We start from the raw sequence: 72,089 nt of genomic DNA, 5'->3' as shown, positions 1-72,089 counted from the left end.
TTTCAATATCCTCACAGTTTTTGAACAATTTTGAAAATACCGAATTTGGGACGTACTCAAAAACGAGCGGACAGTAATTTGGATGAATTTTTTCAACCGTTTGTCGGAATGATGCAAATGATATGGCGTTGGAAAGCTATGGACTAGGCGCAACTTTCTTATTCAAATTGTTTTCTCTAGTTCCTTACAGTTTAAGACAATAAATCGAATTCATCGTCCGCCCGTTTTATGTGACGGGCGCCGAATGATTTCCCCGCGATTTCCATTTGGAGTATTTAAACAATGGAAATGATATACGGTTGGAAAGCTATCAAAATTGCGCATCTTTTTTGTATCTACCATTTTTGCCAAATCCGAACGGTTTAAAACTAATTTTAGAAGTTTTGGAATCATGTTTCCGGTATATTTTTGTGGGATAACGGTTTGAATTTGATGGCTTGGATCCATTTATTTGTTGTAAATGTTGTAGGTAATGAAATTAGACATATACTCTAGCATATAAAGCTTTTGGTGACAATGATTGAAGTGGTTGGTGATCAAATCGATGAGATTTGAACAATAGATTTCCGCCCCGTAAAAACGAGCATTGAACTTCCCTCGAACCGAACTTGCACTTCTAGGGAAATGCGGTTGTACTTCTCGGCGCTGTTTCACGAAAGTGTTCGATAAAATGACTATAAGTTTCTCATACGGTGTTCGTTTGAGGTCCGTGGCCACACAAAATGCTCAGCACAACCACGCGCATCTGAACTTCCCACGACATGTCCTTGTACTGCTTGGCCTGCGTGGTTGTACTTCCTGAAAATGTTTTGATACTAGTGTGTGCTTCAAAATGATAATGTTAGATTGTCCCTATATTCTATTTTAAGAGATTGTGCACTTCCCGGATCTTCATATATGAACTTCACAATGTTGCTATGTGAACTTATGTGGGGGCATTTTCTTCATGTAATTACCGCTTGTACTTACCGTTGTCTCCGCTCGTACTTCTCAGAATCACTGCTCGTACTTCCTTGCAGATGACGGGATTATTTTGTTTTTTCTACATTTGGACTTTGTCGGGTTTCTTATACTTCCTATATTAAGTGGGTGTATTGATCGTGTTGAATGGTTGTACTTCTCTTTGTCAAGTATATGAACTTCTTTACGGGTGATGGGATTATTTTTTTCCTATGTGAACTTAGGTGGGATTATTTTTCTTTGAACACTTTTAGTTCATGTAATTACCGCTTGTACTTTCTGTTGTCTCCGCCTGTACTTCTCGGAATCACTGCACGTACTTCCTCGCAGATGATAGGATTATTTTATTTTTTCTACATTTGGACTTTGTCGGGTTTATTGTACTTTTCTATATTAAGTGGGTGTACTGCTCGTGTCGAATGGTTGTGCTTCTCATTTTCAAGTATATGAACTTCCTCGCTGGTGACGGGATTATTATTGTTTTTTGTACATTTGAATTAATTTGTCGGTTTTCTTGTACTTCCTATATTAAGCGGGTGTACTGCTCGTGTTGAATGGTTGCACTTCTCCGCATCAACTATTTGAACTTCCTCACGGATGATAGGATTTTTTTATGTTTTTTCTAGATTTGGATTTTGTTGGTTTTCTTTTACTTCCTATAAAAACTGCTTGTACTGCTCGTGTTAAATGGTTGTACTTATCTATGTCTAGCATTTGAACTTCCTCGCGGATGACCAGATTATATTTTTTTGTACATTTGGATTTTCTCGTTTTTCTTGTACTTCATATATTAAGCAGGTGTACTGCTCGTGTCGAATACTTGTACTTCTCAGCGTCAAGTAGTTGAACTTCCTCGTGGAAAACAAGATTATTTTGTTTTTTCTACATTGGTTTTCTAGTACTTCCAATATGAAGTAAGTGCACTGCTCGCGCCAAATAGTTGTACTTCTCAACCACAAGTATTTGACCTTCACTCCGGATGACTAGATTATTTTGTTTTTTCTCCATTGGTTTTCTAGTACTTCCAAAATTTAGTGGGTGCACTGCTCGCACCAAATGCTAGCAATTAAACTTACAGTACCATTATTTTTGTAAGTGATTTTCACAACTATGCTCTAATTGTTCCTCTTTACTATGTTAAAAGTTGCATCAATTGATGAACAGTACCACCACTAGAAGAATCTCTCATGCTAGAAGAAGATGGCGAGTGCGTTCAGTTGATATTACAAGAACAACCATCGGAAAAGGTAGTGAAGTTTCACAAGGTTGTGACGCTCGGCGAAGTGCACGACCTTCCTCTCGCCGGCAGTTCAATTAGACTTTGTCCGGCAATATATTTCAGCTATCATCAACAGCTCAATTCAGTAATCAACGTAGTAGTTTTGTAACCAAAAATTCAACCGGCCTCCAAATCGAGAGAGTAAATCCGGCGGCGTTGACAAATGGGAGTGGCCGGCGGCGTGCTTGTGGGGGGGGGGCAATCAACATCCGCGCACCTCCATCTCCACAAGAACCTCGCTCTACGACCGCGCGTGCGTGCACCGGGTCTCCCCGTCCGCGCCTCGCCGCAGCTAGCCGACCAGCAAGCTAGCGGAGCGCCCACGGGCGTGGGCGAGCAGCAGCAGCCGCGGCGTTCCCGCTCCAGCATACCTCCTCCGCTCCACCCAATCGCAAGCGCGCAACAAGTAAAAGGAGTGGCGGTAACCGGCCCACAGGTATTCATAGTACTCACCGTTGGGTTGCATAGGACCAAGTCGTTGCAATTCTCGTACTCACTCGTTGCATCGGAGTCGTGCAAGAGGAAGGGCGTCGAGTCGTACAGGGAGAAATGGGCGGCACTCGGAGCTTTGGATAGGGTTGATGGGTGCGGATCTTCCCCGGCAGCGCGAGGGCAAGTGCGTCGGAGGCGGGGTCCTGCTCTAGCGGGGTTGTTCCGGCCCGGCGGCGAGCAGGTGGCATGGGGGCGGCCAATCTATAAAGGTTGAACCGTCAACTCTATCAATCTATAAGGATACCGATGGAATACATTTTTTTGGATGAGTTTTATTTATTAAAAAACAACTTTAACCGATGTGATTAAACGGTTGTACTGTCCGAACCACAATGGTTGAACTTCCCGAACTACAATGATTAGAATTCACATTTGATGAATTTACGATTCTCGCAATTTAAAGTTCGCATACTAGAAAAAAACCGAGCAGTACTTCCCGATCACCGGTAGCACGTGCATCGGAGGTATTACTTCATATGCTTGACGGACATGGGGAGATAGAAACACGGCACCGTGCGTTTGTATAAAAAAATCAATGATGCTTTTTGACAAAAAAATAGGCATCTCTTTTTCCTCCACATGTCTTGGTTTTATCTTCCGACCATCACCACGTATTCAAGTATAGTCTCCGCAGACTTCATTGTTGATGCATCCGAAGCCAGCCTAAAAAATCAATTTCAACCAGAGAAGTGAAGAAACGGCCCGCGTGTTTGGCTATGATACATGTAACAGCGGGCGGGCAGAGATTTCTGCGCTGCAAAATCCATCTTTGTTGGTGATAGGAGTACGTGGTCGCCGACAACGAGCACTTGCACTTCCTTCCACCATTGATTGAGCTTTTCTTCCGAACTTGCCTATATTGCCTAGCGCAAGAAACGAAAAAATTCAGAGATAGCAGCTGGGCGGTCCCGTGGACGACGGCCGGGTCATCTCTTTCGCGGCCGACATCCGTAGCACCGGGGTGTTGCCCTCTCCAAATCTTCTGGTCCGTGCCGCAGCAACAACAGATACGTGTATTGCATTTATCGCCTAGAAATCAGCAAGAATTAGAGATCAAAGTAGAGCACTAAAGTTTAGTTCATCTCAACACCTTGTTCACAACAGCGAAGCACTAGAGTATCATCAACTAGCGGGTTGAATGCGCGCCGTAGGCAAGCTAGTTTTGAGGGGCGGCACGGCAGCCATCGGCAACTAGTGGCCGGACGAGCTCGGATGCGCCGGCTGAGTACACGAGAACGTACAGCTTGATACACCGGAGCAGTGCAGTTCAAGACACCATCCAAAACATGTTGCAGAGAGGCGGCCAAATTGCTCGAGGGGTGCCTGGACCTGCCGGGGATGGAGGTGGAAGGGGCCTGCAGGGTCGTAGGCGACAGTGTCGGGGATGCAAGCAGCACATGTCGGGGATGCATTCGAGTACGAGGCTAGCGGCGGTGATGCGAGTAGGTCGACTCACAGGGGACCTAGTCGTCGTTGGACTCGCTCCGGCGATGGGCGGGCGCGCCCGTGGAGGCGGACTGGGAGAGACCGGCGGAGTCCCACCGGCGGATCTGGGGGAGGCCGGGTGGTCGGGCTAGAGGAGGCCGGCAGTGGCTCTAGGAAGGCTCGGGCGGCCTCGCCGGGGGAGGCGGCGGCTCCGGTTGAAGGAGAAGGCGGCGACTCCGCCGGGGGAGCGGCGGCTCCGGTTGAAGGAGAAGGCGGCGGCATCTTGGAGCAGAGCGCCCGCGGTGGTTGCCAGGGGGAGGCGGCCAGGGCACCGGCAGGTGCGCGGGGAAGAGGGGTCGCGGGGAGTCGCAGGACGCGGTGGCGATGGGATCCGGTGCCCGCAGCGAGGGAGGCGGGGTCGGCCGGCGGGAGTTGGAGGCGATGGTTGGCCGGCGGGGAGAAAAGGTGGGGAGAAGAGGAAAATGGCGTCGGGGTTGGGTGGTGTTTTTTTCATTGATTGAACCGATTCGGTGGTTTTCCGGATTACGCTCCTTATAGGGTCGGGTGGTGCTCGAATAATATTCCGAGCACCGGTTGCGGAATAGTTCAACCCTATATATATATATATATATATATATATATATATATATATATATATATATATATATATATATATATATATATATATATATATATATATATATATATATCGACGCGGATTTGCTACCCGCATGGCTAGCTATGCACCCCCTATTGGCCATCGGATATAGTGAGCAAAAAATTGAAGGGATCAAGATGCTTATGGATGACAATGGAATCATCCGACGTCTCGCTACCTCCCCCGTCTAGAGACGTTAGACTGCTGCTAACTGTAATTGTAATATGCATTGTAATACAGATGAAAGTTACAGTTTTAAGTACAGACGTAATTGCAAAATGAATGGTAATACAGTCCGAAGTTCACTACAGGCTCAAGATTAAAACTGTAGCAACAAAATTGAAATAGTAACAAGCATGGTATTGCTGTCAAAACTTCACTTAGAACTACAGTTCCCACTGGCATTCGTTTTGACATGCTACATCTTAGTCCTAACTTAACTTTTACAATGCATGTTACGGATGAAAAAGCTCCCCAATTCTAACTGCTAATTCCATGGCTCATTAAGATGGTAATTCCGATAGATGTGTCTGATTGCCCTGGCGGGGGCAATGTCCATGAAAACTGCAGTTCGTCTAGTCCATTAAAACTGCAGATGCGATGGTCCGCTGCATGGTTTGCCACCTCTTACACAAAGAAACTGTAGTATCTTCATACCACATGGAACCAATCTAGCTTGTTTATAATGCAGTATTAACATTTTGCCGAATCTGAAAGAAAATGTAGTATCGACATGTCATGACTTCACTTAATCAAGTTACATACATGAGTACACAGATATGACTCTTTAAATGATGTACAGCAATTTCAGCGGAAATTCATCACTCTGAATGCTTTACAAGAATTTTTGCAGCAATCTGAGGAGAAATGTTGCATGCACAGGAATGATTTTGTTCCGTAAGTTGCCAGAAAATTTATAAATTAGAACTGCGTGCAGAAATAAAACTAGTAACTTTGTTTTTGTGCTGGTTCCTTTGGCCAGTATCTCAAATTTTGGTGTGGTGGCCGTTCTGGTCTTCTTCTCCGACTCCTGCTCGTCATCGGCGCTCCGGGATACCACGGCACAGCACCTCGAGTCTACCATAAAGCTTTCGACAACACATTTAAGCATGACCTTTACAAGCAAGAAGTAACCATTGCAGACCCACCTTCTTGTGACTTGGCAAAGAGTCCTGCCATTTCAAAATGCTTCCACATATAGATAGAAGGGCCGCTAGGGAACCAAAAGAATAACACAGAAGGAACCTGACAAACAACACAACGTACTACTTATAGAGCAGAATTAAATCCCATTTTAAAATTTCTATATCGTGTCTAAATTTTTCATTCAACCAACAGATAAAAATGTTTAGCTATTTTAATCAGCTAATTTCATCTCATTAAAATTTGAGGAGCGTGTTTCTGGTATCCCTTACTCTCCGACATAATTTAGTGGAACCTTTGAATAAGCTTGAAAACGCAAATGGCAAGACAATAGATTACAAAATTTCCAAAACTGTTTATAAGATGAGAAGAAGCAGAAGCTTTAGGATAGCACCGATAGATGTATACATGCAACAAATACTAACTTACAGAAGTGTAAGAGTTAATACACAGACAAACTAATTTCACCTTTGGAGCAATATATGCAACGTCTAACTCTAATGAAAGGCCATTGCTCTTTGAATTATCGACTCAACATGTGTCCCTTTGAGCACTCTAGAGCAGAAAGTGAAATTGGCCTGGAAAAAAATCACTCGAAAATTACAGGACTGATACTGATAGGTTCAATTCACTGCAAAATGCACAGCTACCTGTACCTTTTACCATAATTTAGGAAATCTACTAAGATCATGTAAACAGAAATAAGGATATCACTTGCTTTCGGTTTGGTTGATCTGAAACATCAAATCCATTTACACAGAAAATCCCACAATTTAGCAGGTAAAGGTCAGAAAAAAATGCGAAGTGCAGATTAGAAAAAAAAGACAGGGAATGTATCAGCATCACCAAGGCAAGGGCAGCAGGAAAAAGAAAAACAACATCGGTTCCTAGATCCACCTTGATCTGCTTCTGCGCTGTGCGGCGATCGAGCTTGGAGCTTGTGGTGGCGATCTGCCGGGGCGGCAAGGTCCATACAGCGTTCAAACACCAACTTCAGATAACAGTGTTCATCTCAGAAAAACATCAGTAGAGGTTAGATTTGAAGAGTGAAAACTTGATCTTTTGGTTGTAGAAGCGTAGCCTAAACAGTTGGCACACAAATTGATTAGTTTTTCCGGCACCTCGAAAGAACATCCCACTATGCTCTTCTTCTAGAATTCTAGTTCCTTTTACCTCAACCATTGGTCTATGTCTTGGCTAGCAGCACGTCAAGAATTAAATGATTTCAGCATTTCCATGTCCTAATGTAGCTAGCAGCTCCTTAATACGAACTTGATTTGTTTTCTTACCCATTCAGTAAAACCTAGCAAAAAATTGTACCCAAAATAAAGAAACTAATCTGAGGGACAGAGAGAGGGACGGCTGCATATTTGGATCCAAAATTATTGAAGCTAGAATACATCAAACACCAATTCGATTTTTTGTCCAAAAATAGAACGTCAGACAGATACATTGTCCCTGAAAATTCCAACGGAAATACAGTGCAGTTCATCTGAATCTAGAACACACTCGCACAAGAAATCCCAACAGAATAACAACTTGGATCTGGATTGGGAAAACGTCTGGTATAGCAAATCAACATGGACCTGATTCCCCAAACAGTGAATCAAAACAAGGTCGAAGAAAAATAAAGAGAAGAAACAAAACCAGATCAAGAAACGGCCAAGACCAAACCGCTCAAACTGCTTCCCATGCACAGCCGGGTGAATCTTCACTGTCGGATCGGGGATCCTGCATGGAGACACCGCAGCAGCACGCGAGGGCTGAGCTTGGGCTCTGGCTCGCTATCCATCTTCGGTTGGGCAGCGGCGGAGGTGCTGGCCCCAGTCCCTGGCTCTCTGGTGCGGTGCTGCTGCGGGGGAAAGATGCGGCGGACGGATGCGGAAGCCTCGCGCGGTGGTGGATGGGGTGGGGAGGGGAAAAGTGTACGGGTGGGGATGCTACTCTCGTTGTAATGTTGTAGTGTGACAGCCTGGTGCGTGGTGCTCTCGATAAAACGACGTGAATGAGATCCGTTAGAAATTGTGCTCTCGCAAAAGGATTCGATGGTGTGTATAGCATATCGGACAGCTCTAAGGATATGCATAGCTAGCCATGTGGGTAGCCCACTATTTATATATATATATATATATATATATATATATATATATATATATACCAGCACTATTCTGCAACCGGTTGCAGAATAATATTCTGAGCACCGACTTGTACTTTCCTGGACACAAGGTTGTACTTCCCGGATAACAGGATTCAACTTTCTGTCGAACTTACGTGAACTTCCCGTTTTCTTCAGAGGTACTGATTATACATCAAGTTTCTCAACCATTTGTCGGAACTATGCAAATGATATACCGTTGGATAGATAATGAAAAACCGCAACTTTTTCATGTTCACACTTTTCACAGATTTTTCACAGTTTAAATTTAATTTTGAAAATACGAAAACGGTTCTATATGGCCAGAAAACGAACTTTTAGTTCGATTTTCGAATCGCTTATCGAAAGTATGCAAATGATATACCGTTGGAAAGATAATGAAATTTCGCAACTTTTTCATGTTTTATGTTTTTTCAAAATCCTCACAGTTTTTGAATTATTTTGGATATACCAAAATTCGGACGTACTCAAAAAACGAGCGGACAGTAATTTGGATGATTTGTTTCAACCGTATGTCGGAATGATGCAAATGATATGGCGTTGGAAAGCTACGGACTAGGCGCAACTTTCTTATTCCAATTGTTTTCTCTAATTCCTTACAGTTTAAGAGAATAACTCGAAATACTGTCCGCCCATTTTATGTGACGGGCGCCGAATGATTTTCCCTGCGATTTCCATGCGGTATATTTAAACAATGCAAATGATATATGGTTGGAAAGGTGTCAAAATGGCGCATATTTTTTGTATCTACCATTTTTGCCAACTCCGAATGATTTGAAAGTAATTTTAGAACTTTTGAAATCATGTTTCCGGTATATTTTGTGGGATAACGATTTGAAGTTGATAGATTAGATCCATTTATTTGTTGTAAAATATTATAGGTAATGAAATTAGACATATACTCTACCATATAAAGCTTTTTGTGACAATGATTGAAGTGGTTGGTGATCAAATCGATGAGATTTGAACAATAGATTTCCGCCCCGTAAAAAACAGAGCATTGAACTTCCCTCGACACGAACTTGCACTTCTAGGGAAATGCGGTTGTACTTCTCGGCGCTGTTTCACGAAAGTGTTCAGTAAAATGACTATAAGTTTCTCATACGGTGTCTGTTTGAGGTCCATGGCCACACAAAATGCTCAGCACAACCACGCGCATCTGAACTTCCTGCGACATGTCCTTGTACTTCCTGGCCTTCGTGGCTGTACTTCCTGGAAATATTTTGATACTAGTGTGTTTTACAAAAACTAGCATGTGTGCTTCGAAATGATAATTTTAGATTGTCCCTATATTCTATTTAAGAGATTTTGTACTTCCTGGATCCTAATATTTGAACTTAACAACGTTGCTATGTGAACTTATGTGAGGGTATTTTCTTGATGTAATTACCGCTTGTACTTCCTGTTTTCTCCGCCTGTACTTCCCCGAATCACTGCTTGTACTTCCTCGCAGATAACGGGATTATTTTGTTTTTTCTACATTTGGACTTTGTCGGGTTTCTTGTACTTCCTATATTAAGTGGGTGTATTGCTCGTGTCGAATGGTTGCACTTCTCATTGTCAACTATATGAACTTCTTTTACGGGTGATGGGATTATTATTGTTTTTTGCTATGTGAACTTATGTGGGGGTATTTTCTTTGAACACTTTTAATTCATTTAATTACCGCTTGTACTTCCTATTGTCTCCGCTTGTACTTATCGGAATCACTGCTCGTACTTCCTCGCAGATGATGGGATTATTTTGTTTTTTCTACATTTGTACTTTATTGGGTTTCTTGTACTTCCTATATTAAGTGGGTGTACTGCTCGCGTCGACTGGTTGTACTTCTCAGCATCAACTATTTGAACTTCCACGCACATGACGAGAGTTTTTTTCTAGATTTGGATTTTGTTGGTTTTCTTGTACTTCCTATAATAAGTGCTTGTATTGCTCATGTTAAACGGTTGTACTTATCCGTCTCTAGTATTTGAACTTCCTCGCGGATGACCGGATTACATTTTTTGTACATTTGGATTTTCTCGGTTTTCTTGTACTTCATATATTAAGCTTTTGTACTGCTCGTGTTGAATGGTTATACTTCTCACCGTCAAGTACTTTAACTTCCCCGTGGATAACAAGATTATTTTGTTTTTTCTACATTGGTTTTTAGTTGTTTTTCTAGTACTTCCAATATTAAGTGGGTGCACTGCTCGAGCCGAATGGTTGTACTTCTCAACCGCAAGTATTTCAACTTCACTTCGGATGACTACATTATTTTGTTTTTTCTATATTTCGATTTTCTCGGTTTTCTTGTACTTACTATAATAAGTGGTTGTACTTCTCGTGTCGAATGGTTGTACTTCTCATCGTCAAGTATTTGAAGTTCCTCACGAATGACGGGATTATTTTGTTTTTTCTACATTTGGATTTTGTCGGATTTCATGTACTTCCTATAATCGGTGGTTATACTTCCTGTAATTGTTTCTTGTACTTCTAAAAATCTTTTCTTGTACTTCCTGTGACATAAAATTGAATAATATATTATTTTTAATATACTACAAGGAAAATTGTGTGCTTCCTAACAATAATCAGTTGTACTTCCCAATGTTGATGTCTGGGGATGCTTGTACATTATCAATCTAATGTACTCCTGAGAAATGAAATTATACTCATACTCTACCATATAACACTTTTGGTGCCAACGATTTAGGTGGTCGGTGATCAAAATGATGAGATTTGCACAATAGATATCCGCAGAGCAAAAAAACAGATCATTGAACTTCCCGACACGATTTTACGAAATATTTAATTGCCTACCTGTAAGGTTGATCTGCGCGCCTGTCACGTTTTCACATTACACTTTTTTGTTAACAATTGAAGCAAACGGTCATTACAAAATAACAAAAAAAATCCAATATTGTTGTCACGTGAAGTACAAGAAATAATTTATATCCGATATCCGCACGTGCATGTGTTCTTGTCGGCGCCACGAGTCCATGGACCATGGCGACCATCACCGAAGATGCCCAGCTCTGGCTGCTGGCGCTAATACCAGACAAACGCCAGAGATCATCGTGGAACCCTTCCGTGTCACTGCGCAGCTGATGTACCAAAATAAAGCAAACTCTGTTGTTGGATACCGAACAGTATGCACATGAATAAGCTCCTCAGGAATTTAAATCAACACACATGCGTGGATTTCTAAGTTCACGCTCTGAACCAGCTAACTACACACTGCACTGAACTAGCGAACTGAACAATCCAAACCTGGTGCACCAAAACACATAACAAAAGTAGGCTTCCAATTCGATCACTACTCCATGTCCTATCCACATGCGTGTTTTACAGAGTTTCAGAGTGAGCATAGAGCTTGATTATATATATCAATTAAATAGTTGCTCACCACGTATGCCTGAGTGAGCGTACATCAACAAGAGCTTAGAATAAACTCTGTCCTAGCAAAGAAAAACATGGCAACAGTAAATGCAGCTGCTGCGCGCAGGAACACGATGCACCTAGCCTGGAAGAGCAACATCAGCGGTAGAGGAAATAGAGTCTGTGGCGGCAGATGCAGGGTATGGGCTCATCGACTCATCGTCATGGAAGATGGTTCCCAGTTTCCATCGTCCCTCGCGCGCGTATACAAGTGTGCTCCGAGCGGAGCTGATGGCAGCATTGCATGAGGAAATGTGTCGACAGCGGACGGAAGCAGCGGCTCGCCGGCCGCGGGGAAGAAGAGACACTGTCGACAGCAGGGAAGAAGGGAAGCGGCGGCGTGCGGACCTCCAGGTGGTGGCGCGTGAGGGCATCCAATAATGGAAGCGGGCATGAGTGGTGCCACTGGCCAAGCGCGACCGTAGGGAGGGCCAGTGCACCGCCGGCCAAGCGCGTTGTAGGGGAGGGGCCCTGCGATGGAGCACTGCGCCAGGGGAAGGGAGGAGCTCTGACGGTCGAGCTGCGCCAGTGGATCTCCGACGGCCGACAGCGCTTGGCCGGTCTCATAATTCCTCCTACATACACACAACGGGAAGCAAAGAAATGAGCACAACATGATTTAGTTTCAGGCTTGAAAGAACTGACCGAATCGGGATCATATGCAGAGTACTGACTTCTCTGTTGAGTGCTTCATATAGCTGCCTTTAAGGCTGAATCACTGCAATCATTAGGAGTTTTCAGTGAGCGCTTGTCCAGTACATAACAAACTCAAAATTTAAAAACTACAAAATGCAAGAGGCAGATAGTTAAGTAGCCGGCTAGCCATGCATGAAAGAGAAACCAACAAGAGAACTTTGGGGGCACCAAACCAATTTTTTAGCGGCGATCTCATGGCAAACTTTTGCAATCACAAACAAAAATCAACAAGAGAAAGAGAGATACAGAGTGTCTGTCTTATTGCCATATCAAAGTGATTCTCTGACACCGTGTACTTAACCTGAACTTGTGCCTGTACTGCCGACGGATTATGACTTGTACTTGACAAATGTATTCATTCTATGCAAAGTTTCAACATCAATACCGTTCACTTCGGTTGTGTGAACTGCACTCGATAACAGTCCCATACTGCCAATGATAATGCAAGTATGCTTGTTGTAGGTGATATTCATTTTCTCAAAAGATTGATCTAAGTAAACAGAAAATATGGAGAGTATGGCGGCGTGTACTGCGGACGATGGATCATTTGTACTTCTCCAAATGCATTTTTCTGAAAATCATTTATGTGCACTTCTATATAGATTTTTTTCTAGAAAATTCAGAAGAAGAAAAAACAGGATATCACCTGGTACGGGGAAGGGCTACTGCCTGGTTCTCCGATGGAGGTTGAATTGGAGGCTGAGGGTTGGCGGCGCCAGAAAGAGGAGACGGTGGCTCGTGGCCTGTGGAGGCGACGAGGAACCAGCGGCGGCGGAGGGGCCTGGCTGGTGGCGCGGGTCAGTAGCTGGGGCGCCCTGGCCTATGGCCGGGAGCTGCAGCCAATGCAGCGACATGAGGGAATGTATGTGATGGCCTATGGCAGGAGGGAATGGGCTGCAGCATGTGTGTTTTCACCAAGATCCATGCATTATAGATGAAGGGAGTGCGTTGGGTAAAGTTTATGCAACTGTTGGTTTGTGGATTTACAATGCACATGTGGTTTTGGCAACAAACAGGGAGCACTTAAGTTTTAGACAAAAATGCGTTCAGTGCTAGCAGTTACTGTACTACTTATATAGCTAGAAGAATAATTGATTGGAAACGACTCATACCTGTGGAAGTGTCAAACACAGGTTCTTGTGTCATGTTTTGGGCACCTTGAAAACTAATATCACTCTGTTGGCAGGCTTGCAAGAGCTGCTTCAGTTGCTGAAACCCTTGATCCTCTATCTGCAACGAGGCAAGACTGATAAGTACATGAGTGCATATTAGGCAGTACATGCGCTCGTATGCAAAAGAAATTGCAGACAACAAACTGTAGGTCGATCGAAGCTTGTCCATGGAGACCTGGAGCTAAAAAAGGTTCACTGGCCGACGATTGGCGAAACAAAGTGCACTTCCTACGATATTCAGTAGATGGAAATATGGAATCATAAAAACAAGAGAGAGAGACACACGCTCTGACTGAAATCAGAGGATGCAATCATTCTGCCCAATGAATCAATCAAAACAAGAATTTGGATCCAAAATCCAAATCGACCATCAAATTCGGTGATCACAATTTGCAAAACAGCCCCCAAATCGATGGTTCACGGAGGCCCTGCATGCGTGCTTTGCGGAGAAGAAACGCCGGCGGTAGCTTCGCAGCAGGCCGGAGGAGATAGCGGGGACAACAAGTGCTGGGGCGAGGAATTGCTCCTCTCTCCATCTCCGGGATGGCCTCCGCAAGGACACAAAGGTCTGCATGACGCGCGGTCGCATCGAGCAAGAGAAACGGCGGCAGACATGCTGTGGCGGCACGGCAGACATGCTGTGGTCCGGTGATGCGAGGGCGGGCGCGGCGGAGGTGGGGCCCTGCTGCGGTGGGGTTGACCCAGTCCGGCGGCGAGAAGGGCATGGGGGCGGTGAGCATGATTACCAGGGGACGGGCCTGTCGTGATTTGGAGAAGCGGCGCAGCGGCCGACGGTTGTGAAATCGGCTGGCGCCGGCAGCGCGCGCGAGGTCGTGGCCTCGTGCGGGAGAAGCGCCGCTCAATTCTGGTGGGGGCGGCGACGGCGCGTGGGGCCTGGTGCGGCGGCGGGCGAGGTAGGACTGGCCTATGACGGCTCTGGCGACGCGTGGCCGACGGGGCCGAGGGGGAAGCGTGGCCAGCGGCAGCCCGGGCGGCGCGTGGCCGAGGAGGGCGAAGAGTGGAGAGCGGCCGCTCCGGCGGCGCATGGCTGACGGGAGCAAGGAGGGCGAAGCGTGGCCGGCGGTGGCTCTCTTGGTTGGGGAAATCGTGAGAGGTAAGGAGGTGGGGACAGATCGAGGCGTGGGGCTGTTTTTTTCACCGCATCGCTGCCTTATAGAGCCGGTTGGGGCTCAGAATATTATTCTGAGCACCGGTTGCATAATCAGTGCAGCCCATATATATATATATATAGGGTTGCGCTATTACTGCGGCCGTCTCGAATATTATTCTGAGCACCACCCGACCCTATAAGGAGCGTAATCCGGGAAAACCACCGAATCGGTTCAATCAATGAAAAAAACACCACCCAACCCCGACGCCATTTTCCTCTTCTCCCCACCTTTTCTCCCCCGCCGGCCAACCATCGCCTCAACTCCCGCCGGCCGACCCCGCCTCCCTGCTGCGGGCCTGGATCCCATCGCCACCGCGTCCTCTGACTCCCCCGCGACCCCTCTTCCCCGCGCCCCTGCCGGTGCCCTGGCCGCCTCCCCCTGGCAATCTCCGCGGGCGCCTCTGCTCCAAGATGCCGCCGCCTTCTCCTTCAACCGGAGCCGCCGCTCCCCCAGCGAGGTCGCCGCCTTCTCCTTCAACCGGAGCCGCCGCCTCCCCCAGCGAGGCCGCCCGACCTTCCTAGAGCCACCGCCGGCCTCCTCTAGCCCGACCACCGGCCTCCCCCAGATCCGCCGGTGGGACTCCGCCGGTCTCTCCCAGTCCGCCTCCACGGGCGCGCCCGCCCATCGCCGGAGCGAGTCCAACGACGACTAGGTCCCCTGTGAGTCGACCTACTCTGCATCGCCGCCGCCAGCCTGTACTGCATGCATCCCCGACCTGTGCTGCTTGCATCCCCGACCTGTACTGCCTACGACCCTGCAGGCCCCTTCCACCTCCATCCCCAGCAGGTCCAACACCCCTCGAGCAATTCGGCCGCCTCTCTGCAACATGTTTTGGATGATGTCTTGAACTGCCTGCTCCGGTGTATCAAACTCGCCTGTTCTCGTGTACTCAACTGGCGCATCCGACTCGTCCGGCCACTAGTTGCTGATGGCTGCCGTGCCGCCCCTCAAAACTAGCTTGCCTACAGCGCGCATTCAACCCGCTAGTTGATGATACTCTAGTGCTTCTGCTGTTGTGAACAAGGTGTTGAGATGAACTAAACTTTAGTGCTCTACTTTGATCTCTAATTCTTGCTGATTTCTAGCCGATAAATGCAATACACGTATCTGTTGTTGCTGCAGCACGGACCGAGAAGATTTGGAGAGGGCAACACCCTGGTGCTACGGATGTCAGCGCGAAAGAGATGACCCGGCCGTCGTCCACGGGACCGCCCAGCTGCTATCTCTGAATTTTTCTGTTTCTTGCGCTAGGCAATATAGGCAAGTTCAGAAGAAAAGCTCAATCAATGGTGGAAGGAAGTGCAAGTGCCTGTTGTCGGCGACCACGTACTCCTATCACCAACAAAGATGGATTTTGCAGCGCAGAAATCTCTGCCCGCCCGCTGTTACATGTATCATAGCCAAACACGCGGGCCGTTTCTTCACTTCTCTGGTTGAAATTGATTTTTTAGCTGGCTTCGGATGCATCAACAATGAAGCTGCGGAGACTATACTGAATACGTGGTGATGGTCAGAAGATAAAACCAAGACATGTGGAGGAAAAAGAGACGCGTATTTTTTTTTTGTCAAAAAGCATCATTGATTTTTTATACAAACGCACAGTGCCGTGTTTCTATCTCCCCATGTCTGTCAAGCATATGAAGTAATACCTCCGATGCACGTGCTACCAGTGATCAGGAAGTCTGCTCGGTTTTTTTCTAGTATGCGAACTTTAAATTACTGAGAATCGTAAATTCATCAAATGTGAATTCTAATCATTGTAGTTCGGGAAGTTCAACCATTGTGGTTCAGACAGTACAACCGTTTAATCCTGTCAGTTAAAGTTGTTTTTTAATAAATAAAACTCATCCAAAAAAATGTATTCCATCGGTATCCTTATAGATTGATAGAGTTGACAGTTCAACCTTTATAGATTGGCCGCCCCCATGCCACCTGCTCGCCGCCGGGCCGGAACAACCCTGCTAGAGCAGGACCCCGCCTCCGACGCACTGCCCTCGCGCTGCCGGGGAAGATCCGCACCCATCAACCCTATCCAAAGCTCCAGTGCCGCCCATTTCTCCTGTACGACTCTGACGCCCTTCCTCTTGCACGACTCCGATGCAACAGTGAGTACGAGAATTGCAACGACTTGGTCCTATGCAACCCAACAGTGAGTACTATGAATACCTGTGGGCCGGTTACTGCCACTCCTTTTTACTGTTGCGCGCTTGCGATTGGGTGGAGCGGAGGAGGTGCTGGAGCGGGAACGCCGCGCTGCTGCTGCTCGCCCACGCCCGTGGGCGCTCTGCTAGCCTGCTGGTCGCTGCTGTAGCGAGGCGCGGACGGGGAGGCCCAGTGCATGCACGCGCAGTCGCAGAGCAGGTTGCTGCGGAGATGGAGGTGCACGGATGTTTATTGCCCCCCCACACACACACACAAGCACGCCGCCGGCCACTCCCATTTGTCAACGCCGCCGGATTTACTCTCTCGATTTGGAGGCCGGTTGAATTTTTGGTTACAGAACTACTACGCTGATTACTGAATTGAGTTGTTGATGATAGCGGAAATATACTGCCGGACAGAGTCTAATTGAACTGCCGGCGAGAGGAAGGTCGTGCACTGCCGAGCGTCACAACCTTGCGAAACTTCACTGCCTTTTCCGATGGTTGTTCTTGTAATATCAACTGAACGCACTGCCATCTTCTTCTAGCATGAGAGATTCTTCTAGTGGTGGTACTGTTCATCAATTGATGCAACTTTTAACATAGTAAAGAGGAACAATTAGAGCATAGTTGTGAAAATCACTTACAAAAATAATGGTACTGTAAGTTTAATTGCTAGCATTTGGTGCGAGCAGTGCACCCACTAAATTTTGGAAGTACTAGAAAACCAATGGAGAAAAAACAAAATAATCTAGTCATCCGGAGTGAAGGTCAAATACTTGTGGTTGAGAAGTACAACTATTTGGCGCGAGCGATGCACTTACTTCATATTGGAAGTACTAGAAAACCAATGTAGAAAAAACAAAATAATCTTGTTTTCCACGAGGAAGTTCAACTACTTGACGCTGAGAAGTACAAGTATTCGACACGAGCAGTACACCCGCTTAATATATGAAGTACAAGAAAAACGAGAAAATCCAAATGTACAAAAAAATATAATCTGGTCATCCGCGAGGAAGTTCAAATGCTAGACATAGATAAGTACAACCATTTAACACGAGCGAGTACAAGCAGTTTTTATAGGAAGTAAAAGAAAACCAACAAAATCCAAATCTAGAAAAAACATAAAAAAATCCTATCATCCGTGAGGAAGTTCAAATAGTTGATGCGGAGAATTGCAACCATTCAACACGAGCAGTACACCCGCTTAATATAGGAAGTACAAGAAAACCGACAAATTAATTCAAATGTACAAAAAACAATAATAATCCCGTCACCAGCGAGGAAGTTCATATACTTGAAAATGAGAAGCACAACCATTCGACACGAGCAGTACACCCACTTAATATAGAAAAGTACAATAAACCCGACAAAGTCCAAATGTAGAAAAAACAAAATAATCCTATCATCTGCGAGGAAGTACGTGCAGTGATTCCGAGAAGTACAGGCGGAGACAACAGAAAGTACAAGCGGTAATTACATGAACTAAAAGTGTTCAAAGAAAAATAATCCCACCTAAGTTCACATAGGAAAAAAATAATCCCATCACCCGTAAAGAAGTTCATATACTTGACAAAGAGAAGTACAACCATTCAACACGATCAATACACCCACTTAATATAGGAAGTATAAGAAACCCGACAAAGTCCAAATGTAGAAAAAACAAAATAATCCCGTCATCCGCAAGGAAGTACGAGCAGGTGATTCCGAGAAGTACGGGCGGAGACAACGGTAAGTACAAGCGGTAATTACATGAAGAAAATGCCCCCACATAAGTTCACATAGCAACATTGTGAAGTTCATATATGAAGATCCGGGAAGTGCACAATCTCTTAAAATAGAATATAGGGACAATCTAACATTATCATTTTGAAGCACACACTAGTATCAAAACATTTTCGGGAAGTACAACCACGCGAGGCCAAGCGATACAAGGACATGTCGTGGGAAGTTCGGATGCGCGTGGTTGTGCTTGAGCATTTTGTGTGGCCACGGACCTCAAACGAACACCGTATGAGAAACTTATAGTCATTTTACTGAACACTTTCGTGAAACAGCGCCGAGAAGTACAACCGCATTTCCCTAGAAGTGCAAGTTCGGTTCGAGGGAAGTTCAATGCTCTGTTTTTACGGGGCGGAAATCTATTGTTCAAATCTCATCGATTTGATCACCAACCACTTCAATCATTGTCACCAAAAGCTTTATATGCTAGAGTATATGTCTAATTTCATTACCTACAACATTTACAACAAATAAATGGATCCAAGCCATCAAATTCAAACCGTTATCCCACAAAAATATACCGGAAACATGATTCCAAAACTTCTAAAATTAGTTTTAAACCGTTCGGATTTGGCAAAAATGGTAGATACAAAAAAGATGCGCAATTTTGATAGCTTTCCAACCGTATATCATTTCCATTGTTTAAATACTCCAAATGGAAATCGCGGGGAAATCATTCGGCGCCCGTCACATAAAACGGGCGGACAGTAATTCGATTTATTGTCTTAAACTGTAAGGAACTAGAGAAAACAATTTGAATAAGAAAGTTGCGCCTAGTCCATAGCTTTCCAACGCCATATCATTTGCATCATTCCGACAAACGGTTGAAAAAATTCATCCAAATTACTGTCCGCTCGTTTTTGAGTACGTCCCAAATTCGGTATTTTCAAAATTGTTCAAAAACTGTGAGGATTTTGAAAAAACTTAAAACATGAAAAAGTTGCACAATTTCATTATCTTTCCAACGGTATATCACTTGCACAGTTTAGATAAGCGATTCGAAAATCAACCTAAAAGTTCGTTTTACGGCCATATAGAAGCGTTTTCGTATTTTTAAAATTAAATTTAAACCGTGCATAATCTGCGAAAGTTGTGAACATGAAAAAGTTGCGGTTTTTCATTATCTATCCAACGGTATATCATTTGCATAGTTCCGACAAATGGTTGGGAAACACAAAGTAGAATCAGTAGCTGTGAAAAAAATGGGAAGTTCAGGTAAGTTCGACAGAAAGTTGAACCCTGTTATCCGGAAAGTACAACCTTGTGTCCAGGGAAGTACAAGTCGGTGCTCAGAATATTATTCTGCAACCGGTTGCAGAATAGTGCTGGTATATATATATATATATATATATATATATATATATATATATATATATAGGTCTGCTATTCTCGAACCGGTTCGAGAATAACTATTCTCGAACCCTTTACGAACTTCCGGGTGTTTTCCTAGTGAACTTCTCGACGGAATACCAGAATTGCATGTTCGTGCGGACGGTATTTTCATGATGATTTTCAAACCGCTTATCGGATTGATGCGTATAATATACCGTTGGATTCGCACGGAAATTTCGCAACTTTTTCGTGTTCATTGTTTTCCCAAATTCTATATTGATTAAAACTAATTTGAAATATACAAAACGACGTTTTCGCGGATTTCTCTATTTATGTACAGTTTTGGGGTTCCGGTTTTCAAATCGTTTATCGGAATGATGCGTATGATACGCCGTTGGAAAGGTGCTGAATAGGCGCACCTTTTTCATGAAGAACACTTTTCTAAATTCTTTATAGTTTAAGAGCAGATTTGAAAATACGTAATTACGTTTTTCGAACTTCTCGATTTTTCGAACTGTTTTTGGGGCTTATTTCCGAACCACTTATCGGAATGTTTCAAATGATATTGCGTTGAAAAGATATTGATTAGGCGAATCTTTTTCATGTTGAATGTTTTTCCAATTTCTGAATGGTTTTAGTTTAATTTCAGAAATACATAAAAGTGAAGATAACGCCGACACAAGAACATTTCGAAATTGGCTCATCTAGATTGATTAGGTGTGGCATTGCGATATGTTGGAGTATTGGTAGAGTTATATTAGTGCTAATTGTACGTTGAGTTGGTCGATTTGTGCAATCCGTGGTCGTACGGACGATTTCTATGCGTATGATTTTCGTCCAGAAAAAACAGAGTGCATGAGGTGCTCGACTATAGAAGTGAACTTCCTTTATATACGTTAGTGAACTTCCGGTCGCTTGTATAAAAGTTTCAGGCATGTAATAAAATTATACTTCACAGGGACAATGTATGTCTGGATGTATAATTTCCACGTCCTACGCATGCGCTGCCTTCCGAATACACGCGAGCGAACTTTGCGTGGACCAAAAGTGAACTTCGTGATGACACCATTTTTCTCTGTTTTTTCAAGTATAACGTGAACTTCCAAAAAAAATATTTCCAAAAATTATGAACTTCCTAGTACATATGAGTGAATTTCGCTACATTAGCAAGTGAACTTTCAACGGACAAGCAATGGACACAAGTTTCTCAAGTATTCCGGTCATTGCATGGGTTCCAGGCTGGTTTGATTGGCTCCGTGGGGGCACTTATTCCTGTCAGTTGCATTGAAGTATTGTAACCCAGCTGTACCAAATTTAACCTGGCCATTGAAGTATTGTAACCCACCTGTGCCTGGACAGCGGTATCTGTTCTGGACGCTTCTGGTGATTAGTATTCGAGGTGGTTGCAACAGAATTTGTGGTCCGATTTTTTAGGCCCCTTCTGTACACAACATCGCTGTATCGCCTCTGGGCTGTTAATTGAAATTAAAAATGTCGATAGACTGCCTGATTTGTGTAAGCAAAAAAAATCAAATTTGATGTTGCGTATACTTCGACTAATTGACGTTAGCGAGAAAGAACAGTTTTTAGTTGCGGTTGCTCGACCTTGCCGGCGCCGAACATCCCGCACGGTGTACTGCCCCCTAAGACCGATTGTTTCGGCCAACACGTGTTTGGAGAAGGTACGCGCATCGAATAACTCCATACGAGACTTGCTGCCCTTCGGAAGTGAGGTCTGCCCGTAATCCATGTTGTCTAGATAGAATATCTAAATGCAGAGTGTGATGAAAAAAGTAAGACTAAGAAATGAAAAAACACCGCAAAACTTGTTCCGTAATGAAAAAAGATGAACCTGGAGTGTGGGGGAGGGATGAGAAGCAAACCTGGAGGAAAAGGGTGGTGCCTCGCTGGTGGATTGTATGACACATTTTTCCGAAGTGCCATTTTTGAAGCGGCACATGAGGAGAACATGGCATCCAACAAATAGTTTGACCGAGTTGAAAGTGTGAATCAGGTCGGGATCCGTGAGAGCTGGCCGAAATTGACCGATTCTTGATCTCCTGGGTTATTGCTGTCAACAATCATACACACAACAAAAATTACAAATGAAATCTTGAAAATGTTGACTTCATCGCCTATCGGTTCGCGCCCACATAACGCTTGCAAGGTTTTTTCAGCAGCTTTGATCGGAGATTTATTGGTATCGTCCATACCGATGAGAGATTGGATTTTATTCCGCATATCCTGTGATTTATCTAGCGACGCGTCCCATACATCTTTCCCACCGAATGGTGTACCTAGTACTTTGGCAATATCTTCCTGGAAAAAGGTGAGCCTCCTGCCAACATGAACGAAACGGACCTTGATATGTTGTCTACCTTGGGCATCAACCAAACGGTGAACTGTTTGTCGAATTGCAATTCGTGAACAGGTTTTGCGAAGGAGCAAAACCTCGTTGATTCGGCAATGATTTTTTGCTGCTGCGTGAACATCTTGACTATGCTTGTTTAGCTGCAGGAACAGGTGTGAGTTTGCATATGGAACATGGCGGCGGACACCCTTTTCTTCCGGGATGCTTGGTAAGTGGTTCTTTTGTGAGCGACCTTTCCTGCTAGCCCAAGAAGATCCGGAGCTGCTCATGATGATGAACTGTACAAAATTTGGTATAAATAAATGAGGAAGAATGGTACACTCGGTTTGGATTGAAGGTTTCCGGTAGGAAAATGATATAAGTAAAAACCTGGATTTTTTTTTTTTGAAACGGAGGCAAAAGCTTTGCCCCATCCATTAATTAAGCAGAAAGTGCATAGTTTTTAGGAGAAAACCATGCGAAAACCATACAAAGACACCACGGGGCCAAGCCCACACTCGCCACGCCACAAGGACAAACCCACTCAAACCCACTACCGATACAAGCGGACGATGACACACTCGCCAAGACTAGCTTGCCATCCAACCAAACCGGAGAGAAGACGCCGTACCTACTATGGGAGGAGCGGACACGGGACACTCCAACATAGCTGAAGACGAACCTCTCACGAACTCGCGCCAAAACGACCTTGTCGCCCTCGCGACACAAAGTCGATGTCCTCAACACCGCCAAGACGACGAACATTCGGAGCCGCCGCTCCGACATACCGCTGCTCCGTCGTGCCCTGCACGTCCACCAAGACCACCACCACCTTCCGGGCCGCCGCCCCGACGTACCACCGCTCGCTCTCGAGCCGCAACGCCGCACGAACCGTCCACCCGCAACCCAAGTTGCACGGGGCAAACGGCCGCGGACCACGGGCATCACACCAACTCATCCGGGGCCGCCGCCCCGACATAACGTCCGACCGTCCCCACCAGGACGCATCGGACCGAGCCGATCGCCTCGCCGCCCACACGGCCAGGGTCGCCACCCAGCCGTGGCAAGCCACATCCCCGCACCATAGAGATGTTGCCGCACCGCCTTCCGGGGCCGCCGCCCGGCTCACGCGCCACCTACCCGAGGCCGCCGCCTCGGCATCCTCCAACGCAGACGGCAATGCAACGCAGCCGGCAAACAAGCCACCCTCGCCGAGTGAAGGTCATGCGCTCCAAAGACGACGCCTCCAAGAAGGGAAGCGACGAGATCGCCGCCGTCGCCCGCTCCGGCCGAGGCAAGAGCTTGGGTTTTCACCCGGAGAGCACGAAACCTTGAAGCTAGGAGAGGTAGGAGCTCCACAACGATGCCTTCAAGAAGGGAACGGCGCCTCGGGGCGTCGCCATCGCCGGCACCGACCTAGTCGGGCTGAGCTTTCACCGGAGCAAGCCCCTCCCGTCGAGGCCTCCTACACCGGCGGGACAGCCATGGCCAGCCCGCATACCAATGCCGTCGACCACCTCGCCCACCAACACACCGCCGCCGCCGGGCAGCCGCCCCGCACCCCACCGTGAACCCTTCCGCAGCAGCCGGCGAGCACCTCGCCCGCGACGAACTGCCGCAGCAGCGGCACGACGCCCGAGCCGCGCCCTCCGCAGCACCACCACGCTACACAGGGCCGCACAGCGCCCGCCCTCACCACCGAAGCAGCAGCGCGCCACCAGGGCCGCGCCCCGCCGGCAACAGGAACCGCAACCGCGCCCACCCTCCGTCGCGCCACCTCCTAGCTCGCCGCCCGCCGGACAAACCCACCACGGCCCGGATCGAGCCCGGGTCGGCCCGCCCGCCGCCACTCGCCGCCGCGCCACGGCCACGCCGCCGCGGCCCGCAGCGCCCAGCCGCACCACCCGTCGCCGCAGCAGACGGGGCCCCAGGGCCGCCGCCCTGGCTTCCTTCCTCCCAGCCGGCGACGCCCCACACGGGCCGGCCACCCCGACGGAGAAGAACTCGGACCCACCTCACCCCCTTTGAAGATGAGGCCCGCCGCCACCGCGGCGAGGGCCGGCGGCAGCGGCGGCGGGGGCGGCGTAGGCCGGCTGCCGGCGGCGCGGTGAGGGTGGGCTCCTGGCGTCGCGTGGGGTGCGACGCGAGGAGCAGTTCTGAACGTCTGTCCGGCAATATAGTTTGAGTTGAAGGCAATGGGAACAATCTAAAAGGATTTTGAATCCTGGAGCGCGCCAGCTTCTGATTGTTTTAGAACAGATGAAGAAAGGATTGTTGTGTTCATGAATTTTGGGCAGTAATTATTTTGTTTCCAGGATATAGAGTGAGAAAAGGTGTTGTGGGTAGTAATACATGCCGAAGTGTATTTCGTCGTGCTCTACAGTTTGCATAGCTCAATCTTCTACTTTGGAAACTGTTGAGCATGTGTATTGTAATGTGTACTGCGTGTAAAGTGTATTGTAATGTGTACTGCGTGTAAATGGGTGTCTATTCAAATTTTGAAAAGGTGAGCTCTATTCAACTAGGTAACACACGGCGTTACATGCAGCCGTTTGGATTTTGTGCTCCCATGTGCAGATCCGGAATGATGTGCTGTGTATCCAAGGGCTGGTTAGGTGTGCATAGGTAGCCACCATGGTAGCCCACTATTTTGGATATATATATATATATATATATATATATATATATATATATATATATATATATATAGACAAAGTTTTCGTATGTAACCAAACTGCAGTGCATGCTATCATTGCCGTTCACCTCCGTGCCAAGATCCGTGCTAATTGTGGCCAATTTCTTTTCTAAACAGGGCATATTTCCTTTTAGTAGCCCGATGCACTGCAGGCTGTTCTGGCCCAGGTCAGGGAGAGAGGAGCCGTTGGGCTTGTCCGTTTGTCTCAGACCCGTCGGGCTTGGCAGTTTCTGAGTGGAAGGGCATATCGCCCCAGGCTTCGTGCCAATTCTCTCCAGAGCAGCCTCGACCTCCACCCTCTAATCCCTGCACATCGAGAGCTCCCTGACCCTGCCCTTTCCGGCGACCGGCAGCGACCGTCGTTACCCTTGGCAGCCCCCTAGCAGATCCCTGCTTCGCGCGGATTCCAGTGTCGGCCTGCCATTCCGCTCCCCCTATAGCTACACCACGCATCCATCCCCGAAGATCTGCCGGACGAGCTCTCCACTTACCGGCGGCCGGCGGCGCCCCGCAGTCCCCCTGCATCGAGCGGCCTGTGGCGCCGTGTTGTTTCTCTCAGCATCCACATACCGAGCAGACGCCTCCTCCCTATCCTCCACGCCTCCATCCCCTCAACCTGCCACTCGTCCTTGCCCAGTCCGGTTGTCTAACCTCGTTGTTCTTCCTTTCTTATTCATTTGTTTTGTCTATAGCTGCAATTGGCGCTTCTCCACTTTGCTCAAATTGATTTTATCCATCCAATTTTATTTTTTACAGAAAATATGGAGTGCCTGGAGGTGATGAAGAAGCATATGAAGATGGTTGAGAAGATCTAGGTACACTTGTGCAATCCCCGTTCGGTTCTCTGTTTGATCCAAGGTTCGTAGTGGACGCAAGCCTGTATAATTTGTCGCTTGCTGGTTCTTATTCTGAGATTACGATGCTTCCTGTGAATTTTCAGGCATCATACAGGAAGTTCGTGGCGGATGTGCAAGTCATCTGCAGCTCGTGGTACTGCAGAGAGAGAGAGGCAGATTCATCTCTCGTTATTTTAGTTCTGTTCGAAATGTTGCTCAAGCTTCCTTCCACGCAACCTGTTTGACATGGGTTAGATGTGCTGCTGCTAGAAGTTCGATTGATTTGCAACTTAGGTTAGCTAGTACACGTTCTCGCTGGATCCTATAGATTGGGGATGAATTTTGTACTGGTTGATCTCGGTGAAAAGATGATGTATCTTTTCTGCTTAATTTGTCCTCCCATTTGTGCAGATAGTCAGTTAGTTTGTGCTATCTGTAGTTGCAGTTTTCTGGCTCCGGTTTACTTTTTCTGAATATTGTATGTTCATGGCGAAGCTGTTCAGAGCTTATGCAATTTCCAAGTCTGTAGGCACATGGTGCAACCTATCTATTCCAAGAATTGTTTTGTACTCAGCATGCTAGTTAGAAGGGATTCTTGTTCATAGTTATTATGCTGTTTTTAATCAGCTACGGACATTTTGTCTCATTAGTTTTTGGAGTTGGGGAGAAGTGTTTCAGAAACAACAACACCATGCCTTAAAACGGACCATGTCTTCAAACTGAAACTTAAGAGCACTTTTAGAATTTCGAAGTTAGAGTAGATGATCAACAACGATGTATGATCAATTAAAAAATATGGTTGAGATGCCCTATGTTAATTAAGGAGTTTCTATATGTATATCATCTTGTAACTCAATATGAGTCCCATGGGGATTATTTTTTCATTTACTTGTATACATGAACTATTAAATCCCTAAACTAAGTACTGGACGATCGGTAAATCGGTACCGAAAGCCCCATCACAAAGGTACGGCTTACCTCGGCGTAGGTGCTTGTAGAGAAATTTAAATCCATAAATCCTAAGTAATTGGATGGTTGGTAAATCGGTACCGATAGCCCTATCACGAAGGTACGGCTTACCTCGGCGTAGGTGCTTGTAGAGAAATTTAAACCCCTAAATCCTAAGTACTGGATGATTGGTAAATCGGTACCGATAGCCCTATCAAGAAGGTACGTCTTACCTCAACATTAGTGCTCGTAGAGAAATTTAAATCCCTAAATCCTAAGTACTGGATGATTGGTAAATCGGTACGGATAGCCCTATCACAAAGGTATGGCTTACCTCGGCGTAGGTGCTTGTAGAGAAATTTAAATCCATAAATCCTAAGTACTGCATGATTGGTAAATCGGTACCGATAGCCCTATAGCGAAAAGTATGAGGCGTCCTAGGGCTGGCCATCTGCCCTGCTGCACCTGCATCAGCTTGTGGACAGACACCAGATCCAGGGTCCATATGTAAAACTGTATCTCCAGTAAAGCTTGAAATTATGTTGTTGATGGGCTCACCGGTAGCTGTAATTGAAATAACAAACAACAGGGGAACCGTTGAAGACAATTTTATGCTCGCAAAACCAGTGACGTGCAAAAGGTAAATTACACAACATAAAAGCTTGTTGGCAATTAATGGAGAGTAAAGAATGTGACCTTCATCCGCAGTTAATGTATCTGCATCCCCAGCGTCACTAGGCATATCTTCATCAGATTCACACATGTCATCTAGTATGAAAATGATAAGGTCAGTAATAAAAATGGTAAGATTATAACGGGTAAGTTTGTATGTAGTCTGGCGGACCTTCTTCATAGCATGTTTTACAGACACCATTTGTAAGAACTTCGTGAGGAGAATCGTAGGGAAACTCGTGAGGAGAATCGTGGGGAGACTGAGCAACTGAATCACCAAAAAAACCGTCGATGAAAGCAGCTGAATAACAAGGGCACCCGTAAAAAAAGATGGACAAATGAGAAAAGCATAAGATAATATTTGCAGCCAACAATTAGCCATACCTTGTTGAGAACTTGATAACTTGTCGAACCCATTACCCGCAACTATCTGAGTGAACGAGATTGCGTCTGTGAAGTCAGTATCGGCTTCAGTGTTGCGCCCCACGTGGAGCAAAACGTTAGGGTCATCAGCAACATGGGATGAGGGGGGTTGGCGCTGTTGAGGTGCTTCCATGCTTGGAGCTGTATGGGTAGGTCGGATCGGCGACGGAGCGGTATCAGCATTTGCGGTGCCCCTACAATCTGGTGGTGGTGGAGGTCTTGAATGTGACTGTCCATCGAGAAACATGTGCCTTATTTTTTGGATTGCCATCATCTGAGTAGACCGTATTTGCAACATCAGCTTTGCGACATCCTCGTCGCACCTCCGCAACGCATCCTTTGCTGCAAGCTGCTTCTCCGTAGGTAAACCATCAAAACAACAAGCAAGATGATGGTGCATGCTAGGAAAAAATGCAGAAGGAAACGAATGAGATGCTGAAGGGATATCAGCCTGCTGGGTTTCAGGAGTGTCAGAGGTTGAAGAGGATGTGTTTTCCATGTAGCAAGTGCCCTGCTGGCTCCTCAACTAGAACAATAAGAAAATAAATTTAACATGTGTTCAAAAAAATGAATTGCAATGAGGACATAGAAAGGTAAGAGAAACTGACCGGTAGCGCACCAAACGTCTCAACCCCATTAACCACTTGCTTATCTTCCTCGATGAGATCCAACACTTGTTGCTTTGTAATATGAGCAATACGTGGTGTAAGTTGTGGATCGGTAGAATGTTCTCCCCGCAAGTTATCCAAATAGTAAACCTATAATAAAGAACATACATTAAAAAGGTACACAATCAAAAAAAAAAACATAATATTATATGGAAAAGGTTGCATTTCTGCTTGAATTGGAAAATAGATGTAGGGTGTTACTGACCAGCAGAAACATAAGGCATCCGTGCATGGAGGGGTTGGTGCAAGATTTCTTCGAGCGCCATAATTTAGCAGCGACTGCAATTTCATCGAAAATGAAACTAGCCCAATCTACCGAGTGCAACGATGCCATATCCTCTGTCAATGCAGCCTCCTTTCCAGTGATAAAGTCAGACGTCCCTGGAACAAGGAGCTTGCCTAAGAGAATCATGATAAAACACCTGACTGAGAATGGATCAGTGTCTCCTTTTTGGAGCCAGGTAATCAAGTCTTGCACTTTGATGTCAGCACCAGCTTCAATTCCAAGTTTCTTCTTCAGGTTGGACAATGCCTCTTTTTGCTTATGTTTATCAGGAGCAACTATACGTTCACCCCTATTTGGCAAACCAAGGACACATTGGATAGAATGCCTAGTAATCTTCAGGGGTTTGCCATTGCCAATATCCAAGATAAGTGTATCAGGATCCAATCGATCCATCAGGAACACCAATAATTTGGTGTTCTCAAGTCCTCTCAGCTTCAGATCTAGTAAAGGCCCAAAGGGATAATCTCTGATCTTTAATTTCTGTGGATCCTTCAGACTTTTGATGGCTTCAAAAACTTTGTTAGGTGCAGACCTATAGTTTGGAATTTTCCTCTTAGAAGGATTTTGAACGCCCTGAACAGAAAAGAGGAGATCACAGAAAATTAGGTTATATAAGCATAATGGCATGGCTTTGCTCTTAATAGATCTAAAACAGCATTAGAACAACAGAAAAGAAAATACAAAACATCATTGAGAAATCTGAAGTCCCAACAAAGCAGAAAGCATCGTATTTCGAACATAAAGCATCGTAAATTATTGGGGTCAGGTTAGCAAGAAATAGGTCATACATCAGAAGGAGATAACTGAACTCTTTGTCAGTGTAATAATACCTTAATAAACTTTCTACATCTAAAGTATATGAAGAAACATAAGCAGTACAGTTCTACTAAAAAAATACATCATAGATTACCTCAGAATGTTTTGGTTCAGCATTTGATGATTTAGACTTTTTGCCCTTCCGAACAGCAACTCTAGTAGCCTTGGAGGAACTCACTGTTGGTCTTGGAGGAACATCAACAAAATCATCATCATCATCATCATCCCCCAAATCCGCTACTCTCTCCTTTCTCTTTGTAGGAACATTTGATGGCCTTGGAGGAGCTCGCTGAGGAGGCGGGGAGAAAGAGACTGCAGTCTCACGAGCAACAGATGACGCTGCAGCGTCACCATCAGCAGAAGAACCATGAACATGGAACCAAATACCGTCCTTCGGCGGACCCTGAGAGTCATCAAAGTGAAAAGTAGAGAATTTCTGACTCCCTTGTATATAGATTTTTTTAACTCTATCAGGAGTGTTGCCTGTGACCCTCATCGCTCTGTAATTAAAAAAATCCACAAATAAAAACTAATGTAGAAGGATTATCCTAAATAAACATTCGGGTTTTTGCATATAACCTAGCATACCCACAATATTTTATGTTGTTCAATACCTATCTAGCATGCGCACTAGATTTGACATACAATTGCAGCCAACGGCTAAGAAATTATGCAGAAATACATATCTCTAGATTCATTTGTTGCAGTAAACAAAATATAGTGGGTAAAACTAACTAATTGCTAACCAAAAGGATTTACAAATGGGAAATAATAAGACCTGCACTTACTCATCCAAATTGGAAGAAATGGGGCGGTACCGAAGAGTACCAGGGGAAAACAAAGAAAAAGCCAGCGCCAAAAACAGCAAAAAGGAAAACACCAACGCAGCTACATGACAGAAAAAAAAGGAAATTACATCTCAAAAGCATCGAATCAACATGGTTAGCACGATTTAAATCACAAAACAATAATTATGGTGCAGCTCTGATGCCACATAATAATAACTAAACTATCCAGAAAACACAGGCATCTTTCTTTATTTCGCCAACAAAATGGACAGTGATGCATTAGCACAATGTACAGCAGTCGTTTCTTGCATTTTGTGAAGGAAACACACACACAAGCTAATTCAATCGGCCTCTAATTTGCATTGATAATTAAAAAGAACTAGAACTGAACATCTACTTACGGCCTCAATTCTTTGCCCTCCAAACAAATTCAGCGAAAAAGCAACCCAAGTTGTAAGTTCCTAGAGTAAATTTAAGGCCCTGCAATTCCCCTGTTCCTCATCGTTGTTGGAACCAGGGCTGCCAGAAAGTTCTGTGCTTTTGCAATCAGGTGGAGTCCGGGGGCGATCAATGGATCCACCTCTGCGATTGGGGATGGAATCTAACAAATAAAAGCATAACGCTGCACGATAGCAAGAAGTATAGGATTCACCTTGGCGTATAATCCCACCAAATAGCAGATGCGTGGATGAAGTAATGCGGAGCTCGCCGGACGCAAGTAGCTGATGCCTGATGTGTGGACGACTGGCACCAGATGTAGGAGCTGCGGCGGAAGTATACTTGTTCGCGAGGCGCGCTGGAACCGCCGCAGACGACAGCGGGCGGCTCGGGCCAGAGGCGCTCGCGGCGCTCGCGTTCGCTCGTCCGGCGCCCAGTGAATTGTGGAAGCCGACGCCCGTCTGGCCGCCTTCCGCTGACGACGTCGCCGCCCGAGTCCAGAAACCTCCAGCCCCAATCGATTCAGGCGGCCGAGGACACCCGCCGCTCGCCGCGATCCCCAGCTGAAGCCGCTCGCCGCGCGCCGTATTTCCCAAGATGAAGCCGCTCACCTCTCGCCGGCAGCAATGTCGATTGAAGCCGCTCGCCGCCGGCCTCAATGCACACTAGTCGCTCGCCGGCCGCACCACCCCACCCGGCGATTCCCACAACCGCTCGCACGCACGCACCGAATTTGATGAATGTGAGTTAGCTCCCAGCACGGCAACACCCACGACCATAAACATAGAGCAACCGTCGATGTAAGAAAAAAGGGGGAAAAGTACGGGATGCGGTGGGTCAGGTTCGGTGAGCCAAGATGACTCGGCAGGCCGCACCTAGCCTGGCTTGACCGGCTCGATATATGACCCGGGTGCAGAATTACTTATTCTGCTCCCAGGGTATCTAATAGAGTTTCTCTATATATATATATATATAGACAAAAGTTTTCGTATGTAACCAAACTGCAGTGCATGCTATCATTGCCGTTCACCTCCGTGCCAAGATCCGTGCTAATTGTGGCCAATTTCTTTTCTAAACAGGGCATATTTCCTTTTAGTAGCCCGATGCACTGCAGGCTGTTCGGCCTGAGTCGGGGAGAGAGGAGCCGTTGGGCTTGTCCGTTTGTCTCGGACCCGTCGGGCTTGGCGGTTTCGAGTGGAAGGGCATATCGCCCCGAGCTTCGTGCCACTTCTCTCCAGAGCGGCCTCGACCTCCACCCTCCAATCCCCGCACATCGAGAGCTCCCCGACCCTGCCCTTTCCGGCGACCGGCAGCCGACCGTCGTTACCCTTGGCAGCCCCCTAGCAGATCCCTCGCTCGCGCGGATTCCGAGTGTCGGCCTGCCATTCCGCTCCCCTATAGCTACACCACGCATCCATCCCCGAAGATCTGCCGGACGAGCTCTCCACTTACCGGCGGCCGGCGGCGCCCGCAGTCCCCCCGCATCGAGCGGCCTGTGGCGCCGTGTTGTTTCTCTCAGCATCCACATACCGAGCGAGACGCCTCCTCCCTATCCTCCACGCCTCCATCCCCTCAACCTGCCACTCGTCCTTGCCCAGTCCGGTTGTCTAACCTCGTTGTTCTTCCTTTCTTATTCATTTGTTTTGTCTATAGCTGCAATTGGCGCTTCTCCACTTTGCTCAAATTGATTTTATCCATCCAATTTTATTTTTTACAGAAAATATGGAGTGCCTGGAGGTGATGAAGAAGCATATGAAGATGGTTGAGAAGATCTAGGTACACTTGTGCAATCCCCGTTCGGTTCTCTGTTTGATCCAAGGTTCGTAGTGGACGCAAGCCTGTATAATTTGTCGCTTGCTGGTTCTTATTCTGAGATTACGATGCTTCCTGTGAATTTTCAGGCATCATACAGGAAGTTCGTGGCGGATGTGCAAGTCATCTGCAGCTCGTGGTACTGCAGAGAGAGAGAGAGCAGATTCATCTCTCGTTATTTTAGTTCTGTTCGAAATGTTGCTCAAGCTTCCTTCCACGCAACCTGTTTGACATGGGTTAGATGTGCTGCTGCTAGAAGTTCGATTGATTTGCAACTTAGGTTAGCTAGTACACGTTCTCGCTGGATCCTATAGATTGGGGATGAATTTTGTACTGGTTGATCTCGGTGAAAAGATGATGTATCTTTTCTGCTTAATTTGTCCTCCCATTTGTGCAGATAGTCAGTTAGTTTGTGCTATCTGTAGTTGCAGTTTTCTGGCTCCGGTTTACTTTTTCTGAATATTGTATGTTCATGGCGAAGCTGTTCAGAGCTTATGCAATTTCCAAGTCTGTAGGCACATGGTGCAACCTATCTATTCCAAGAATTGTTTTGTACTCAGCATGCTAGTTAGAAGGGATTCTTGTTCATAGTTATTATGCTGTTTTTAATCAGCTACGGACATTTTGTCTCATTAGTTTTTGGAGTTGGGGAGAAGTGTTTCAGAAACAACAACACCATGCCTTAAAACGGACCATGTCTTCAAACTGAAACTTAAGAGCACTTTTAGAATTTCGAAGTTAGAGTAGATGATCAACAACGATGTATGATCAATTAAAAAATATGGTTGAGATGCCCTATGTTAATTAAGGAGTTTCTATATGTATATCATCTTGTAACTCAATATGAGTCCCATGGGGATTATTTTTTCATTTACTTGTATACATGAACTATTAAATCCCTAAACTAAGTACTCGGACGATCGGTAAATCGGTACCGAAAGCCCCATCACAAAGGTACGGCTTACCTCGGCGTAGGTGCTTGTAGAGAAATTTAAATCCATAAATCCTAAGTACTCGGATGGTTGGTAAATCGGTACCGATAGCCCTATCACGAAGGTACGGCTTACCTCGGCGTAGGTGCTTGTAGAGAAATTTAAACCCCTAAATCCTAAGTACTGGATGATTGGTAAATCGGTACCGATAGCCCTATCAAGAAGGTACGTCTTACCTCAACATTAGTGCTCGTAGAGAAATTTAAATCCCTAAATCCTAAGTACTCGGATGATTGGTAAATCGGTACGGATAGCCCTATCACAAAGGTATGGCTTACCTCGGCGTAGGTGCTTGTAGAGAAATTTAAATCCATAAATCCTAAGTACTGCATGATTGGTAAATCGGTACCGATAGCCCTATCACGAAGGTACGGCTTACCTCGGCGTAGGTGCTTGTAGAGAAATTTAAACCCCTAAATCCTAAGTACTTGGATGATTGGTAAATCGGTACCGATAGCCCTATCACGAAGGTACGGCTTACCTCAACATTAGTGCTAGTAGAGAAATTTAAATCCCTAAACTAAGTACTCGGACGATCGGTAAATCGGTACCGAAAGCCCCATCACAAAGGTACGGCTTACCTCGGCGTAGGTGCTTGTAGAGAAATTTAAACCCCTAAATCCTAAGTACTTGGATGATTGGTATATCGGTACCGATAGCCCTATCACGAAGGTACGGCTTACCTCGACGTTAGTGCTCGTAGAGAAATTTAAAATTCTAAGTACTGAACGATCGGTAAATCGGTACCGATTGCCCTATCACGAAGGTACGGCTTACCTCGGCGTAGGTGCTTGTAGAGAAATTTTCAAGATCTATAAATAACTTGGATATTTTTTTATCATCGGGTACCAGATTAATACTAGCCGAGACACGAGTAAATAATTTAGGTACTTCAAAGTTCCAACTCGGGTACTTTTTTGAGGGTGCTTCAAAAGTTATGTCGTAGTGCCGAATAATTTCACGTGATCTATAAAAGGCAATTGACATCGGGCATACCTGTTCGGAAGTTCGACTATCTTTTGAGTCATTTTTTAGGCACTTAAGAATTTCAACCGTGTGCTTGAAAAATTAAGTTGTCATGCCGAATAAGGGTGACCTACAAAATGACTCGCGGCATCGAAACTACCTATTTCCAAGTTAAAATATCTTTTGTGTCTATTCTTTTAGCTATTTATAAACCAAGTGTCGGGTGTACTTATAGGAGGGTGCTTGAAAAATCAAGTTGTGGTGTCGAATAGTTTTTCTAGACCTATAAAATGACACGCGACATCGGACCGCGTAACGATATGCAAGTTTGATTACGTATTGAGTCCTTCCTTAGATACTCATTTTTTTTGCTACTTAGAAACAAAGGGGTCGAATGTACTTATAGAAGGGTGCTTGAACAAACTGGATGATTGGTAAATCGGTACCGATAGCCCTATCATGAAGGTACGGCTTACCTCAACATTAGTGCTAGTAGAGAAATTTAAATCCCTAAACTAAGTACTGGACGATCGGTAAATCGGTACCGAAAGCCCCATCACAAAGGTACGGCTTACCTCGGCGTAGGTGCTTGTAGAGAAATTTAAACCCCTAAATCCTAAGTACTGGATGATTGGTATATCGGTACCGATAGCCCTATCACGAAGGTACGGCTTACCTCGACGTTAGTGCTCGTAGAGAAATTTAAAATTCTAAGTACCGAACGATCGGTAAATCGGTACCGATTGCCCTATCACGAAGGTACGGCTTACCTCGGCGTAGGTGCTTGTAGAGTGTGTGATTTATTTATATGAGGGTGTGTGAAAAGTTTAATTGTGGTGCCGTAATTTTTGAAGACCTATAAAATGTCTCGGGACACGGAATTTACCGATTTGCAAACTTGATTACTTTATCTTTTCGTATTTAGATATTTCCGTCGAGGTGTCGAATGTTTTTATAAGTGCGTGCTTCAAAAGTTAACTTGTGGTGCCATCATTTTCAAGATCTATAAATAACTTGGATATTTTTTTATCATCGGGTACCAGATTAATACTAGCTCGAGACACGAGTAAATAATTTAGGTACTTCAAAGTTCCAACTGGGTACTTTTTTGAGGGTGCTTCAAAAGTTATGTCGTAGTGCCGAATAATTTCACGTGATCTATAAAAGGCAATTGACATCGGGCATACCTGTTCGGAAGTTCGACTATCTTTTGAGTCATTTTTTAGGCACTTAAGAATTTCAACCGTGTGCTTGAAAAATTAAGTTGTCATGCTCGAATAAGGGTGACCTACAAAATGACTCGCGGCATCGAAACTACCTATTTCCAAGTTAAAATATCTTTTGTGTCTATTCTTTTAGCTATTTATAAACCAAGTGTCGGGTGTACTTATAGGAGGGTGCTTGAAAAATCAAGTTGTGGTGTCGAATAGTTTTTCTAGACCTATAAAATGACACGCGACATCGGACCGCGTAACGATATGCAAGTTTGATTACGTATTGAGTCCTTCCTTAGATACTCATTTTTTTTGCTACTTATAAACAAAGGGGTCGAATGTACTTATAGAAGGGTGCTTGAAAAAACAAGTTGCGGTACTGATTGTTTTAGCCATGAGTGCTTAATTAATCTTGGACGGATTCATGTGACTCGTTGGTAGGAGTAGTTGCTAAGTGGACATGGGCATCAACGATGGAACCTAGCTTGGTCAGCGCATCATTTCAATCAGCTCCAGCTCGGCCAACTCTCAATGAGTCCGCACACACTTACCGAGAGAGTACCGGCCCGTTTCAATGTGAAATATCCACTTTATCCAGGCAGACGAGACTAGTTTGAACAATAAATTACCGATACTAGATGCCCACCGGATCTGTGTTGTCTCGCCATGGTCTGATTTTCCGACATGGCTTGGTTCATGTGGTGGAAGAAATATTCAAACTCATCAATGGCCTGCCCGGTAAAAACAAACAACTCATCAATGGCCTACGGCCCAACGAACCGCATCACCGTGTAGGTTTAGAACAAATTTGAAAAACATCCATACTTGACAAGCATGTGATAGTCTAAAAGGGGAAACAAGATTCAAATTCCCGCACATGGCGGTACACGTGGGTGACTCAAGGAAAGAGAAAAACAGTTTTTCTCACTTTCCATCACTCATACTAGAAACTAGTAGGGAAAAAGAGGTACCAATCCCAAAGCAAATGGACGGTGATGATAGCATGCGCTGGGGTAAGGTTACGTACCAAAACCACGTCCTATATATATATAGAGCAAGACTATTCTCGAACCCCCCTTAAGAGTGGTTCTAGAATAGCTATTCTAGAACCCCCCCCCAAGGATGTTATAGACTAGTTATTCTACAACCCATCTCTAAAGACCTTCTAAACCCGACACAACCACCCAATCCCATCCAACCTTCCGCCGGCCCAACCCACCCACCTCCCGCCAACCCCACTCCACCTAGCTACCGCCCGCCAACCCCACCGCCCGTCGACCCCACCCTACCTCTCGTCGACCCTACCCCACCACCACCACGCACCAACCCCACACCTCCAACTTCCGAAGATCCCACCCACACCACCTATCGATGACCCCACCCTACCTTACCTCCCGCCGACTCCATCCCGCCTACTATCAAACCCACGCCACATACCGCCAAACTCATTTTTGAAAGTTCGCTTCATTTTTTGGAAGTTCGCTTCATTTTTCGGAAATTCACTTCACTTTTTTGGGAAGTTCACTTCATTTTTCGGAAGTTCACTTTTCTTTTTTGAGAAGTTCACTTCATTTTTTGGGAAGTTCACTTCATTTTTCGGAAGTTCACTTTACTTTTTTGGAAGTTCACTTCATTTTTTGGGAAGTTCACTTCATTTTTCGGAAGTTCACTTCATTTTTTGGGAAATTCACTTCATTTTTCGGAAGTTCACTTCATTTTTTTGGGAAGTTCACTTCATTTTTGGAAGTTCACTTTACTTTTTTCGGAAGTTCACTTCATTTTTTGGGAAGTTCACTTCATTTTTGGAAAGTTCACATTACTTTTTTCGGAAGTTCACTTCATTTTTCGGGAAGTTCACTTCATTTCTCGAAGTTCACTTTAGTTTTTTTGGAAGTTCACTTTACTTTTCCCGGAAGTTCACTTCTTTTTTGGGAAGTTCACTTTATTTTTCGGAAGTTCACTTTACTTTTTTGGGAAGTTCACTTCATTTTCGGGAAGTTCACTTCATTTTTCGGAAGTTCACTTAACTTTTTTTCGGAAGTTCACTCTACTTTTTCTGGAAGTTCACATCATTTTTCGAAAGTTCACATTATGTTTTGTCAAACAAGCTGAAATACTTTTTTTTGTCAAAATTCACTTAGGTTAAAACAGTAGTTCACTTTGTACACTACGAGGAAGTTCACTTGGCACCACGTAGAAGTTCACCTTTTTGCACGCCGATAAAATTACTTCTTGTGGGAATTCACTTTTGTAAAAAATGAATTTCACTTTGTACCACGTGGAAGTACACTTTCCATCTCATGGAAGTTCACTTTAAAATACGTCGTACAACTACATTTTGTTGAAATTCACTTTGGTCAAAATGACGAGTTCACTTCGTAACGTCTCGAAGTTCACATTGTACCTCGAGGAAGTTCGCTGTAAAAAATTCAACACGAAAAAGTTGCACCTAATCAATATCTTTTCAACAAAATTTCAGTTGGAACATTCCGACAAGTGGTTCGGAAATAAATCCCAAAAAACAGTAAATAAAAACAAGAAATTCGAAAAGTAGAATCATGTTTTTTCAAATCTGCTCTTAAACTGTGAATAATTGGTGAAAATTATATATATAAAAAAGTTGCGCCTAGTCAATAGCTTTCCAATGGCATATCATATGAATCAATCCAATAAACCGTTTGGAAATTAGACCTAAAAAACTGCACGAAATTAGTGAAATCCGCGAAAATGTTGTTTTGTATATTCGAAATTATTTTTAAACAATAAAGAATTTGGAAAAAACAATGAACACGAAAAAGATGCGAAATTACTATACGAATCCAATAGTATATTATATGCATCATTCCGATAAGCGATTCAAAGATTAAATTAAAAATACTGTCCGCATAAACATTTAATTCTAATGTTCCGGAAAATAGAATTATGTTTTTTCAAATCTGCTCTTAAACTGTAATGAATTAGGGAAAATGATCTATATGAAAAAGTTGTGCCTAGTCAACAGCTTTCCAATGGCATATCATATGCATCAATCCGATGAACCGTTTAGAAATTAGACCTCAAAAACTGCACGGAATTAGTGAAATCCGCGAAAATACTGTTTTGTATATTCAAAATTATTTTTAAACAATAGAGAATTTGGAAAAACAATGAACACGAAAAAGATGAAAATTACTGTACGAACCCAACGGTATATTATATGAATCATTCCGATAAGCGATTCAAAGATTAAATTAAAATTACTGTCCGCATAAATATGTAATTCTAGTGTTCCGGAAAGTAGAATCATGTTTCTTTTTCAAATCTGCTCTTAAACTATAAAGAATTGGAGAAAACGATCTATATGAAAAAGTTGCGCCTAGTCAATAGCTTTCCAATGACATATCATATGCATCAATCCGATGAACCTCTTGGAAATTAGACCTCAAAAACTGCACGGAATTGCTGAAATCCGCGAAAATGTTGTTTTGTATATTTAAAATTATTTTTAAACAATAGAGAATTTCGAAAAACAATGAACAAGATAAAGATGCGAAATTACTATACGAATCCAACGGTATATTATATGCATCATTCCGATAAGCGGTTTGAAAATCAACATGAAAATACCGTATCGCACGAATATGCAATTCGGTATTCCGTCGAGAAGTTCACTTGTGAAACACGCGGAAGTTCGGAAAGGGTTCGAGAATAGTTATTCTCGAACCGGTTCGAGAATAGCGAGACCTATATATATATATATATATATATATATATATATATATATATATATATATATATATATATATATATATATATATATATATATATCGACGCGGATTTTCTAGCCGGGTGGCTAGCTGTGCATAGCTGGGCTACCGTCGGATATAGGGAGTATGAGTTCTCAGCTTAGCATCTTGATGCGTTTTGGGCGTTTGGTGGGAGCACACGCCGTGAGCTCTGTCACATGTTCCATGCGCTGGCGCAAACTGTCGGTAGGGCATCCTTGGCCATATGCGTGCGGATTTCAAAACACGTTGACGGAAAAAGAGCAAGAGCAACACGAGCTGCATAGTCGTTTTCATTTCCTCGTCCGGGGTGCATGCACTGGCACATAAGGGGCAGGGCATTCTCGTGTAGCTGCATGGAGTTTGAACGCTAGCATGTGCGAGCAAAAGCATCACAAGTAGATTGACTGCCACTTGACGCGACCTGATTCTGCACAGTTATTTAGTGAGACAATGTATAGTGCATGTCGTTTTTGTTGCTTCTGTCCATAGAGTGCATGTCACTATGTTGGTTCAATCAAATGGACCGGTCGTTGGAATCGTATGGATTTTAGATGAGTAAAGTCTGAAAAAAACCCTGAATTCATAGAGGATGTTGAGATCGCACCCTGAACTTCCAATCCGGAAATTCAGCACCCTAAACTTAGTATTCCCGGTCTTTACTTCACCAGCCCTGCAACAATGATCGCGCGCTAGCAAGGCCGCCGCCGCCGTCGCCGCCATGGAGAAGGGTGACGCAAGAGAGGAAGAGGAGAGGGCGATTTCGGCATGGACGTTCCACACTACGGTGGCGGGTGTGGTGGTGGCAGGGCTGGTTTACTGTGCAGTGGCGTTCCACCCAGCGACCGAGCAGCTATGGAGCTCTCCTTCTTTTCCTCTTCTGGCGTGTGCCGAGACCGCCACCTCGGCAGACACCACCACCTCGGCAGACACCACCACCCGTTGGCCGCGTCCTCCTTAGGGGAAAGAGAGAAAAGAGATGCAGGTAAAGATGATGCATATGACACGCGGGTCATTGATGTCAGTGAGAAAGAGATGAGAAGCCCTGGCCACGTCACAGGAATCCCTGTTTCGAAACTTCCTAAATGCAAAATTTGACCGGGAATGCTAAGTTTGGGGTGCTAATTTCCAGGATTGGGAGTTGGGGGTTTGATTTCAACATCCACTACGACTTCAAGGTTTATTTCAAACTTTACTCATTTTAGATGAATCTTTGTTGCCGGATGTCTGCTGCTAGCTTAACACGACAATGCATGAGACGTTCACTCGCGTGCGCTGCTCATCCTGCTTATATCAAAATGAGGAAGTTATTAAGTGATGAACTGAAGAATCGGGCCGTGTGGCTGTTCAACCTGTTGTTCATGAGCCGAAATAGAAAAGGATGCGCACCTTGTGCTGTAGGAAAAAAGTGTTGCGATAGATCGACGACGGTACCCCGTCAGGCCTCGTTCGGCACCGAGGTTTTTAGGGGATTAGAGTATATAATTTTCCCGGGCCAGCACAAAATCACCACAAACGACCGTTGAATTGTTTGGCAGGCGTGGTTTAGAGTTGGGGGGTCGGGATGATGCATGTCCGTTGGATGACGAGGGGGGTCTTGTTCCTACCCGCAACTAGTGCATATGATGGCTCATCTGGTGAGGCCAATGGCCTCCTATGTCTGGTGTTCACTATCCAGCAAAATCAACTCCTTGAATATTGGTGCGCACTATTTTAGTTGCACGCGTGGATCGCCTGCCGCCTTTGGTAGGTTTGCATGACATCAAGCTGCTTTTCAAACAGGGCAAACATGTTACTCACAAAAAATTACAGAGGAAGCAAGGCGAACTCGTGTAGCTGAACTCATTTTGAACGCTAGTCCGGATGAGCAAAAACATCGCGGTAAGATCAACTACCCTCAGCCTCGGCGCGGCGGGAATGCATGCACGGTTTTGCTGAGACATGTATAGTGCATGTTGCCACACGGTTCTCTTCATGTCAATCGTCCTGCCCCAAACGAACTGAACTTTTTGATGCATAGTCGTTGCTTCTGTAGGCAAGACGGTGACGATGCGATTCCAAATCTACAAGGTGCCCAGTTCACTGCCTTTCCCGTCAAAAGAATCAGAAGGTGTTTCAAAAAAGATGACAAGAATCATCGGAAACTTTTCTGCTACGCAAAATCACAAAGTGATTAAAAATCACAAGAATCATAGGCACATTTAAAACTCCGCAAAAATCATAAGGTGTTTCAAAAAAATCGCAAGAATCATATGCACCTTTTCTACTGTGCACAAGGTGTCATGCCAATGAATAATTCTTTGCAATTTGCACTAACATCCAGCCAAAGGAACCCTTTTATTTCATGATTTAGATGGCACAAGTATCTCTAAAATCACTATGTCAGACATACATGCCAGAGCCCTCCTGGACATTAATTCTAAGGTCAGACGAAAGCAAAGCAAAAAAATATGACTATTTATTCTGGCCTACAGATAATTATATGTATTCATCTTCACCGTAAGCAACCTGAATAAATTTTGGCACCTAATGCTAAATACCTCTTGGCTTTAAACTGAATCAGTATAAATATATCCAAATGCTCCATAATAAGGAACAAGAATACTTCGTTATTCATTGTCAGCACTCAGCAACAAAATTTAAAAAACACTGTAGGATTATGCACAAATCGGAACCAAAATTGTAAGAAGAAAACTAAAAAATGAAACAGATAGTCCTCTGCTAATCCCATCTTCCAATCGAGAAAATCGTCCATCTCCATTAGCGCAGCACAAGCACGCGCCAGACACAAGTGCCCTACCTTTTATTTGAAAGAACATGAGATCTGATCGGGAACACCCTGTAAAAAAATCAACATGCAGTGAAGCGAATCCAGACCGGAATTTTTACCAATTGTTTTAATGGGCATGGCAAGATCGGGAATGAACCATGTACAAAAAAAAATTCAATCCCGATCTAAACTGGAATGCCGCAAAATCCAGATCGTAAAAAATGAAGTAGCAAATCTAGATCGAAAGAAAACCATACCATCTCGCGTGTCTCCGCCCCGACTTCTTCCTCCGGACGCCGCCTTCTAGAGCCCCCGGGATGGCAGAGTCCTCTTATCAACGCCGCCTCAGTCCGTGACTCACGCGACGACCATCCATGTTCGCGGCCGGTGCCCACTTCAACTCCTAGTTCCCGCACGTGCGACCTGGAGCGACGACGGATGGTGGGAAACTTGGAATCGGCAGGCTGTCTGGATGCCGGGCCGGGGCAGCGACCTCTATGACGGTGGCGGGAAAAACTGCACCTAAATCAACCCATCGGAAGACTCATGATGTCACGGACCAAAGAAAATCGAGATCCAAACTAGCAACCCAATCACGTCCTACCAAATCTTGGGCAAGAAAATGACAAGTAAATTGCAAAAAATCAAGGCAGTCAAAACAAGAAGAGGCTTGTGCGCAGCCGCAGCAGCCCAAATCGCTGGGACAAGCACGGGACCAGATCCGGCCTGCACCATCCCTTCCCGGCCGAACCTCCATACACCAACGCCCATGTCGGGGCTGCTCGCCCGCCTCCGCGCCCAGCACCACACCAGCGGGTGGCCATCGACCACCACGCAAAGGGATGCTGGGAGGGAAGGGCCGCCGGGCTCCTTCGGTTGGGAGGTGAGGGACGAAGTGCCGCCGGGCTCCCACGGCTGCAGGTGAGGGTCAGGCGCCACCGGGCTCGGAGGAACCGGGGCCGCCTCCATGGGTAAGCACAGGAGCCGCTCCTGAAGGATGCGGCCTAAATGCCTAATGGAGTGGTGGAGTTGTAGGGGATGCGCGATGGAGGTTAGGCCGCAGGCGACCACGCAGCGAATTGGGAATGCCTGGTGCGGTGGGGATTTGGTTTGGGCGTGGAGAAGTTTGGAAAGATAGAGGCAACTGTGGTCTGTGGGGTAGGAAGTGGTGGGAATTTTTCTCTTCTTTTGGCATCTGACTGTAACAACTACAGCTACGGTGTAGTGTCACATGTGATGCACGCTGTGCATTTGGCCAAGGGCTTGTAAGAGTGGGTCGTGGCCTGTTGGCGTGTGTGTGCTTCTCGCTATAAAAGCATGGACTGATATTGTAAAGGGGCATCGAAGAAATAGAATCTGAAACTGAGTTCCTCTCCTTCCGTCTCTTCTCTCAACCTCTGCTTGCTCATCTCATCCCCTACCTCTAGCTCTGTCCGATTCGTCCGCAAATCAGGGGCGGGTCGTGACAAATTGGTATCTAGAGCCACCAGAATTCTCCAGAATTTTTTTTTCTCCGCCCGTTTGCGCTCTACAACCTCTCGGCATCGATCTGTAATCCCTGGCGAAAGGTGGGAATTCACTTCGGTGGAATCCCGCAGAATCCCTAGCTCGGTTGGATCTGCTTGGAGCGAGTCGCGACGGCGCCGGCGAAGAATTCTGCGCAGACGCAGCAACTCCTCATGGCGTTGGAGACGAGCGGTCAGCAGATGAAGGCCTTGCTCGATCAGATCCTGAAGCGGCTCGATGACGGCGCCGTGCTTACCAACCAGCGGTACGAGGAGCAGGCGGCATTCAACGCGCAGGTATCGCAGGATCTCCAGGCCGTCCGTAAGCAAATCGATCTCACACAAGCAGAGGTGGACGAAGCTCGTCAGGCAGCGTCCGCGGCCAATTTCCCATCGGCAGTTCGTTCGCAGGCAGTGGACCATAGAGCTGGCGCAACGGCGTTTGTGGCGTCTGGACTTGGTCTTCCAGGGTACCCCCGCCTCGCCAACGATGGCGCTCCCCTGCTGCCTGTGGCGCCTGATACTCACCTCGGTCCAGCACCAACTGTTCGACAAAATCGCGCCCCGATGCAGGTGGAGGACCGTGAGCAGTTCGTGAAGCCGCCGAAACATGATTTTCCTCGCTTCGATGGGTACCTTCCGAACCTCTGGCTTGACCGTTGTCAGTCATATTTTGAGCTCTACCGTACCTCGCCATCGATTTGGGTTACTACTGCATCTCTGTATCTGGATGGGCGTGCAGCACTGTGGTGGCAGGCGGTACGTCAGTCTCGGCGAGCTATTACCTGGGATGCATTTGCTCGTTCCCTGCAAGAGGAGTTTGGCCCTGATGAATTTGAAGATCAAATGCACCAACTGTTACAGTTACGACAGACAGGAACAGTAACCGAATACAGAATTCAGTTTGAAACCTTCATGTATCATTTGCTGGCCTTGGATCCATCCTTGAGCATGAAATTCTTTGTTACTCAATTTCTCTTAGGTCTGAAATCGGAGATTCGAGCAGTGGTACGTGCCCAGACTCCTACAAGCATCACTCGAGCCACAGTGCTGGCTCGCATTCAGGAAGAAGAGCTGGAAGCTAATCGTCCTCGCATACGTCCTACACCGGCTGGACGGCCACCTCCGGTCCTGCCGCGAACTCAGGCAGCACCGCGGGCAGGTGGTGATGACTTTGCCCGTGAGCGACAGTTGCGCGATTATCGCCGCGCCAACAATCTGTGTTTCAAGTGTGGCGATAAATACTCCAGGGAACATCAGTGTAAACAACCTGCTCAGTTACTGATGATTCAAGTTGGGGATCATGGGGAGATGCTTTCAGATGAAGCTATACGTGCTCTGGAGTTATTGGAAGACCCAGTTGATCAGGCAGAATGTTGTATGATATCAGCTCATGCGTTGACAGGTACTGAAGCCCCAGCTGCCCTCAGGTTACCAGTTAGTGTTGGAGATCAGGTGATGTTGCTGTTGCTTGATTCAGGAAGTTCCAATAGCTTCATCAACAAAAATTTTGTTGACAGTATTGGTCTGCAGACAGTACCAATTCCTTCAGTTTCAGTGAAACTTGCTAATGGTCAATTAATTTCCTGTGACCAAATGGTGCCTCAGTTACAGTGGCAATGTCAGGGCAGTATTTTTCAAACTGATCTGCGAGTTCTTGAATTGGGTGCATATGATGGGGTGCTAGGCAAGGATTGGTTGGATTCCTTCAGTCCTATGAGTTGTGATTGGAAAGGGAATTCCATATCATTTGACTATGAAGGCAAAAAGGTTCAGTTGCAAGGTCTGGCACCAGAAACACCACTTCCTATTGAGCAAATGTCTGTTAGTGAATTGTTACAATTGCAAGCAACTAATGCAATCTGGGCCATGGCCATTCTGGAACAATTTCCTCCACCACAGTTAGGTGATGCCGGTGCTATTCCTTTAGGCATCACGGCTATTCTTACTGAGTTCGCAGATGTTTTTGCTGAGCCACAGGGCCTTCCTCCCCATCGACAGTATGATCATGCTATTGCTCTCGAGGCAGGTGCGGTTCCACCTAACAGCAAACCATATCGTTACTCGCCTCTCCAGAAGGACGAGATTGAGCGGCAGGTTCGGGAGATGTTACAAGCTGGTACAATTGTTCACAGTATGAGCCCTTTTGCTGCTCCAGTGTTGCTAGTGAAGAAAAAGACGGCAGTTGGCGGTTCTGTATCGACTATCGTCGTTTGAACCTGGCAACGATCAAAAACAAGTTTCCATTGCCAATTGTCGACGAGCTATTGGATGAATTGGCTGGCGCAGCATTCTTCTCCAAGCTGGACCTTCGCGCCGGTTATCACCAAATCAGAATGCGCGAGGAAGATGAGGAGAAAACTGCGTTCAAAACTCACCACGGTCATTTTCATTTCCGAGTTATGCCTTTCGGTTTGACAAACGCCCCCGCCACCTTCCAATGCCTTATGAATTCAATTTTTGCTGAGTATACACGCAAGTTTGTCATCGTTTTCTTGGATGACATTCTCGTATATAGTCGGACATTGCTCGAACATCAGGAACATCTGCGTTTGGTATTGGACTTGCTGCGTCAACATAATCTCTATGCGAAGGCCTCCAAGTGCTCCTTCGCCCAAAACAAGATCGAGTATTTGGGCCATGTAATTTCAGAACAAGGGGTAGCCACAGATGCAGAAAAGACGCAAGCAATGGAAGCATGGCCTGTGCCAAATTCAGCGACTGAGTTACGAGGGTTTCTCGGTTTAACAGGTTACTACCGAAAGTTTGTTCCTCACTATGGCATAATTGCCAAACCATTGACCCAACTTCTTACCAAAAAGGGATTTGCTTGGTCGGATGAAGCACAACAAGCGTTTGATCAGTTGAAAGTTGCCATGGTCAACACACCTGTGCTGGCATTACCCAATTTCGATCGACCCTTCTCGATTGAGACTGATGCCTGCGATACAGGAATTGGTGCAGTTTTGGTACAGGATGGGCACCCAATTGCATTTTTTAGCAAAGCATTGGGGGTTCGCAATCAGCGCCTATCGACCTATGAGAAGGAATTTCTTGCAGTTATGATGGCCGTCGATAAATGGCGCGCCTACTTACAGCGGGGCCCCTTCGTCATTCTAACGGATCACAAGAGCTTATGTAACTTGGAGGATCAGCAGCTCGATACGGATGTGCAGAGGCGTGCGATGTCGAAGCTAGTGGGGTTACAGTTCAAGTTTCAGTACAAAAAGGGCGCCGACAATGGTGCCGCTGACGCTCTGTCGCGTGTGGGTCATTTGCTTTCTGCTAATGCCCTTTCTGTGTGTCAACCAAGCTGGTTGCAGGAGGTTGCTAATTCCTATGAAACTGACAGTGACACACAAGAACTCTTGGCTAGACTCGCCGTACACAGTCCTGATGAGCTGGGCTATGAATTGCACCAAGGAGTGATTCGATGCAAAGGGCGTCTGTTTATTGGCGCTAATTCTGCACTGCAAACTAAAGTGATCAGTGCATTGCACGACAGCGCCATTGGGGGTCATTCTGGTATTAGTGCTACCTATCAACGTGTCAAGAAATTATTCATCTGGAAGGGCTTGAAATCAGCGGTAGAAGATTTTGTTCGCCAATGTGATGTTTGTCAACATGCAAAACATGAGCATAACAAGCCGGCAGGTAAATTGCAGCCCTTGCCAGTTCCTTCCGCGCCTTGGCAAGACATTACTATGGATTTCGTGACTGGATTACCGAAGTCCGAGGGTTTTGAAGTTATCATGGTCGTTGTGGATCGCCTCACAAAATTTGCTCACTTTGTACCCTTGCGCCATCCATTCACGGCTGCTCAAGTGGCGCGAGCATTCTGGGACAATGTCGTGAAGCTTCATGGTATTCCTTTGACGATCGTCTCGGATCGTGACCCCGTGTTTACCAGTCACTTGTGGAGGGAGCTTTTAGCAGCAGCTGGAACCAAGTTGCATTTCTCAACAGCTTACCACCCGCAGACAGATGGCCAGACGGAACGTGTGAACCAGTGCATGGAGATGTTCTTGCGATGTGCTGTTCAGGAAAATCCTCGACAATGGCGTCGTTGGTTACCCGCAGCCGAATTCTGGTACAATTCAACTCATCATGCGTCTTTAACTTGTTCTCCTTTCAAGGCGTTGTTTGGGCGTGATGCCAATGTGGGTGCTATGTTACACTGGCAAGGCAGTTCAGAACTATTGGCTGAATTGGATTGGGGACTACACACTAATCAGCTTCGTGAGCATTTGCTTCGAGCCCAGGACAGGTTTAAGAAGCAAGCAGATAGGAATAGAACCGAACGGGAGTTTCAGGTGGGTGAATCAGTTCTACTTAAGTTGCAGCCATATGCACAATCCACTCTGGCGAATCGACCTTGCAAGAAGCTGTCATATAAGTTCTTTGGTCCTTTCAAAGTGGCTCAAAAAGTGGGGACTTTGTCGTATAAACTGAATTTGCCTGAAGACAGTCGCATTCATCCTGTCTTTCACGTCTCTCAACTGAAGCCATTCTTGCCCAATTATTCTCCAGTGTTCTCTGACTTGCCCAAGCCGCCAGATTTGACAGCAAAGGAGTTGATGCCTGTGAATATCCTGGACAAGCGTATGGTGAAGAAAGGCAATATACCTACAGTGCAAATTCAGGTACAATGGTCTACTTTACCTGTTTCAGCTGCTACTTGGGAGGACTATGATGTCTTGCGCCTGCGTTATCCATCAGCGATAATCTGGGAGGGAGCTTCGTCTCATGGAGGAGGCAATGTAACAACTACAGCTACGGTGTAGTGTCACATGTGATGCACGCTGTGCATTTGGCCAAGGGCTTGTAAGAGTGGGTCGTGGCCTGTTGGCGTGTGTGTGCTTCTCGCTATAAAAGCATGGACTGATATTGTAAAGGGGCATCGAAGAAATAGAATCTGAAACTGAGTTCCTCTCCTTCCGTCTCTTCTCTCAACCTCTGCTTGCTCATCTCATCCCCTACCTCTAGCTCTGTCCGATTCGTCCGCAAATCAGGGGCGGGTCGTGACACTGACGTGATGGGTTTGGATCAGGTGAGGAGGGAGCTGTCTAAAGCTAACGTGGTGGAGACTAATCGTCAATTCACCTACCCAGCAACAGGCAAACACATGATAAGGGAATATGACACTCGATGGCTGTGCTTTTGGTACGACGCCGTTTGCCGTGGTGTTAGCACCGTGCTACCAAAACTCCTGCTCCCTATATCATCTATGGGGTGGATCAACGGTTGGGACCCTATGGGTAGCTAGCCATGTGGGCATCTGGCTATTTTCCGACGTGGTTTTGGTACGTAACCTTACCCCAGCGCATGCTATCATCACCGTCCATTTGCTTTGGGATTGGTACCTCTTTTTCCCTACTAGTTTCTAGTATGAGTGATGGAAAGTGAGAAAAACTGTTTTTCTCTTTTCTTGAGTCACCCACGTGTACCGCCATGTGCAGGAATTTGAATCTTGTTTCCCCTTTTAGACTATCACATGCTGTCAAGTATGGATGTTTTTCAAATTTGTTCTAAACCTACACGGTGATGCGGTTCGTTGGGCTGTAGGCCATTGATGAGTTGTTTGTTTTTACCGGGCAGGCCATTGATGAGTTTGAATATTTCTTCCACCACATGAACCAAGCCATGTCAGAAAATCAGACCATGGCAGACAACACAGTCCGGTGGGCATCTAGTATCGGTAATTTATTGTTCAAACTAGTCTGTCTGCCTGGATAAAGTGGATATTTCACATTGAAACGGGCCGGTACTCTCTCAGTAAGTGTGTGCGGACTCATTGAGAGTTGGCCGAGCTGGAGCTGATTGAAATGATGCGCTGACCAAGCTAGGTTCCATCGTTGATGCCCATGTCCACTTAGCAACTACTCCTACCAACGAGTCACATGAATCCGTCCATATAGGACGTGGTTTTGGTACGTAACCTTACCCCAGCGCATGCTATCATCACCGTCCATTTGCTTTGGGATTGGTACCTCTTTTTCCCTACTAGTTTCTAGTATGAGTGATGGAAAGTGAGAAAAACTGTTTTTCTCTTTCCTTGAGTCACCCACGTGTACCGCCATGTGCAGGAATTTGAATCTTGTTTCCCCTTTTAGACTATCACATGCTGTCAAGTATGGATGTTTTTCAAATTTGTTCTAAACCTACACGGTGATGCGGTTCGTTGGGCTGTAGGCCATTGATGAGTTGTTTGTTTTTACCGGGCAGGCCATTGATGAGTTTGAATATTTCTTCCACCACATGAACCAAGCCATGTCAGAAAATCAGACCATGGCAGACAACACAGTCCGGTGGGCATCTAGTATCGGTAATTTATTGTTCAAACTAGTCTGTCTGCCTGGATAAAGTGGATATTTCACATTGAAACGGGCCGGTACTCTCTCAGTAAGTGTGTGCGGACTCATTGAGAGTTGGCCGAGCTGGAGCTGATTGAAATGATGCGCTGACCAAGCTAGGTTCCATCGTTGATGCCCATGTCCACTTAGCAACTACTCCTACCAACGAGTCACATGAATCCGTCCAAGATTAATTAAGCACTCATGGCTAAAACAATCAGTACCGCAACTTGTTTTTTCAAGCACCCTTCTATAAGTACATTCGACCCCTTTGTTTATAAGTAGCAAAAAAAATGAGTATCTAAGGAAGGACTCAATACGTAATCAAACTTGCATATCGTTACGCGGTCCGATGTCGCGTGTCATTTTATAGGTCTAGAAAAACTATTCGACACCACAACTTGATTTTTCAAGCACCCTCCTATAAGTACACCCGACACTTGGTTTATAAATAGCTAAAAGAATAGACACAAAAGATATTTTAACTTGGAAATAGGTAGTTTCGATGCCGCGAGTCATTTTGTAGGTCACCCTTATTCAGCATGACAACTTAATTTTTCAAGCACACGGTTGAAATTCTTAAGTGCCTAAAAAATGACTCAAAAGATAGTCGAACTTCGAACAGGTATGCCCGATGTCAATTGCCTTTTATAGATCACGTGAAATTATTCGGCACTACGACATAACTTTTGAAGCACCCTCAAAAAAGTACCCAGTTGGAACTTTGAAGTACCTAAATTATTTACTCGTGTCTCAGCTAGTATTAATCTGGTACCCGATGATAAAAAAATATCCAAGTTATTTATAGATCTTGAAAATGATGGCACCACAAGTTAACTTTTGAAGCACGCACTTATAAAAACATTCGACACCTCGACAGAAATATCTAAATACGAAAAGATAAAGTAATCAAGTTTGCAAATCGGTAAATTCCGTGTCCCGAGACATTTTATAGGTCTTCAAAAATTACGGCACCACAATTAAACTTTTCACACACCCTCATATAAATAAATCACACACTCTACAAGCACCTACGCCGAGGTAAGCCGTACCTTCGTGATAGGGCAATCGGTACCGATTTACCGATCGTTCGGTACTTAGAATTTTAAATTTCTCTACGAGCACTAACGTCGAGGTAAGCCGTACCTTCGTGATAGGGCTATCGGTACCGATATACCAATCATCCAGTACTTAGGATTTAGGGGTTTAAATTTCTCTACAAGCACCTACGCCGAGGTAAGCCGTACCTTTGTGATGGGGCTTTCGGTACCGATTTACCGATCGTCCAGTACTTAGTTTAGGGATTTAAATTTCTCTACTAGCACTAATGTTGAGGTAAGCCGTACCTTCATGATAGGGCTATCGGTACCGATTTACCAATCATCCAGTTTGTTCAAGCACCCTTCTATAAGTACATTCGACCCCTTTGTTTCTAAGTAGCAAAAAAAATGAGTATCTAAGGAAGGACTCAATACGTAATCAAACTTGCATATCGTTACGCGGTCCGATGTCGCGTGTCATTTTATAGGTCTAGAAAAACTATTCGACACCACAACTTGATTTTTCAAGCACCCTCCTATAAGTACACCCGACACTTGGTTTATAAATAGCTAAAAGAATAGACACAAAAGATATTTTAACTTGGAAATAGGTAGTTTCGATGCCGCGAGTCATTTTGTAGGTCACCCTTATTCGGCATGACAACTTAATTTTTCAAGCACACGGTTGAAATTCTTAAGTGCCTAAAAATGACTCAAAAGATAGTCGAACTTCTGAACAGGTATGCCCGATGTCAATTGCCTTTTATAGATCACGTGAAATTATTCGGCACTACGACATAACTTTTGAAGCACCCTCAAAAAAGTACCCAGTTGGAACTTTGAAGTACCTAAATTATTTACTCGTGTCTCAGCTAGTATTAATCTGGTACCCGATGATAAAAAAATATCCAAGTTATTTATAGATCTTGAAAATTTCTCTACAAGCACCTACGCCGAGGTAAGCCGTACCTTCGTGATAGGGCAATCGGTACCGATTTACCGATCGTTCAGTACTTAGAATTTTAAATTTCTCTACGAGCACTAACGTCGAGGTAAGCCGTACCTTCGTGATAGGGCTATCGGTACCGATATACCAATCATCCGAGTACTTAGGATTTAGGGGTTTAAATTTCTCTACAAGCACCTACGCCGAGGTAAGCCGTACCTTTGTGATGGGGCTTTCGGTACCGATTTACCGATCGTCCAGTACTTAGTTTAGGGATTTAAATTTCTCTACTAGCACTAATGTTGAGGTAAGCCGTACCTTCGTGATAGGGCTATCGGTACCGATTTACCAATCATCCAGTACTTAGGATTTAGGGGTTTAAATTTCTCTACAAGCACCTACGCCGAGGTAAGCCGTACCTTCGTGATAGGGCTATCGGTACCGATTTACCAATCATGCGGTACTTAGGATTTATGGATTTAAATTTCTCTACAAGCACCTACGCCGAGGTAAGCCATACCTTTGTGATAGGGCTATCCGTACCGATTTACCAATCATCCAGTACTTAGGATTTAGGGATTTAAATTTCTCTACGAGCACTAATGTTGAGGTAAGACGTACCTTCTTGATAGGGCTATCGGTACCGATTTACCAATCATCCAAGTACTTAGGATTTAGGGGTTTAAATTTCTCTACAAGCACCTACGCCGAGGTAAGCCGTACCTTCGTGATAGGGCTATCGGTACCGATTTACCAACCATCCAGTACTTAGGATTTATGGATTTAAATTTCTCTACAAGCACCTACGCCGAGGTAAGCCGTACCTTTGTGATGGGGCTTTCGGTACCGATTTACCGATCGTCCAGTACTTAGTTTAGGGATTTAATAGTTCATGTATACAAGTAAATGAAAAAATAATCCCCATGGGACTCATATTGAGTTACAAGATGATATACATATAGAAACTCCTTAATTAACATAGGGCATCTCAACCATATTTTTTAATTGATCATACATCGTTGTTGATCATCTACTCTAACTTCGAAATTCTAAAAGTGCTCTTAAGTTTCAGTTTGAAGACATGGTCCGTTTTAAGGCATGGTGTTGTTGTTTCTGAAACACTTCTCCCCAACTCCAAAAACTAATGAGACAAAATGTCCGTAGCTGATTAAAAACAGCATAATAACTATGAACAAGAATCCCTTCTAACTAGCATGCTGAGTACAAAACAATTCTTGGAATAGATAGGTTGCACCATGTGCCTACAGACTTGGAAATTGCATAAGCTCTGAACAGCTTCGCCATGAACATACAATATTCAGAAAAAGTAAACCGGAGCCAGAAAACTGCAACTACAGATAGCACAAACTAACTGACTATCTGCACAAATGGGAGGACAAATTAAGCAGAAAAGATACATCATCTTTTCACCGAGATCAACCAGTACAAAATTCATCCCCAATCTATAGGATCCAGCGAGAACGTGTACTAGCTAACCTAAGTTGCAAATCAATCGAACTTCTAGCAGCAGCACATCTAACCCATGTCAAACAGGTTGCGTGGAAGGAAGCTTGAGCAACATTTCGAACAGAACTAAAATAACGAGAGATGAATCTGCTCTCTCTCTCTCTGCAGTACCACGAGCTGCAGATGACTTGCACATCCGCCACGAACTTCCTGTATGATGCCTGAAAATTCACAGGAAGCATCGTAATCTCAGAATAAGAACCAGCAAGCGACAAATTATACAGGCTTGCGTCCACTACGAACCTTGGATCAAACAGAGAACCGAACGGGGATTGCACAAGTGTACCTAGATCTTCTCAACCATCTTCATATGCTTCTTCATCACCTCCAGGCACTCCATATTTTCTGTAAAAAATAAAATTGGATGGATAAAATCAATTTGAGCAAAGTGGAGAAGCGCCAATTGCAGCTATAGACAAAACAAATGAATAAGAAAGGAAGAACAACGAGGTTAGACAACCGGACTGGGCAAGGACGAGTGGCAGGTTGAGGGGATGGAGGCGTGGAGGATAGGGAGGAGGCGTCTGCTCGGTATGTGGATGCTGAGAGAAACAACACGGCGCCACAGGCCGCTCGATGCAGGGGGACTGCGGGCGCCGCCGGCCGCCGGTAAGTGGAGAGCTCGTCCGGCAGATCTTCGGGGATGGATGCGTGGTGTAGCTATAGGGGGAGCGGAATGGCAGGCCGACACTGGAATCCGCGCGAAGCAGGGATCTGCTAGGGGGCTGCCAAGGGTAACGACGGTCGCTGCCGGTCGCCGGAAAGGGCAGGGTCAGGGAGCTCTCGATGTGCAGGGATTAGAGGGTGGAGGTCGAGGCTGCTCTGGAGAGAATTGGCACGAAGCCTGGGGCGATATGCCCTTCCACTCAGAAACTGCCAAGCCCGACGGGTCTGAGACAAACGGACAAGCCCAACGGCTCCTCTCTCCCTGACCTGGGCCAGAACAGCCTGCAGTGCATCGGGCTACTAAAAGGAAATATGCCCTGTTTAGAAAAGAAATTGGCCACAATTAGCACGGATCTTGGCACGGAGGTGAACGGCAATGATAGCATGCACTGCAGTTTGGTTACATACGAAAACTTTTGTCTATATATATATATATATATATATATATATATATATATATATATCCAAAATAGTGGGCTACCATGGTGGCTACCTATGCACACCTAACCAGCCCTTGGATACACAGCACATCATTCCGGATCTGCACATGGGAGCACAAAATCCAAACGGCTGCATGTAACGCCGTGTGTTACCTAGTTGAATAGAGCTCACCTTTTCAAAATTTGAATAGACACCCATTTACACGCAGTACACATTACAATACACTTTACACGCAGTACACATTACAATACACATGCTCAACAGTTTCCAAAGTAGAAGATTGAGCTATGCAAACTGTAGAGCACGACGAAATACACTTCGGCATGTATTACTACCCACAACACCTTTTCTCACTCTATATCCTGGAAACAAAATAATTACTGCCCAAAATTCATGAACACAACAATCCTTTCTTCATCTGTTCTAAAACAATCAGAAGCTGGCGCGCTCCAGGATTCAAAATCCTTTTAGATTGTTCCCATTGCCTTCAACTCAAACTATATTGCCAGTACAGACGTTCAGAACTGCTCCTCGCGTCGCACCCCACGCGACGCCAGGAGCCCACCCTCACCGCGCCGCCAGCAGCCGGCCTACGCCGCCCCCTGCCGCCGCTGCCGCCGGCCCTTGCCGCGGTGGCGGCGGGCCTCATCTTCAAAGGGGGTGAGGTGGGTCCGAGTTCTTCTCCGTCGGGGTGGCCGGCCCGTGTGGGGCGTCGCCGGCTGGGAGGAAGGAAGCCAGGGCGGCGGCCCTGGGGCCCCGTCTGCGCCGCGGCGACGGGTGGTGCGGCCGGGCGGCGCGGGCCGCGGCGGCGTGGCCGTGGCGCGGCGGCAGGTGGCGGCGGGCGGGCCGACCCGGGCTCGATCCGGGCCGTGGTGGGTTTGTCCGGCGGGCGGCGAGCTAGGAGGTGGCGCGACGGAGGGTGGGCGCGGTTGCGGTTCCTGCTGCCGGCGGGCGCGGCCTCGGTGGCGCGCCGTCGCTCGGTGGTGAGGGCGGGCGCTGTGCGGCCCTGTGTAGCGTGGTGGTGCTGCGGAGGGCGCGGCTCGGGCGTCGTGCCGCTGCTGCGGCAGTTCGTCGCGGGCGAGGTGCTGCTGGCTGCTGCGGAAGGGTTCTGGTGGGGTGCCGGGGCGGCTGCCCGGCGCCGGCGGTGTGTTGGTGGGCGAGGTGGTCGACGGCATTGGTATGCGGGCTGGCCATGGCTGTCCTCGCCGGTGTAGGAGGCCTCGACGGGGAGGGCTTGCTCCGGGTGAAAGCTCAGCCCGACTAGGTCGGTGCCGGCGATGGCGACGCCCGAGGCGCCGTTCCCCTTCTTGAAGGCATCGTTGTGGAGCTCCTACCTCTCCTAGCTTCAAGGTTTCGTGCTCTCCGGGTGAAAACCCAAGCTCTTGCCTCGGCCGGAGCGGGCGACGGCGGCGATCTCGTCGCTTCCCTTCTTGGAGGCGTCGTCTTTGGAGCGCATGACCTTCACTCGGCGAGGGTGGCTTGTTTGCGGGCTGCGTTGCATTGCCGTCGCGTTGGAGGATGCCGAGGCGGCGGCCTCGGGTAGGTGGGCGTGAGCCGGGCGGCGGCCCCGGAAGGCGGTGCGGCAACATCTCTATGGTGCGGGGATGTGGCTTGCCACGGCTTGGGTGGCGACCCCGGCCGTGTGGGCGGCGAGGCGGTCGGCTCGGTCCGATGCGTCCTGGTGGGGACGGTCGGACGTTATGTCGGGCGGCGGCCCCGGATGAGTTGGTGTGATGCCCGTGGTCCGCGGCCGTTTGCCCCGTGCAACTTGGGTTGCGGGTGGACGATTCGTGCGGCGTTGCGGCTCGAGAGCGAGCGGTGGTACGTCGGGCGGCGGCCCGGAAGGTGGTGGTGGTCTTGGTGGACGTGCGGGGCACGACGGAGCAGCGGTATGTCGGAGCGGCGGCTCCGAATGTTCGTCGTCTTGGCGGTGTTGAGGACATCGACTTTGTGTCGCGAGGGCGACAAGGTCGTTTTGGCGCAGTTCGTGAGAGGTTCGTCTTCGGCTATGTTGGAGTGTCCCGTGTCTGCTCCTCCCATAGTAGGTACGGCGTCTTCTCTCCGGTTTGGTTGGATGGCAAGCTAGTCTTGGCGAGTGTGTCATCGTCCGCTTGTATCAGTAGTGGGTTTGAGTGGGTTTGTCCTTGTGGCGTGGCGAGTGTGGGCTTGGCCCCGTGGTGTCTTTGTATGGTTTTCGCATGGTTTTCTCCTAAAAACTATGCACTTTCTGCTTAATTAATGGATGGGGCAAAGCTTTTGCCTCCGTTTCAAAAAAAAAAAATCCAGGTTTTTACTTATATCATTTTCCTACTGGAAACCTTCAATCCAAACCAGTGTACCATTCTTCCTCATTTATTTATACCAAATTTTGTACAGTTCATCATCATGAGCAGCTCCGGATCTTCTTGGGCTAGCAGGAAAGGTCGCTCACAAAAGAACCACTTACCAAGCATCCCAGAAGAAAAGGGTGTCCGCCGCCATGTTCCATATGCAAACTCACACCTGTTCCTGCAGCTAAACAGCATAGTCAAGATGTTCACGCAGCAGCAAAAAATCATTGCCGAATCAACAGGGTTTTGCTCCTTCGCAAAACCTGTTCACGAATTGCAATTCGACAAACAGTTCACCGTTTGGTTGATGCCCAAGGTAGACAACATATCAAGGTCTGTTTCTGTTCATGTTGGCAGGAGGCTCACCTTTTTCCAGGAAGATATTGCCAAAGTACTAGGTACACCATTCGGTGGGAAAGATGTATGGGACGCGTCGCTAGATAAATCACAGGATATGCGGAATAAAATCCAATCTCTCATCGGTATGGACGATACCAATAAATCTCCGATCAAAGCTGCTGAAAAAACCTTGCAAGCGTTATGTGGGCGCGAACTGATAGGCGATGAAGTCAACATTTTCAAGATTTCATTTGTAATTTTTGTTGTGTGTATGATTGTTGACAGCAATAACCCAGGAGATCAAGAATCAGTCAATTTCTGGCCAGCTCTCACAGATCCTGACCTGATTCACACTTTCAACTGGTCAAACTATTTGTTGGATGCCATGTTCTCCTCATGTGCCGCTTCAAAAATGGCACTTCGGAAAAATGTGTCATACAATCCACCAGCAGGCACCACCCTTTTCCTCCAGGTTTGCTTCTCATCCCTCCCCCACACTCCAGGTTCATCTTTTTTCATTACGGAACAAGTTTTGCGGTGTTTTTTCATTTCTTAGTCTTACTTTTTTCATCACACTCTGCATTTAGATATTCTATCTAGACAACATGGATTACGGGCAGACCTCACTTCCGAAGGGCAGCAAGTCTCGTATGGAGTTATTCGATGCGCGTACCTTCTCCAAACACGTGTTGGCCGAAACAATCGGTCTTAGGGGGCAGACACCGTGCAGGATGTTCGGCGCCGGCAAGGTCAGAGCAACTGCAACTAAAAAACTGTTCTTTCCTGCTAACGTCAATTAGTCAGAAGTATACGCAACATCAAATTTGATTTTTTTTGCTTACACAAATCAGGCAGTCTACTGACATTTTTAATTTCAATTAACAGCCCAGGGCAGACAGCGATGTTGTGTACAGAAGGGGCCTAAAAAATCGGACCACAAATTCTGTTGCAACCACCTCGAATACTAATCACCAGAAGCGTCCAGAACAGATACCGCTGTCCAGGCACGACAACAACAACAACACCATGGAGCTGCCACAAATAAGGACCATGAGCCCCCCATCACAGTATGTTTTTCAATTGCAACCCTTCTGTAAAACTAATCTACTACAACAGTTTCCTAACAATATATTTCATATCAATTCTTTGATTTTAACCACCCCCCAGCAAAGCATGAAGATGATATTGGCAGCCAAAGCACACAAGGCGAAGTGCCTAAAAATTCTTACCCAGGCACGCCAATCAATAGAGGAAGAGTCAGAGAAACTTCTAGATGCATTCAGCAAAATAGCATTAGAGTATTCCAGTGATTTAGCTGAAACAAAGACATACCCCCCCGGACAACCTTATACACCGTTACCATCAAATCAATGCAGAAGAGGTTATTGTTTTTACACTTCTTGCTATAATGCTTCACCATATAGTTAATGCACCAAATCTATATTTTATGCTAATCTTACTCACATTATACAGATGTCAACACTCCACCCCAGCAAGGAGCACGAAACAGACAGGCATGCGATGCACCTTCATTTTCACTAGGACCAGAATTTGAAACCTGTGTCATTACTGGACCGACACCTAGTCCTGTCACACCTATATCACCAATAGGACCCAGCCCTCCCAGAAAAACAATACGAATGTCAAGCCCCAATTCCCCTTTATCCTCAACCAAGATTAAGTCAGGAGAATTCCTATTCAACAAGCGCTGTTCGGAAAAGATAAACCTTAACGATGACGCCTCCGAGTTAGAATTCACACAGTCTCCTGTCACAAAGAAACAGGTACGGGAAGGTAGAATTATATGCCCCCTAGGGATTGTTCAGCGAAAATATGCTCGAAGAGGGTTGAGGCTGCCAATAATTTCTACAAGTGGGCACTTAGAGCTTCCGTAGACCCAAACAGGTAACAAAAACCATTCCCCAACACTAAATAAACTGCAGTCGCAACAAATACCAACTTTTCACCTTCTCCACACATTTTTTTTCAAACAGGTTCTGGATACGACACGGTTCACCTAAATACATAGAGATATCTTCTGAAGACATTGTTGCTCAATTTGGACCTAACGGATCTTTAGGCCCTGATACATGCGACGCGATGCTATGAAAATACCAACACACAGGACAACAAGGCAAATCGGTGGATTGGAGGCACTACTTGGAAACAGACTTCCCGGTTTGTACAAAACCCTTTTCCATTTTTTTTACTTCATCCACAAACTATATTCTCAAATACGTTTGTTCAACTCATTTAAGATGCGTGTTATCTCCGGTGAAGACTACTTATCTTCCAGAAGCATCCAACATCAGTGGGTTGGCAAACACATAAGCAATGACATATCAAAATGCATGCTGGTAACACGCTGACCACAGTTTGTGCTCACTCCCTCATATGCATAGCAAATTTCTTAACTTTCTAAACCTGTGTCAAATAGTTCATTACCATGGTGGTCGTAAAAGGATCGTGGGCATCCATAGCATGGGACATGAAACGAAGACAGATCACCATACACGCTGCCGGTAACAGGGATTGTAACTGGTCAGATTATGAAAAGATCGTAACCATGCTGAACTCTGCATTCCGCCGCTGCATCGAATCTTTCTTTGATGGTTGGAGCGTCGACTGGGAAGAGTGGGCCAGGGTTTACACAACCTCAACATCTCTCGATGACTTAAGACCCGACGGGTAAGTTAGTACATGTCCTAAAATAGATGCATCATCTTTTTATCCAATCCCACACTAACAATATTTATCCGCACTATTGACGACAAAACCAGCTACGACTTTGGTCCTGAAGCTCTCCAGTTCTGTCGAACATTCGACGGTGTGAAGCAGGGAGGAAAACTTACATCGGTACTTTCCTATTTTAGCAGTTTTACTTTTAGCCTATATATAAAAAAGTAGTTCTTTTTTTCCTGCACTAACATTCTTTACATCTTCCTTTCCACGTGTTACATATCAGGCGTCCCAGAAATGCCCAACAAATGCTGAAATGTTGTTTGATTTGTTGCACCTACGTGGCAACTCCGGTGCCCTCCCAACGGAGTTTGTACAAGACATAGATGAATGAACTAGTTTTGTTACCACTTCACCCAACATATCACATGTAACGCAACATGCGCAATAATTGTTCTTCTTTTATTCTATGCTCCATAGATTTTTAGAAATCTAGCATCAAGCATTAAATTTTCTGTATACTCAATCATCGCGATGCAAGTCATTTATTTTCTTGTTTCACCTGACATTCATCTAATATAGTCACAACTGACACATCCAACCAGGTTATTTTTTTGGCCGACAGATGATTTCCTAGACAATTCAATCGTGCCATTTGTTAACCACACCCACACCAGAGTTACAGTCAGTTTATAATCTAAAACAACTCAACACACAATTTCCTATTTCTATAAAAATGCTTCATTTTTTTCAAGACATAAAACACATCACTTCTCGTTGATGACCCAGTTAGGAAATCTACTTATTTTGTAAATATATTTTCACCAACTAGTTATGAGGTAGAACTGCAGAAAAAAGCCATCCCAACCTAAAATACACAATCTGTCCTAGTTCCATCTACAGTGCAAACAACACCACATTGGAAAATATACCAAACCAACAGGAAGCAACCGGTAGTAAGCATAACTGTAAAACAAACAACACAATGCAATGTGCAATCAATTATACACTTCAATTCTACACATTCTTCTACTGTTAAGCCAGCCAGGAAACGTACCGGCAACTGTATACTAAAACGTATATGCTCTGTAGATCTATTACCCTCCATCGCCTATATAGGTGGCATCAAAACGGCTCAACCTGTACAGAACAAGAACACAACATGAAGCAAGCCAACTCATCACCACTTCAGGAATTCAACACTCCAAAGCCAATGAAGAGACAGATTGACTCTTCTGCACAACAGTCAGCCACCGACACACCATCCTACATGCTTCCTCTCAAGAGGAGGAAGAAAACCCAAAGCACCAGTAGCCAGCACTCAAGCCAATCATCGGCCAATCCTCTAGACCACAAGCTCTCTGAACCCAAGTCAAACTACCTCACACAAGCCGACTCCGACATGTCCATTTCAGCTGCCAGCATTCAGACTCAACAATGCTCCAACATCGCCAAGGCCGACACACCCATCCTCACCGTGCAAACTGTTGTCACCGATACGACGGCAGTCCACGTTGCTGAGGATTACAAGCTGACTGATGATGCAATCCTGCAAGCATACCCAGAAGACTTGAACCTGAAGCAGGAATCTGAAGAAATGTCTCCAGAAGGCTTGCCGGACTCCGGCGACTACTGCGATCCCGGATCACATGTTGTTCAGGTACCCATGCAGTTTGTTGATCCCACTATCAACGAATCATACAGCATCCCATCCACTCCAGTACTTCAGTTTCAAGTTGACAATGAGACTGAAGTGATGGAATATGGAGTGGAAGCGGATTACTCTGGTGAGCAATGCCCATACCCTACAGACATAACTGCAGGAGCAGAAAGTGAAGTGCAGCACCCCCCCTCAGTGGAGGAATACGATGCTGCCAATATGCTAGATCATGACCTTGAGCTAGCCCTGCGAGACTCCATCAGAACACATGGGGAGGAAGAAGCTCAGATGCAAATGCTGGAGGAAAACATGAGGATCAACAAAAACCTTGATCAGTGGCTGGCTGCAGTTAGCAATGTCGACGACCCAGAGCTGAACCAACCACCCAACAATGGAGAGCAGCACCAGCAGTCCTCACCATTTGACTGTAGCAAGAACTGACAATGTGCCACCAAGTCACCAGACCAAGAAGCATGAGCCACCACACAACCGAGATAGCACTCCATTTTCAAATCAGCAGCACCCCCCCCCCCCCCACCCATTGTTCAATCAAAACGCATGTTTATTTCTTAGTTCTAGAACTACTGTTGTATCGCCAATCCTTTTACCAGCAATCATTTCGCCTTAATGTAGGATGTTTCACAATTTCAGTTATTTAAACATTTCCTCAACTCCTTTTTATGCTTGTACCAACAAACAATCTCGCTACCATCAAATACATTCAAATTAGCAAGCATATCCCTGTATATTTTCGTCCAACTAGATTTGTCCACAGATCGATTGTATAATTTTTGCACCCTCCAATATTTTTTTAATTCACATAACAACCTTTCTTCGTAGCAAATTAATTAAATCGTGTATGCTGATACAAAACAAGTTTTAATATCTTTCTGATAGCAAAATCTAAGTTAATTCCAGCAAACCTTAAAAACAATTCAATCTCATAACAATCTATCTGAAGCACCATTGTAGACACATCTATTAACATTATAATACATTTTAACAACTCAGCCAGCCTAGGCAAAAAAAGAAGTAAACCAGCAGCTTCACAAAATAAATCTGGACAATCCAATTACATCTCCCGTCACCAATAGATTAAGTCAGTACAATTGTTATCCCAAAGAAACAGAACACACTAAAAGATTTTCAACCTCCATCACCTATTAATGGATCTGGGGATTACCTGCAATACTGCGCTATCCCCCTTTCCTGAATCCCGAAGTTCTACCAGATGCGTCGATCCAACAAGCGCTATCGATTTGTTCTGGAATTTTACACAGCCCCACTATCCAAACATGAGGCCGAGGCTCGACCGCCGATTTCTAATCCTAATTTCGCACCCCAAATAGCGCTTTTTTTTTAACGCTGCTGCTTTATGCAAGAACATACTCCTACCCGCACCCATTTGACTTTATACAAGCACCCCCCCAAAAAATTAGAATTTCCACACTAGATGTGCCTATAAGCACTTTTTTATGCTAACCAACATTATATCAACCAGTAAGTATAACTGTCGATAACTCACCACTACGGTCTCTGTTTTTTGTATTAATAATATGTTTATACACTTTAATAATTATCAGAATCATCAAACCTTTTTTGACTAATTAATTTTTTAGTTAATTTTTCTTAATAATTATAGGATTTTACCAAAAAAAATTCCAAGAGCTGCTTTAAGTTAAGCTTTCAAATAAAACACTTCATTGGGAAGTACAGTCTACATGAATGAACCTTTTTATTTTCTAATTCATATTTAAACAATAGAATTTACGTGGTCAACGACATCAGTCCACACTACGTATCAGTCCTACCGCTGTCTAACACTATCCACTTTTTCATGTCCACTTGATTTTTCATCCAAGGTATATCCTGCCCGTCAAAGACTGGAACTACCTTACTTGAGCCGCCCTGAAACATTTTTCTTGACCCTACAATAAATGCAGGAACAATTTTTTTCAGAAGCTGGATAATTGTTTATCACATGTATTACATGGCGATGGAATAAATAATTTTAATCATACACAACTTCAATATTCACACAAAACAATTTTTTACAAAATAAGTTAAAATTGTATCTGCCAATTACTAGAAGCAAGCCCGTTACATTGAAATAAATATTTAAAAGTCGTTAATTTAATTCTTTTCGTTTTATAAAGTTGCCAAACCAGACAACCTCGAGTTTAAAACAACAACCGCTAATAAAAATCCATAAACAATTCTTACTCGATCATATAATAGAATCCCGATAGATCTTCCTCCGACTGCTATTCTTAATATAACAAGAACTTGTATAATTCCCTAATCGACGTCGTCCATACCTGCACTGGCAACAATCACTTTACCCCTAGCGAGTTGAGCAGTCAGTACATTGTCTCTCTTTCTGTCCGCCCGCGATCGGAAAGTTTGTGCGTGCAAGAACAATGCTGCATAGGAGATACCCACAAACCACCATATCGCAGGCATTTTATAGAGGCTACGCCCTCGGGCAATGCTGAGATTTTTCTCATATAGATAGATTGAATGGTTTTTCACGAGTTGATATAGTCGTGCTAAGCGATCTAGATTGAAAACCAGCATTAAAAAATGAATGTCTAAATGTATACCAGACACTTATTAATATCCTAAAAAGGATATTTTTTGTATGTAATTTACAGTAATCCTATACAGTTAATACGATCGACGCTTTTTTTTTGCCAGAAACGAGGGGCGATACGGAACAATCATCACATATAACTACAACAGTTGAACTTAAAAGTCCGCACATGGATTTGGATTGTTTTAAGGAGTAGTTTTTATGCATAAACAATGATTTACTGTTTTATAATATTTAATTTAAGTTAAAAAAATATTAACATCTCATTTTGCATATACAATTTTTTTTCATGCAACCTGGATAACTTCTCAAACGACAGTTTTATTTTATTTTATATACAGGCACCACATCTCACACACACACTGCAAGATGCACTGCATCCAATCCAAAATACAGTGAAACATGGTTTGCTATACACTTTTTTCTACATTTCAAAGTGCAATACACGATACAGTCAATCCACATTACAAACAGCTAGGTTTTTGTAACTTATAAGTGTAGTACTATCAATTCTACAAATGAAACCAAACTACCTGACGTCTCCTTCCTATTTAAGAAATCGAAACAAATAAGGAAACCATCTTTTTTGTTAGGTATAGCACGGTATGAAGCCCACCAAGAGAAGAAGGATCTCCAATGACAAACTTTCTTCTACTGGAGGAAGCTGCTTCGACAAGCTCCCTGATGAGATTGTTGAATCCATTCTTGCTTTACTCTCGTCATCTGCAAACACTCCAGCAGACCTCGCCGGCGCAGCGATGACGTATGTGCTCATAAAACAAACTTTTTTTTGTTGGAACCAATCTTGTTAGCTAGTAGTTAGATCATGTTTATTTCGTAGTTGAGTTTCATAGGCGTGAGGCTGCAGCAATGTGTGCACGAGATATGATCTGTACACATGCAAGTTGAGCGTGTTTAGTTAGCCGAGTTAGTTAGCTAAGCTGCATGCATCTGGCCGGGTGGGCTAAGCGGCCGAGTCGTGTGGCCGCAGGCTTAGGAATAGATCAGCTTTGTTAGTGCGTGTGTGCATGCTAGTTAGTGGAGTTAGTGGGTGAGTCTATCTTGTACTACTGGCTATTTAAGTCTGAGCAATCTAATGAGAAAAGTTAAGGCCTGCGAGCAGAGGAAACAATGTAACCACGTGCTGCATGTGTGTGTCCAGGTCCTGTGTGCGTGTGTTCTTGTGTGTGTGTTCATGAGATAAACAAGAGGGTTGAGAGGTAGAAGAAGAAGGGGGCTGCGAGTTGCAGCTCCTTCACTTGGTATCAGAGCCTCGTTCGTCAAGGTCCGAGTCTCCGTCATCGTCGAGCTGCGTCACGAGCGAAGGAAAAGATGTGCTGCCCGGTAAGTTGTGCCACCGGCGGCAAGGAGGTGATGGCCAAATCGCGTCGTCCACGTTCGAGTCGTCGAGAAGGTGTGTCATCGGCGGCAACGTGGAGGTGAGTCACCGGCGAGTTGCGGCATCGGTGGTGAATAAGAGTCCATGTGCGAGTCGTCGAGGAGGTGTGCGTCATCGGCGGCAACATGGAGGTGAGTCACCAGCGAGTTGCGGCACCGGTGGCGAACATGCGGCAGCGAGCATGTCATGGTGGCACGCTCGTGGTGAAGGCGTAGGAGGTGCGTCTCTCGTGGGAGGCCAGCGGCGGAGACGGCAATCGGCGTGACAAGATGGCAATGGAGGCCGTCTGCGTGTTGCATCGACGACATCGACGGCCATGGGCTTCAAGAGAGGAATAAGCAATAACAAGATTGGGGAGGTGATTGTTGGAACCAATCTTGTTAGCTAGTAGTTAGATCATGTTTATTTCGTAGTTGAGTTTCATAGGCGTGAGGCTGCAGCAATGTGTGCACGAGATATGATCTGTACACATGCAAGTTGAGCGTGTTTAGTTAGCCGAGTTAGTTAGCTAAGCTGCATGCATCTGGCCGGGTGGGCTAAGCGGCCGAGTCGTGTGGCCGCAGGCTTAGGAATAGATCAGCTTTGTTAGTGCGTGTGTGCATGCTAGTTAGTGGAGTTAGTGGGTGAGTCTATCTTGTACTACTGGCTATTTAAGTCTGAGCAATCTAATGAGAAAAGTTAAGGCCTGCGGGCAGAGGAAACAATGTAACCACGAGCTGCATGTGTGTGTCCAGGTCCTGTGTGCGTGTGTTCTTGTGTGTGTGTTCATGAGATAAACAAGAGGGTTGAGAGGTAGAAGAAGAAGGGGGCTGCGAGTTGCAGCTCATCTCACTGACACTTTTATTGGTTCCCTTTGTAACATATTCTTTTCCCAGAGATAGGAGGTTCAGTCAAGCTTGCACAAAGCAAGCTCGTTCTCAACAAGGCGTCCATGGGTTGCCTAGCTGTCCGAGCAAAGAACTGGTCAGATTCTGCAGACAGGTTCCTACAGAGATGTGCAGGCGCTGGGAACACAGAAGCTTCATACATCCTTGGCATGGTTTGTCACACGAACACATATTGCATAATTTACCAGCTCCGCCATTCCTTTAAATTTTTCATTGTCTTCATCACATACATCTTCTTAAGTCATTTTCATTCCTCCCAATCAGATTAGGTTTTACTGCGCACGTAGCCGCAGATCGGGAGCAGCTTTAATGGTTTCTGCTGCCAATGGTGGTCATCTGGAAGCCATTTTCTCACTAGCTGTAATACAGTTCAATGGTAGCGGTGCTAGAAAACAAGACCGCGACCTCACCCTCGGAGCTGGTTTGTGCGCACGCGCAGCAAAGCTAGGGCACGTCGACGCAACAATAGAGCTTGGGCACTGCTTGATGGATGGATACGGTGTGACCAGCGCCCCTGTAAATGGTCGCCTTCTTCTGCATCGAGCGAAGCAGCGGGACGCCGAGAACGAAAGACAGCAGGCAAGCCTCGGAACCCTATACCAGAAGACGCACCATGCAAACTTGTTCTTGTCTGAATGGTTTTCGCTGAGCACAGATGCAAGGAATGGATTAAAATCATTGTAATCCAAAAATACCAAAAATAAGTCATAAAATATCTTAAAAAACTGAAACTAAAATTAGAATTAAAATCATTGTAATCCAAAAATACCAGTTAGAATTGTTGTTGGTGCATCTCTCCCCATCAGGGCGACAAAGTTGCGGAATGTCCACTTGAAAGCCTCTATAGTCTCTTCTGTTTTTCTTCGAAATGGGGGGTAACCCCGGCTTCTGCATCGTGATGATGCACACAGCCTTTTATTAATAGAATTCAGAGTAACAAAGTTTACAAAAAACTAGTCATCGAGGACTGGTCCCATAACCAACCATCGAACAAAAAGACTAAGAAGACTACTAATCAACATAGTCTTCTAGAAAGACGCCAACCAGCTCGGCACAAGATATCTCGAGCGACCATCGGGAGCCGTGTGCATCCAGATAGCCATGGCATCCCGCTGCCCCTCCAGGTGAGAGTAGGGTCCATAGTTGAACCCAATGGGAAACCATATGAATAACCTGCAAAAAATGAAAAGAAGTTTTTTTGTTAAAGATTATATCGTTCCTGGTCCTCCAAATAGACCAACATAAAGCAGAAACCCCAATCCGGATAAATGCCTTAGATTGTCTATCTACTCCATTCAACCAATTACTAAACATATTAGTAATACTGGTAGGAGGTGGAAGAGCAAAAGTAAAATGAACCGTGCGCCATAAGAGTTTAGCTAAAGGACATTCAATGAACAGATGTTGAATGGTCTCCTGTTCCCCACAGAAGACACATTTTGTACACCCATTCCAATGACGTTTAGCTAAATTATCTTTTGTTAACAACACCTTATTACTCAAGAACCACATGAAATTTTTTATTTTTAACGGAACTTTAACCCTCCATAAATATTTCCGTAGGAAAGGGGTATGGTCACACATAATATCCTCATACAAAGACTTCACTGTAAACAAACCATTTGTTGTCAAATTCCAAACAAAACGATCCTTATCATCATTCAAATGTACCATCATTAGTTTCCGACAAAGTTGTAACCAGGCCGACCACTTGTTACCACTTAATAGTCTTCTAAATGTAATATTTAAAGGCGACTGACCAAGGACATGTGCGACAGTGACATTTTTGTGGTGAGCAATATTATATAGTGACGGGTATTGTTGCGCCAACGGAGTCTTGCCTAACCAGGTATCTTCCCAAAAACGAGTACTGCTACCATTACCCACCTTGAAAAAACCCCTGGAAAAAAACTCCATCTTGACCCCCATGAGACCTTTCCAGAAAGGCGAATCAGTAGGTCTCGCTTGAACCTCCGATTACGTCTTATATCTCAGATATTTATTTTGTAGCAATTCCTGCCACACTCCATCCTCATTCAGGAGTTTAAACAACCATTTGCTCAATAAACACCTGTTTTTGATTTCTAGCACTTCAATACCTAGGCCCCCTTGGTCTTTAGGGCGACAAACGATATTCCATTTTGTAAGCCGGTATTTTCTTTTGTTTTCGTCAGACTGCCAAAAGAATCTAGATCTATAGTAGTCCAAACGTTTCCTTACCCCAACAGGTATTTGAAGGAAAGACAACATAAACATCGGTAAGCTAGTTAATACTGAATTGATAAGCACTAACCTATCACCATAGGATAGTAAATTCCCTTTCCAGCATCCTAATTTACTCTCAAACCTTGTCTCTACCGGATACCAATCTGAGTTTTTGAGTTTTTTGTAATGGATTGGAATACCTAAATATCTAAAGGGGAGTTGTCCAGCATCACATCCAAAGATATGTTTATACTGATCCTCCTCCTCCTTTGCCTTTCCAAAACAAAAAATCTCGCTCTTATGGAAATTAATCTTGAGTCCCGATAATTCTTCAAAGAGACACAAAATTAGTTTCATATTAACAGCTTTGTTTAGGTCATGCTCTAAGAAAAGGATAGTATCATCGGCGTATTGTAATATAGAGAGACCTCCCTCAACTAAATGTGGGATGAGTCCTCCAACTTGACCATCTTCTTTGGCACGCTCAATTAAAATGGCAAGCATATCCACTACAATATTAAAAAGCATTGGAGACAGCGGATCTCCTTGTCTTAAGCCTTTTTTGTTTGGAAATAATGACCAATATCATCATTAACCTTCACACCAACACTGCCCCCTTGGACAAAGTGTTGAATTAATCTACCCCATTCTTGAGCGAAACCTTTCATTTTTAACGTTTGTTGTAGGAACGGCCATTTAACCTTGTCATATGCTTTTTCAAAATCTATCTTAAATAAGACACCATCCATCTTTTTCGTGTGTAACTCATGAATTGTTTCATGTAAAATGACTACCCCTTCCAAAATGTTTCTGCCAGGCATAAAGGCAGATTGGGTTGGCTTTATGACTCTTGGGGCAATCCCCGATATACGATTAGTACCAACCTTAGTAAATATTTTGAAACATACATTTAGTAAACAAATAGGTCTATATTGTTGTATCTGAACCGCATTTTCTTTTTTGGGAAGTAACGTGATAACCCCAAAGTTCAGTTTATATAGGGGCAAATTCCCATTCGAAAACTGAGAGAATAGGGCCATCGGATCATGTTTTATTACTTCCCAAAAATGCTGATAGAACTCAGTCTGGGAAGCCATCTGGTCCCGGCGCTTTGTTCCTTTCCATCTGAAAAATAGCTTGACGGACCTCCTCTTCAGTAAAAGGGGCTGTCAAGATATCATTCTCAACATCCGAGATCTGAGTAATATCATGTGTCTCTGCTTCGTTTAAAGAGATATTTGTTTGAGTGGGTGCTCCAAACAATTTCTTATAGAATTCCGTAATATAGACCTTTAAATTATGTTCCCCAACAATCGTCCCCTCTTGCTGTTCAAGTTGGAAAATCTTCTTCTTTCGGTGTTTACCATTTGCTATTAAGTGGAAATATCTAGTGTTATTACCCCCTTCCTGGATATGTTTAACCTTCGCTCGTTGTGCCCATTTTGATTCCTCATCCCTTCTTAATTTGTTCAGATCCTCATTTGCCTTTTTAAGTTCTGCCCTCTCATTTGTATTCAAAACACATGTTTCGGCTTTCACATCTAGAAAATCAATGACATTTAGTAAACGTTCTTTTTCTTTTTTATATTTTCCACTTTGATTTTTTGCCCATCCTCTAAGAAAGCGTCGTATATGTCTTAACTTATTTAACCAAATATCCATTGGAGTAGCTCCACTTATAGCTGAATTCCACTCCTTTACTATCATAGCAAAAAAACCTTCTTGACGCAACCAATGTAACTCAAAAGAGAACTTTGCTTGATTACCCAGGTGTGCTTTCACTCCCGAGTCAATGAGTATTGGAGTATGATCAGAATCAGCTCTGGTTAAGGCTCTAACAGTTACCAACGGGAATTTTTGTTCCCATGAGATTGATGTTAGAACCCTATCTAACTTCTCATAAGTAGGCTGTAATCTTCTACTTGCCCATGTGAATTGTCTTCCAGTAAGAGCAATTTCACGCAAGTTCAAGTGTTCAATAATTGCATTAAAAACAAAGGGCCAACGCGCTTTGAAATTATCATTATTTTTCTCCTCACGTTTACGAATAATATTGAAATCACCACCTACCAACATAGGTAATGTTTCAGATTCACAAGTTCTTACTAATTCAGCTAAGAATTCTGCCTTATGCTCGTCTTGGGCAGCCCCATAAACCGGCACCAGAATCCATTCAAAGCCATCATTCTTACATTTAATATGGAGTTTGACACAAAAATCTCCAGTAGTTACTTTTAACACACGAATCGTATCGGAGTTTATTCCCACTAGAATACCCCCTGAGCGACCATGTGGTGGTAAGCAAAACCAAGAAAAGTTATAACCTGCCGCCAATTGGTTCAAAAAAGGTATCGAGAAATTAGATCTTCCAGTTTCCAACAAAGCTATGAAGTCTAATTTGTGTTCCCTAATTGCCTCTTTGACAAACAAGTGTTTAGCAGTATCTCGAAAACCTCCTGGATTCCAGAAAATACCCTTCAGATTCTGCATTATGACCATTGTTTCTTGACTCTTTTCCTAGTGCTCTTACGCGTGTTATTAATATCATAAATTTTGCGTTGCCTAACCTTCTTTACTTTCACTACCGGTTTGAGATGCTCGAGATGATCATCCAAATCGAGAGTGGTGTCATCCTCATCAACCAAATCTTCACAAAGTGTGGATACTTTTGACATTACAAGAGTCTCCAATCCTTCTTTCACATTTTCAATCTCATTATTCTTTTTTTCTAAAATTAGTCTCTTCTGTTAGCAGCACACCAGCGAAAATTATGCTCTGAAAGTGGTTGTTGACACCAACAAAAAGTCCGAAAGGCAGGTTGTATAGATTAGTCCTATATGTGGTGTCGAACGTAACAACATCGCCGAAAGATGCATAGTCAAGCTTACTGGAACCGTGCGCAAAAAGCAAGGACCTTACTCTTTTCTGATCATCTAGGTCCATGCATATAGAGAAACCAGGATCCCTAGCTTTAATCCTAGCAAAGTTTTCTAGCGTTTTTGTCATATCTCCTTCTATAGACTCCTGAGCTAGTTTCGCACACAATGTACGGACAGATTGCCTGCTGAATGGGACGTATGAATCAGACTGGTGAACTGTCCCAACTATTGAGCAAACCCTTGACAGTTGGACATTGTTTGCTCTTAGGTGCCTCACCAGCTCACGAGTATTACCGTCGATACGGCTGTGTGAAGGCCACCGACGCTTTTCACCGCATGAAACAAACAATGGGTGGGTGTGCTGACATACAAATCTCT

General features: G+C 45.1%; 2 protein-coding genes and 1 long non-coding RNA gene across 6 annotated transcripts; 1 reads left to right on the top strand and 2 right to left on the bottom strand.

The window, feature by feature from the left end:
- Positions 1–11,377: 11,377 nt before the first annotated feature.
- LOC124702495 lies at positions 11,378–14,102 on the bottom strand. 4 transcript variants are annotated; one of them, XR_007002525.1, is made up of 4 exons: positions 13,338–14,102; positions 12,872–13,058; positions 12,175–12,247; positions 11,378–12,104 (listed from the first exon to the last, which is right to left on the bottom strand). It is a non-coding gene; the product is annotated as an uncharacterized LOC124702495 (long non-coding RNA). The 4 variants fall into 4 exon arrangements; XR_007002524.1 differs by having other exon boundaries at positions 12,204–12,247; positions 13,338–14,101; XR_007002522.1 differs by lacking the exon at positions 12,872–13,058 and having other exon boundaries at positions 13,338–14,096.
- Positions 14,103–26,211: 12,109 nt separating this feature from the next.
- Positions 26,212–32,312, bottom strand: LOC124695664. The gene is made up of 10 exons (XM_047228491.1): positions 32,197–32,312; positions 30,959–31,307; positions 29,613–29,921; positions 28,622–29,275; positions 28,357–28,506; positions 27,710–28,274; positions 27,498–27,626; positions 27,350–27,421; positions 26,988–27,217; positions 26,212–26,283 (listed from the first exon to the last, which is right to left on the bottom strand). Exons 1-10 carry the CDS (start codon positions 32,310–32,312, stop codon positions 26,212–26,214), a joined length of 2,646 nt encoding a protein of 881 aa, XP_047084447.1.
- A 33,553-nt stretch (positions 32,313–65,865) lies between these two features.
- On the top strand, positions 65,866–67,311 carry LOC124695663 (F-box protein At5g50450-like). Its single transcript, XM_047228489.1, has 3 exons — positions 65,866–65,871; positions 66,618–66,779; positions 66,892–67,311. The coding sequence occupies exons 1-3, from the start codon at positions 65,866–65,868 to the stop codon at positions 67,309–67,311; spliced, it is 588 nt and encodes a 195-aa protein (XP_047084445.1).
- The last annotated feature ends 4,778 nt before the right edge of the window (positions 67,312–72,089 follow it).

Source organism: Lolium rigidum, chromosome 3 (genome assembly GCF_022539505.1).
Source record: "Lolium rigidum isolate FL_2022 chromosome 3, APGP_CSIRO_Lrig_0.1, whole genome shotgun sequence".
Taxonomy (NCBI): Eukaryota; Viridiplantae; Streptophyta; class Magnoliopsida; order Poales; family Poaceae; genus Lolium; species Lolium rigidum.
The sequence above is the reverse complement of the archived record's forward strand: the minus strand, read 5'-3'. Positions and strand labels throughout refer to the sequence as shown.

Bases quoted from the DNA above. Each gene is read 5' to 3' on its own strand.
- LOC124695664 (XM_047228491.1), bottom strand. From the start codon at position 32,312: ATGGAGGCGTGGAGGATAGGGAGGAGGCGTCTCGCTCGGTATGTGGAT. The intron at 31,308-32,196 runs GTAAGTGGAGAG...GAGCGGCTTCAG, and splicing joins GCGGGCGCCGCCGGCCGCCG to CTGGGGATCGCGGCGAGCGG. The intron at 26,284-26,987 runs GTAAGCCATACC...CCTTCTAACTAG, and splicing joins CTACAAGCACCTACGCCGAG to CATGCTGAGTACAAAACAAT.
- LOC124695663 (XM_047228489.1), top strand. The intron at 66,780-66,891 runs GTTTGTCACACG...CCTCCCAATCAG, and splicing joins CTTCATACATCCTTGGCATG to ATTAGGTTTTACTGCGCACG.